Source organism: Trifolium pratense, linkage group LG2 (assembly GCF_020283565.1).
Source record: "Trifolium pratense cultivar HEN17-A07 linkage group LG2, ARS_RC_1.1, whole genome shotgun sequence".
NCBI lineage: Eukaryota > Viridiplantae > Streptophyta > Magnoliopsida > Fabales > Fabaceae > Trifolium > Trifolium pratense.
The window spans coordinates 33625979-33692356 of NC_060060.1; the positions used below are offsets into that span (position 1 = coordinate 33625979).

Sequence of the window (66378 nt, forward strand, 5' to 3'; positions counted from 1 at the left end):
CAAATTGATAACAACCAGAATTATAGAGAAAAGGCTTTTGCAAGTAAACTTGCGATTTTCATTAATTTACAAAGGAAAATACAATCTGCAAATGTATCAGAGCAGTTTGCTCTCTCAGAAGATAACTTCTTCTGGCCAAATAACTTCCTAATAACTTCCAACATAAAATAAAAAATAACAAACATCAAACTTAAATACAATCCACAACCAATAACTAACTTTTTAAAATTCAAACTAACACACTAATATTATATTATTTATTTATTTATTTTAATTTTTTGTTTCTCCTTTGATAAACCCTCCAAATGACGGGTTTACCCTTCTCTTTAGTCTGTGCGCTATCATTATTTTAGATAATGTATTTTTACTATTTCATTAATAACTATACGAGATAATTATACATTAATGAAAGACAAACGGTTAACAAGTTGGACCATTAATTATTTTTTAATAGCAAAACCAATTCTCCTATGACCTCAGAGACATAATATTGCTATGCACGATCGGCCTCTAATGTGCATAAAGTAGACATACCTATCTGTAATAATGATTCTACATATGTATCTAAATATTATGGCAGCATGAGACGAAGTTGGAAGTTCAAATAAGAATTGTAGGATTAAGCAAAGCATAGTATAGCAGCTCCTCATTTTGTTCAAACAATTTCATCTCATCTTCATCAAGAGTAACAAAAGCTTCAACTCCACCACCATCTTTTGTATCCATCAAAGCAATTGTATTACTCACCAAATTATTCACACTACAACTCCACACAGGTTTTCCCCAACCGAAATCAAATTCAAGCAATGGAAATTTACACCAACTTGAACATTTGTAAATTACCAAACTACCCTCATTCTCATTTCCCTTCAAAATCTCTACTCTCTCTTTCAAACTCTCCATCACAACCTTAAACCCACCTTCCTCTTTAAACCTCTCTGCTTTATTCTCTATAAAGTCCATTATACCCTTCCTCATTCTTTTCACCATCTCATCTATTGCCACGTGGCTTTCTTCTTCAACCGTCACCCAAAACGGCCAAACCACATTTCCAACTGCAGTTTCTGGTACGGTGGGTTCCATCCGTGTACGGAGGTTCACTGCTTGGAACAAAATCGAACGCTTAAACGACGTCGTTTTGGAACCAGAAACTGCTATTGATGCCGAAAGAGCACATTTCCAAATCAGAGCTAAAACAACCTCTACCCTAGAAGGATGAAATTCAAATTCAAATTCAAATTCGATTTTGTTTTTGATATTTGTCTTTAGTTCTTCTATTTTGGATGTTTCGAAAATGAATCTTCTAGTAGTGAATTTTGCATCGGAAGTTTTAACGGAACCAGACATACCGGGAATTTCTCTCGGAGGAAAAAGAGCGGCGGCGACAGTTAAATCAGGGAGTGGAATTTCATTTCCAGTGGTGGTCGTGGTCCAAGTGTTGAGAAAAATTATGAGTGTATTAAAGTCAACGATCTTGTGTGTGAGGGATATGGTAATTGCAGTGGAACCGCAACTGAATAACGTGAATCGGAGTAATAACAACATGTTTCGTTTCTCCTCAGTGGTTGGGAGGAAGCATTCTAGTGTATTGAAATTAGGATCGGTGAGAATTTCGGAGAGAGTGGTGGTTGTTTGTGATTCGATGAAGAAAACACCGTCGTCGTTACAGTGAATGGTGGTGGCATCATGTAGACGGCCGGCGAGAGGGTAAAAATGGGATAATGTTTGAGAAAGTGAGTTTTGAAGAATTTTTGATTTATTAATAAAATCAGAAAAATGGTTGTGGTTATTGTTAATGTTGTTGTGATTTGGGTAGAAGAAAGTGGTGTTGCCATGAATATTAGGAGAAAGTTGATCTAGTAATGAGAGTTTGAAATTTTGAAGATGCGATGGTGTGGGTTTTGATGGTTTTATGAGTATTGTGTTTAATTTTTCAAGCTTAATCTCGTAGTACTTGTTATTACTACTATTCTCCATTGTTTTTTGTTATGTTTTACTTGATCATTGATCTTGCTCTATTTATATACATTGCTTCACCGAATTAATAAATGTTTTTATTTGCTGCTTGGCGGTGGCGGTGACTCTATTACGCCATCAAACTACTATAATATTTAACTTTTTGTCACTATGTTGCATAATCAACTCCACACGTAAAATACTCATGCAATTGTTTAATTTTAGGTGAAGCTTGATTACAAGTAAAGAATTGGACTCAGTGTCACACACCAAAAGAGTAAAGAAAGTGAAAAACATATTTGATTACAATCTATACATTTTCTGAATTTTGAAGTTTGTTCTACTTCTACCTACTGAGCTAATGACACAAACTTTTGTATTCCAGCATCAACAAAAACGTGGTCAAGTTAAGTCACTATGGTTGGTCTAGTGATGAAGGATTTTGGTAGTATGTTATAGGTATTGTGTTCGATCATCAGCTCATTGTAAAAAAAAAAACGTGGTCAAGTTTTGGATATTGGCTTGGCCTTGCCAATTTACGGAGTATTAAGAGGTTGGTGAATTTTTCTGTCCGGATGTATACCGATACATTTGCTGAGGTGAATGATTCTGACCTAATTATAGCTTTAAAGTTGAAATAAGAATGGTAGGATTAAGCACAGCATAGTGTAGCAGCTCCTGATTTTGTTCAAACAATTTCATCTCATCTTCAACAAGAGTAACGAAAGCTTCAATTCCACCACCATTTTTTGTATCCATCAAAAAAATTAAATTAATCGCCAAATTACTATTCACGCTACTACACCACACAGGTTTGCCCCACCCAAAACCAAACTCAAGCAATGGATAATTACACCAACTTGAACTGTTGTAAACTACCAAACTACCCTCATTCTCATTATTGATTTTCAAAATCTCAACCCTCTCTTTCAAATTCTCCATCACAACCTTAAACCCACCTTCCTCTTTAAACCTCTCTGCTTTATTCTCTATAAAGTCCATTTTACCCTTCTTCATTCTTTTCACCATCTCATCTATTGCCACGTGGCTTTCTTCTTCAACCGTCACCCAAAACGGCCAAGCCAAGTTCCCAACTGCAGTTTCTGGTACGGCGGGGTTCATCCGTGTACGGAGGTCTATTGCTTGGAACAAAATCGAACGCCTAAACGACTTCGTTTTGAAGGTCCACTTCTATTTATAGAGATGTACATATTCATGAATGAATCTCCAAAACCACCCCCACTTCTTTCATAGACAGGGATGATGGGCAGTTAAATTTACATCATGGGGAAGATCATGGAGCAACGACTGTGATGGGAGCTGCTTCCGCCTTTTTTATTGGGCTGCTTTTATTTTTTCACTTTGGACCGTTAAGGATACTTAAAATATATAACCAGTCCAATTAGTAATATATTTGCCGTTCCAAAAAAAAAAAGTTGAATGCCATATATCATAATATTAAAAAGATAAATAAGTATTAGTAAAATATATGTATGTCCTTCTTGACAAAAAAAATAATAATATATGTATGTCCTTTGAATCGGTTTTGAAAAATCAATCTGAAATTCAATTCGATGATTTTCACAAAAGAACATCCAAATGCATCGAAAAATATCTGATTTTTTGCGATTTTCGTTTTTTATTAGTTTGCGGTTTTTATTTGAATTGGTTTGAATTTGAGCACCTCTAACTATCACTCTTCAAAATTTCCTTCTTTCTCTCACCAATTTTCTCTCAATGCTAATTTCTTCTCCGTATCAACCACCAACACCGACCAACTTCCAATCAAACAAAACCATCTTCCGTTGACCTTTATGTAAAAAAAAATACAATATTGTTCATCCTCTGACTATTCTCTATCTTTCTATCAAATTAGATGTTTAAAATGAGGTTACTTGAAAATTCGTCACTTTTAAAAGTGAGTTTTTCTAGCCATTGTGGTTCACCTTTGGATGCACCAAAACAACCTCATAAATCATCTTTCTCCTTTACAAAACGATCAAAGAAAAATCAAGATTGGACCACCTTTTCTAGCGGCCACAGTGTCTGAAACAATGTCTTTCCAAAGATCAAATAAAAAATGACCGATGATCAAGGGCTAAGACTTTGATAAGCACCGAGCAACCAATAAACACTCCAAGCTCTAAAATTTGAACGAAGTATTTACGAATTTTTTTAGGGGCCGGGAGGTTTTGGGTTGAAAAGATATACACTTTGGAATGACTATATTAAAGTGGAGTTTTTCTTGGCCTTCGTTTTTCTAGCGCGTCCACCTCACTTCTAATTTTACTCCCTCGTACTTAATCAATGGGTGTGTAAAAATACAATTTTTCGTAAAAAAAAATTCTCCAGATAACCAGCGAACTCATTTCGCATTTTAAAATGCGAAGTTGGACGGTGGCCAAAATTCCTAGTTTTGGACAATGGCCAATTTTGACTGGTCAGTCCTTGACTGTTACATGCCTTCGACCAATCACACACAACCAAAAAAAGACACATTTTAGTTAGAACTTATGAGATTAATGATAACAAGTCTTCTATTATGCTATGAAATTATGTTTGCATGCTAACCGGCGATCCATATTTTTTTCAAAATCATTCATGATAGTGAGAAAAGGGTGAAGGCAACCAAATGATAATATTTTTACGACACTCACTACTTAACCGGTAAACTCAAGAAGGCAATCACTATCCGTTTTTCCTTAATTATTTTGGCTTTGTCTTCACAGATCTAGAAGTCAAGTACTATCGGGTTGGTTGGACTGCCCAGTGTTGGTAAGAGCAGTCTTATTAACAGTTTAAAGAGATGCCATGTTGTCAATTTAAGTTGCTTGATTGCCATGTTAGTTTCAACACTTTTTGTATTATTAAGCAAAAATGATGGTGAATAACAACCTGGTAATTAACTAAGAATATTATCAATAAAACAAATGAAAATTCCTAACTACTAATCTGCATAGAAATAAAATCTCAAAGTTAACGGGTAGTATATACTATAGCATTGTTCCACTAAAAAGGAGCCACCGAACATAACAACTCACATGAAACACACATCATTTGATACTTGTGAAGAAAAAATTAGGCATGACTTCTTATAAAATAAATAAAAAAAATTAGGAATGACCGAGTTTAAACAAACGAGTAATAAAGACAAACGGCAATTCTGGAAAATTTACTTGGACACAAAATGAAAAATTACATAATTATCCAACATTTTAAACTATTTAAAATAATAATGAGAGTCTCGAACCGACTACAAATCCTCAACCAAGTGACGGAAACAGGCAAAGAGAGATTATTATAGCTTTGAAGTTGAAATAAGAATTGTAGGATTAAGCACAGCATAGTGTAGCAGCTCCTGATTTTGTTCAAACAATTTCATCTCATCTTCAACAAGAGTAACGAAAGCTTCAATTCCACCACCATTTTTTGTATCCATCAAAACAATTAAATTAGTCGCAAAATTATTATTCACACTACTACACCACACAGGTTTGCCCCACCCAAAATCAAACTCAAGCAATGGATAATTACACCAACTTGAACTGTTGTAAACTACCAAACTACCCTTATTCTCATTATTCCTTTTCAAAATCTCAACCCTCTCTTTCAAATTCTCCATCACAACCTTAAACCCACCTTCCCCTTTAAACCTCTCTGCTTTATTCTCTATAAAGTCCATTTTACCCTTCCTCATTCTTTTCACCATCTCATCTATTGCCACGTGGCTTTCTTCTTCAACCGTCACCCAAAACGGCCAAGCCAAGTTCCCAACTGCAGTTTCTGGTACGGCGGGGTTCATACGTGTACGGATGTCTATTGCTTGGAACAAAATCGAACGCCTAAACGACGTCGTTTTGGAACCAGAAACTGCTATTGATGCCGAAAGAGCACATTTCCAAATCAGAGCTAAAACAACCTCTACCCTAGAAGGATGAAATTCAAATTTGTTTTTGATTTTTATCTTTAGTTCTTCTATTTTGGATGCTTTGAAAATGAATCTTCTAGTAGTGAATTTTGCATTGGAATTTTTAACGGAACCAGACACGTCGGGAACTTCTCTCGGAGGAAAAAGAGCGGCGGCGACTGTTAAATCAGGGAGTGGAATTTCATTTCCGGTGGTGATGGCAGCCCAAGTGTTGAGAAAAATTATGAGTGTGTTAAGTTCAACGATCTTGTGTGTGACAAATGTGGTAATTGCGGTGGAACCGCATCTGAACAAGGTGAATCGGAGTAATAACAGCATGTTTCGTTTTTCCTCAGTGGTTGGGACGAAGCATTCTAGTGCATCGAAATTAGGATTGGTGAGAATTTGGGAGAGAGTGGTGGTTGATCGTGATTCGATGAAGAAAACGCCGTCGTCGTTACAGTGAATGGTGGTGGCGTCATGGAGACGGCCGGCGAGAGGGTAAAAATGGGATAATGTTTGAGCAAGTGAGTTTTGAAGAATTTTTGATTTATTGGAAAAATCAGAAAAATGATTGTTGGTATTGTTATTGTTGTTGTGATTTGGGTAGAAGAAAGTCATGTTGGTATGATAATTTGGAGAAAATTGATCTAGTAATGAGAGTTTGAAAGTTTGAAGATGTAATGGTGTTGGTTTTGATGGTTTTATGAGTATTGTGTTTAATTTCTCAAGCTTAATATTAATTTTGTTCTGCTTCTCCATTGTTTTGTTTTGTGTTCTGTTTTACTTTGATCGATTGTCTTGCCTTATATACAATGTTTTGTTCATTGCAAACCATTACCCCATATATTTTCATTGCACATGGCCATAGAGCAATTATTGTGTTTTTGTCAAGTGTCAAGTGCGTCGTACCAAATGGCATGACTCTTTTGCAAGCTGTCCAAATAATTTAAACGAAGCATTTACAAAAATTTTAGGTGACGAGTGTCTTTAGGTTGAAAAAATATACACTTTAAAATGACTATTAAAGTAGAGTTTTAATTTTCTTGGCCTCCGTCATTCTAGTGTGTTCACTTCACTTATAATTTTGGTAAAAAAAAACCTTTCATCAAATAACCAGCGAATTGAGTTCGCATTTTAAAATACGAAATTGGACGGTTGCCAAAATTCATAGTTTTGGACAATGGCCAATTTTGATTGGGTATATGCCTTCAACCAATCACACACAACCAAAAAAGATACATTTTAGTTAGAACTTATGAGATCAATGATATGAAAGTTTGCAGGCTAACCGACGATTCATATTTTTTTCAAAATAATTCATGGTGATGAGGAAAGGGTGAAGTGATCAAATGATAATATTTTTCAAAATCATTCATGGTGCTTGATTGCCCTGGTGTTGTTATGCTCAAGTTTCAAGAAAATAATGCTACCGTAGCATTGAAAAATTGCAAGAAAATTGAGAAGTTAGATGAAGATGAACTGAGGCATCTCGTGAAGTCCTAGACGTAGCATTTTAGTTAGAACTTATGTGATCAATGATAATAAGTCTTTTATTATGCTATGAAAGTTTGCATGCTAACAGGCGATCCATATTTTTTTCAAAATCATTCATGGTGGCGAGGAAACGATAATATTTTGACGACACTCACTACTTAACCGGCAAACTCAAGAAGTCAATCATTATCGGTTTTTCGTTAATTATTTTTGCTTTGTCTTCACAGATCAAGAAGTCAATCACTATCGGTTTGGTTGGACTGCCCAATATTGGTAATAGCAGTCTTATTAACAGTTTAAAGAGATGCCATGTTGTCAATGTTGGTGCTACTCCTGGGTTAACAAGGTCAATGCAATCTCCCATAAGCACACTGCTTACTGCATCCTCATCAAGCTTTACTTATTCTTTTCTTTCCCCGTTTCACTTTTGGGCATAATATTTCTATGTTGTTCTTAATTCCAGTGCTTGGTTTAATTCAAAGTGGAATACAAAATTGAAAGTCCATAAAAATTCAAAGTGGAATAAAATTGATTGAATGTAGAATTCCAATCCCAATATTTATTCTAGCAATACAAGCAACAAGTAAAAAATAGAGAGTTTGAAAGAAGAAATTGAAATAAGAACTTATCAAAAAATAATTCTGGGATTAAGCTCTGTGCCGCAATCAATCAATGCGGTGCTGGGTATGCAAAGAGTTTGTTCAACCTAAAAAAATCTGGAATTGCAGCTCTTGATTTATGAGGAAGTATAATGATATGGAGTTATCTTATAAAAAAAATAATAACAAAATAAGAGAGAATCTTTAATCTTTTTATGATTAATGATGTCATTTAAGCAAGTAGGCATTTCCAACAATAATGGTACCAATTCAGAAGTAGGAGCTATTTTAAATTCTTGTAAAACTTCACTCTCTTTTTTTCCAAACTTTAAGATAAGTTATGTTCGGCGACAAGCAAACAATGTGGCTCATTCATTAGCAAGAGCGTCATTGTCATATGCTAGTTCACATTGTCATGATCATATGTCATCTTGTATTGAATATATTGTTATGAATGAAATGAGTTAATTTGGTTTTTGTCAAAAATAAAAGATATCCATTCATTCAATTTGGATGCTTGAGGTAGTAGGTAGGAGAGGAAAGGGAGAATGAGTGATTGAATCTGATTGATTGTGTTCTGTTCTTTTTCAGAGGTAGATTTGGCTAAATCATTTATTTTTGTTTCCCTTTTATGTATTGTCTAGTTTTAAGTTTGATAGCAACATATAGTTTCTTATTTCGTTCACAAACGGTCTTGTGATTTTGGTCTATGGGTATAGGCTATGTTATCATTGATATTGTAGTACAAATTATAGCAAGTCACAAGCAAGTTTTATGTTTAATGTTGTTGTATCTATATTTCATTTGATTTATTTTGTTTTGGTTTTCCTTCAATTCCACGTTGGACTTACTTTCACATTGTACTTTCATTTTTCCCTCTTTTATTTATTACAATATATAAAAGAAGAACAGCATAAAGCTTTCATTCGCCACCGTAATTGGTAGCATTATTTTCTTGTGTGCTTTGGTTGTATTATGTCTTCCTATAGATGGACGACGTTATAATTATTTCTATCAACGCTTTTGGATGTGTCGTATTTTAATTACAGCAATTAACCCTCAAATTGCTTATGGCAATCAACGTGGGTTTATTTTTATCGATCTTCTTAGTTATACAATTTGCTATAGCTAAGAAGCATCATGTCGTGGTACTTGGATGGATTTGTACTTCTTTATCCATCGTTGTTTTTGCGGCACCGCTGAGCGTTATGGTAAGTTAATTATGTATAATTTAAACTACTTTACTACTACTACTACTACTTTTTTTTAACTGCTGATTTGTTGCATTCTTTATCAATAACATGTGTGTAGGTACAAGTCATTCGAACAAGAAGTGTTGAGTTATCCTATACAGCTACTACTCACGGGCCGGTAGGCAAACCGACGTTAAGAGAGTTGTTATTCAGGAGGATTTGGGAGGTAGGTGGCCACCTCATAGAGAGGCAGCATAGGGAGGTGGTACAATAATTATATTTCATTTTGGCTTCTTCAAAAAAAAAAAAAAATTTATTTAACACACACGGACGCACGCACGTACGCACGCATGCACACGCGAGTGCACACACATACTACTTTATTATTACTATTATTATTTTTAATTGTTAATTTGTTGCATGCTTCATTAAAATAAAAGTAAGTGCGTGCGTGCTTGGTTGGTTGTTTGTTTGAAGTTTGTTTGAAGGAAATGAAGAAGTGCGATCTGAATCTGATAGATATCGATTGGCAAGCTTCAAACTTCAAACAAACAAGCAAAGAAAATCAGCAGATCTGAATCTAATATATATCCTACGTTGTGAACTAATTTGGATGCGTGAGGTAGTAGGTAGGAGAGGAAAGGGAGAATGAGTAATTGAATCTGATTGATTGATTGTGTTCTGTTCTTTTTCAGAGGTAGATTCAAGTTTGGCTAAATCATTTATTTTTGTTTCCCTTTTATGTATTGTCTAGTTTTAAGTTTGATAGCAACATATAGTTTCTTATTTCGTTCACAAACGGTCTTGTGATTTTGGTCTATGGGTATAGGCTATGTTATCATTGATATTGTAGTACAAATTATAGCAAGTCACAAGCAAGTTTTATGTTTAATGTTGTTGTATCTATATTTCATTTGATTTATTTTGTTTTGGTTTTCCTTCAATTCCACGTTGGACTTACTTTCACATTGTACTTTCATTTTTCCCTCTTTTATTACAATATATAAAAGAAGAACCGCATAAAGCTTTCATTCGCCACCGTAATTGGTAGCATTATTTTCTTGTGTGCTTTGGTTGTATTATGTCTTCCTACAGATGGACGGCGTTATAATTATTTCTATCAACGCTTTTGGATGTGTCGTATTTTAATTACAGCAATTAACCCTCAAATTGCTTATGGCAATCAATGTGGGTTTATTTTTATCGATCTTCTTAGTTATACAATTTGCTATAGCTAAGAAGCATCATGTCGTGGTACTTGGATGGATTTGTACTTCTTTATCCATCGTTGTTTTTGCGGCACCGCTGAGCGTTATGGTAAGTTAATTATGTATAATTTAAACTACTTTACTACTACTACTACTACTTTTTTTTAACTGCTGATTTGTTGCATTCTTTATCAATAACATGTGTGTAGGTACAAGTCATTCGAACAAGAAGTGTTGAGTTATCCTATACAGCTACTACTCACGGGCCAGTGTTGAGTTATCCTATACAGCTACTACTCACGGGCCGGTAGGCAAAGCGACGTTAAGAGAGTTGTTATTCAGGAGGATTTGGGAGGTAGGTGGCCACCTCATAGAGAGGTAGCATAGGGAGGTGGTACAATAATTATATTTCATTTTGGCTTCTTCAAAAAAAAAAAAAATTATTTAACACACACGAACGCACGCACGTACGCACGCATGCACACGCAAGTGCACACACATACTACTTTATTATTACTATTATTATTTTTAATTGTTAATTTGTTGCATGCTTCATTAATAACATGTGTGTATGTACAAGTCATTCGAACAAGGAGTGTACGATACATGCCATTTGCACTTACCGTTTGTCTTATAGTGAGCGCCACAATATGATATTAACATTGACGTGACTATTAAAAAATTAAACTAATTGCATTATATATTAATTTTTTTGACAAATTAATATATTGATTAATTTTTTCCCCAGCTTCTAGTGTGATCGTACTCACGCTGGGGGCCATTTAGGTTCTCCTGTACGACTACTATTCACAGGCCGGGAGGGAAACCGACATTGAGAAAGTTGTTGTCCGGGAGGATTTGGGAGGAGGCGGGGAGAATTCAGTTGGTGGCGCTCCCGTCATTGAGTTGGTGGAGGTAGGTGGCCGCCTCGTAGAGGTAGAAGAGGGAGGTGGAAGGGAGGTGGGTGAGGGTGGAGCAGACGGAGACAAAGTGCTAGTGGTTGTGGCTGGGGAATAGGTAGAGAGAGGGGAGGTGTCTGAAGTTCCTATAACAAAACAACCAGAATCTGAAGTTCCTGCCATAGAAGCACCAACAACAGAAGAACCAACACAAACAACAGAAGAAACTCCAGTTACTCCAGTTGAGACTCCAAAAGCATAAGATGGGGAGGAGGGAGACTGAGGGTAGGCGGCAGAGGGAGGCGGAGGGGAGATTTTTTAGGACAAAGAAGAGCGCTGCATAGAGGATCGAGGTATTTTCTGCTATTTTATCTATAGCACCTAACACACAAAATAATTGGCATAAAGCTGTATTTTTTCATGATATAAATTGTTTTGTTACATGATATTTTGTTTTTATATACATTTGTGACTTCATGTGATCACTTATAGTAAAGTAGTATGTTTTATATTGATTAATTTTTTTCCCAGCTCCCCAATGTGATCAGACTCGCACTAGGTACTATTCGGCTTATCTTGTATAGCTACCACGGGCTGGTAGGGAAATCGACGTTGACAGAGTTGTTGTCCAGGATGATTTGGGAGGAAGCGGGGAGAATTTAGGCGGCATTCCCGTCATTAAGCTGGTGGAGGTAGGTGGCCACCTCATAGAGAAGTAGCATAGGGAGGTGGTACAATAATTATACTAGTCTCACACCCGTGCGATGCACAGGTGTTATGTGGTATTTTATATTATGGTGTTGAAAAATTATTCGTATAAATTGTAACAATAAGTGTTTTGAAAATGAAAATTATAATAATAATAATAATAATAATAATAATAATAATAATAATAATAATAATAATAAAAAGTGATGTACTTATCACTTCCTCCAACCAATATATTTTCAACCTTATATGTTGATCCTTCTTCAACCAATTTTTTTATCTTTGAAACCAAACTCTTTCCCAAAGTAGCAAGAATCTTATCACACTGGATGATCAAAGTAAAAAAAGGGAAAAAGTCAATAATAAAAAAAAACATCAATAGAGATTTTGTGAAAATGTGATAAGTATATCAAGATAGTACATCACTTTTTCATCAACAAACAATATATTCATAGACGTAACCTCAGTTTGTATTTGTCTGTTACATATATATACCTATATGTATAGAGAATGAGTAGGGACCATCAAAATTGAATGAAATGTGATAATGATAATGGTTATATATTTCAATCTCATAACCTAACTTTTTGCATAACCTTCACTCTTCTCTACAATTATAATGTAATTAAGTCAATAATGTATACAATCTTCGTATTTTTTTGTGTGACTAAATTATAAACTCTTTGTTGTTTCTATGAAAAAAATAGAGATGAGATCTTGTGACATCAACTTTTGGATAATTGGAGAAGCATAATTCTTTATTATTTATTATGAGATTGATATAATATAAAAAAAAATAGAGATGAGAATGATATAATATAAGGAAGTGATGTGGCATTATTGTGTGATTTAATTGGATGTAAGTGGGTGATGTGGATTAGGGTTAAGATGGATAGTAGGAGAACTATCTAGGAATTATATATATAGATAATTTATTTATCACACACGTACGCACGCACGCACGTACACGAGTGCACACACATACTACTTTACTATTACTATTATTATTTTTAATTGTTAGTTTGTTGCATGCTTCATTAATAACATGTGTGTAGGTGCAAGTCATTCGAACAAGGAATGTACGATCCATGCCATTTGCACTTACCATTTGTCTTATAGTGAGCGCCGTATGATATTAACATTTGTGTGACTATTAAAAAATTAAACTAATTGCATTATATATTATTATTTTTTGACAAATTAATATATTGATTAATTTTTTTCCCCAGCTTCGAGTGTGATCGTACTCACGTTGGGGGCCATTTAGGTTCTCCTGTACAACTACTATTCAAGGGTCGAGATGGAAATCGGCCTTGAGAAAGTGGTTGTCCAGAAGGATTTGGGAGGAGGCGGAAAAAATTTAGTAGACAACATTCCCATCATTAAGCTGGTGGAGGTAGCACAAGGAGTGGTACAATAATTATATAATTTATTTAACACCCAGGAACACAGATTACCTCATCTATAATTTATTTAACCCTCCAATTTGAATAAAATTACCTCATCTATTCCTTTGTCTGAAAAATTAATTGATTCTATACAATCATGCATAAGTTGTGATTTAGCATTTGGAATAGGGAGTCTCAATACTGAAGAGGAGTTCAGCTGGTTTAGTTCTTCACATGGTGCTGAATGTTCGGATGAGGCATTAATGACTGGCTGACTTAAAGCTTCATGCAGACGAGTCCATTGAAAAAATATATCTGAATACAATATGAATATTTCCACAAGGACAATATTGAAGTTCTTTCAATCAACGATTCAAACAAAAAGTCATTCTCCGATGATAAGAAGACAAGATCTCAAATGGATGTGGATGACAATGGTAGCCCTGCTTCGTTATTAATGTTCATTGTGTCCAAAGAAAAGTTCTGTTAGTTGCCTTCTTTTTAACTTGTGTTTTGAATTCTTGAATTTCAAATTCGGAAGCTAAAATTCAATGTGAATTCTTTATGAAAACACGGGGGCTCGTACAAATTTTCATATGATAATCCTCTTTAATTTTCATATGATTAAAATTTTAAACTATTTAATTAGGTGTTAATTGACACCTCGTGTTAATGGATATTATCTCATATGTAATTTGTTATATAATCGTCAAATCGTAAAGATATATCTTACTCTATTTTGTAAAGTGAATATTCATTTTATTAATAGAGTAAGGTCCATAGTTATCATGTATGCTATTAAATTATGGAATTCCTTCAACATGTTAACAAACAACAAATTACTGATCATTTTTCTCTGTTTGAACTCAACAGATCAATTCTCATTGATCATTTTTATTGGAGGGATAATTATACATCAACCTTTTCTCTCATATTTTGAATTCATGTTATTATATATATACTTACAAACTATTACTATAGGATTTAAAAACATTGGATAATGATAAATTCTCTACCCATCCATGTTTGTTTTTCACCTCTTGGATTTTTCGTTTTTGCCCTTGTATAAAAAATCTGGATTCTGTTTACCGGAATTTTTTGCCTTGATAAAAAAATCCGGTTTTTGTTTACCGAATTTTTCCTGAATTTGCACTAAGAAAAAATTCGGTTTTTGCGTACCGAATTTTTCTACAAGGGCAAAATTAGAATGAATTTTGGGGGTTAAAAAGAATCACGGGGTGTTGGAAGAGAATTTATCTTGGATAATTATGAAAATGGTGGCCAAGTTTTAACGGGAAAAAATATAAAAAAACGAAAACGAAGGATAAATTGGGCTAAGATATTCATTGGGCCAAATTATTAGGCCGAGCTCTAAAGATGAGAAATTTTTTTTTTCTACCCCAATAATTGTCCATCTACCCCAACATTAATTTTGAATGGACGAATTTGCCCTTATATATAAACTAAGTGTTTAGGTATATAAAATTTTTTCAAATTTATTTTGTTACCTACACACTTTGGGAAAAAGTGTTCAGGTATATAAAATTTTTCTAATTTTTTTTTTGACCTGAACACTTTGGAAAAAAGTGTGCAGGTATGTAAAATTTTTCCAAATTTATTTTGTTACCTACACACTTTGGAGAAAAGTGTTCAGATATATAAAATTTTTCTAATTTTTTTGTTATCTGAACACTTTGAAAAAATGTGTGTAAGTATGTAAAAAAATAGCCATATTGATATTTCCGTTATTCAATGAAACCAAGTATGGCGATTGTTGCATTGTGGGATAGAAAACTCCCGGAAGACAAAATCTGCTTTGCTTTGGAGGTATTCCTATCCTGGCCAGTGTGATTCTAGATACAAACATTTGAACCTTCGCGAAGTGAAACGATATGTTTCCCGTCGGATGTGAAGGAAGCATGCATCCGTCCTGCACTTCTGAGGCCTGAAGGCAAAACAAGAAGAGATATAATACCGGAAATCGGTTCTAGATCCACTGGTTCTAGAGATCTTTGAAATTAGAATCGTTGAGAATTTCGGAGAGAGTGGTGGTTGTTTGTGATTCGATGAAGAAAACACCGTCGTCGTTACAGTGAATGGTGGTGGCATCATGTAGACGGCCGGCGAGAGGGTAAAAATGGGATAATGTTTGAGAAAGTGAGTTTTGAAGAATTTTTGATTTATTAATAAAATCAGAAAAATGGTTGTGGTTATTGTTAATGTTGTTGTGATTTGGGTAGAAGAAAGTGGTGTTGCCATGAATATTAGGAGAAAGTTGATCTAGTAATGAGAGTTTGAAATTTTGAAGATGCGATGGTGTGGGTTTTGATGGTTTTATGAGTATTGTGTTTAATTTTTCAAGCTTAATCTCGTAGTACTTGTTATTACTACTATTCTCCATTGTTTTTTGTTATGTTTTACTTGATCATTGATCTTGCTCTATTTATATACATTGCTTCACCGAATTAATAAATGTTTTTATTTGCTGCTTGGCGGTGGCGGTGACTCTATTACGCCATCAAACTACTATAATATTTAACTTTTTGTCACTATGTTGCATAATCAACTCCACACGTAAAATACTCATGCAATTGTTTAATTTTAGGTGAAGCTTGATTACAAGTAAAGAATTGGACTCAGTGTCACACACCAAAAGAGTAAAGAAAGTGAAAAACATATTTGATTACAATCTATACATTTTCTGAATTTTGAAGTTTGTTCTACTTCTACCTACTACACAAACTTTTGTATTCCAGCATCAACAAAAACGTGGTCAAGTTAAGTCACTATGGTTGGTCTAGTGATGAAGATTTGGGTAGTATGTTATAGGTCTTGTGTTCGATCATCAGCTCATTGTAAAAAAAAAACGTGGTCAAGTTTTGGATATTGGCTTGGCCTTGCCAATTTACGGAGTATTAAGAGGTTGGTGAATTTTTCTGTCCGGATGTATACCGATACATTTGCTGAGGTGAATGATTCTGACCTAATTATAGCTTTGAAGTTGAAATAAGAATGGTAGGATTAAGCACACCATAGTGTAGCAGCTCCTGATTTTGTTCAAACAATTTCATCTCATCTTCAACAAGAGTAACGAAAGCTTCAATTCCACCACCATTTTTTGTATCCATCAAAAAAATTAAATTAATCGCCAAATTATTATTCACGCTACTACACCACACAGGTTTGCCCCACCCAAAATCAAACTCAAGCAATGGATAATTACACCAACTTGAACTGTTGTAAACTACCAAACTACCCTCATTCTCATTATTGATTTTCAAAATCTCAACCCTCTCTTTCAAATTCTCCATCACAACCTTAAACCCACCTTCCTCTTTAAACCTCTCTGCTTTATTCTCTATAAAGTCCATTTTACCCTTCTTCATTCTTTTCACCATCTCATCTATTGCCACGTGGCTTTCTTCTTCAACCGTCACCCAAAACGGCCAAGCCAAGTTCCCAACTGCAGTTTCTGGTACGGCGGGGTTCATCCGTGTACGGAGGTCTATTGCTTGGAACAAAATCGAACGCCTAAACGACTTCGTTTTGAAGGTCCACTTCTATTTATAGAGATGTACATATTCATGAATGAATCTCCAAAACCACCCCCACTTCTTTCATAGACAGGGATGATGGGCAGTTAAATTTACATCATGGGGAAGATCATGGAGCAACGACTGTGATGGGAGCTGCTTCCGCCTTTTTTATTGGGCTGCTTTTATTTTTTCACTTTGGACCGTTAAGGATACTTAAAATATATAACCAGTCCAATTAGTAATATATTTGCCGTTCCAAAAAAAAAAAAGTTGAATGCCATATATCATAATATTAAAAAGATAAATAAGTATTAGTAAAATATATGTATGTCCTTCTTGACAAAAAAAATAATAATATATGTATGTCCTTTGAATCGGTTTTGAAAAATCAATCTGAAATTCAATTCGATGATTTTCACAAAAGAACATCCAAATGCATCGAAAAATATCTGATTTTTTGCGATTTTCGTTTTTTATTAGTTTGCGGTTTTTATTTGAATTGGTTTGAATTTGAGCACCTTTAACTATCACTCTTCAAAATTTCCTTCTTTCTCTCACCAATTTTCTCTCAATGCTAATTTCTTCTCCGTATCAACCACCAACACCGACCAACTTCCAATCAAACAAAACCATCTTCCGTTGACCTTTATGTAAAAAAAAATACAATATTGTTCATCCTCTGACTATTCTCTATCTTTCTATCAAATTAAATGTTTAAAATGAGGTTACTTGAAAATTCGTCACTTTTAAAAGTGAGTTTTTCTAGCCATTGTGGTTCACCTTTGGATGCACCAAAACAACCTCATAAATCATCTTCCTCCTTTACAAAACGATCAAAGAAAAATCAAGATTGGACCACCTTTTCTAGCGGCCACAGTGTCTGAAACAATGTCTTTCCAAAGATCAAATAAAAAATGACCGATGATCAAGGGCTAAGACTTTGATAAGCACCGAGCAACCAATAAACACTCCAAGCTCTAAAATTTGAACGAAGTATTTACGAATTTTTTTAGGGGCCGGGAGGTTTTGGGTTGAAAAGATATACACTTTGGAATGACTATATTAAAGTGGAGTTTTTCTTGGCCTTCGTTTTTCTAGCGCGTCCACCTCACTTCTAATTTTACTCCCTCGTACTTAATCAATGGGTGTGTAAAAATACAATTTTTCGTAAAAAAAAATTCTCCAGATAACCAGCGAACTCATTTCGCATTTTAAAATGCGAAGTTGGACGGTGGCCAAAATTCCTAGTTTTGGACAATGGCCAATTTTGACTGGTCAGTCCTTGACTGTTACATGCCTTCGACCAATCACACACAACCAAAAAAAGACACATTTTAGTTAGAACTTATGAGATTAATGATAACAAGTCTTCTATTATGCTATGAAATTATGTTTGCATGCTAACCGGCGATCCATATTTTTTTCAAAATCATTCATGATAGTGAGGAAAGGGTGAAGGCAACCAAATGATAATATTTTTACGACACTCACTACTTAACCGGTAAACTCAAGAAGGCAATCACTATCCGTTTTTCCTTAATTATTTTGGCTTTGTCTTCACAGATCTAGAAGTCAAGTACTATCGGGTTGGTTGGACTGCCCAGTGTTGGTAAGAGCAGTCTTATTAACAGTTTAAAGAGATGCCATGTTGTCAATTTAAGTTGCTTGATTGCCATGTTAGTTTCAACACTTTTTGTATTATTAAGCAAAAATGATGGTGAATAACAACCTGGTAATTAACTAAGAATATTATCAATAAAACAAATGAAAATTCCTAACTACTAATCTGCATAGAAATAAAATCTCAAAGTTAACGGGTAGTATATACTATAGCATTGTTCCACTAAAAAGGAGCCACCGAACATAACAACTCACATGAAACACACATCATTTGATACTTGTGAAGAAAAAATTAGGCATGACTTCTTATAAAATAAATAAAAAAAATTAGGAATGACCGAGTTTAAACAAACGAGTAATAAAGACAAACGGCAATTCTGGAAAATTTACTTGGACACAAAATGAAAAATTACATAATTATCCAACATTTTAAACTATTTAAAATAATAATGAGAGTCTCGAACCGACTACAAATCCTCAACCAAGTGACGGAAACAGGCAAAGAGAGATTATTATAGCTTTGAAGTTGAAATAAGAATTGTAGGATTAAGCACAGCATAGTGTAGCAGCTCCTGATTTTGTTCAAACAATTTCATCTCATCTTCAACAAGAGTAACGAAAGCTTCAATTCCACCACCATTTTTTGTATCCATCAAAACAATAAAATTAATCGCAAAATTATTATTCACACTACTACACCACACAGGTTTGCCCCACCCAAAATCAAACTCAAGCAATGGATAATTACACCAACTTGAACTGTTGTAAACTACCAAACTACCCTTGTTCTCATTATTCCTTTTCAAAATCTCAACCCTCTCTTTCAAATTCTCCATCACAACCTTAAACCCACCTTCCCCTTTAAACCTCTCTGCTTTATTCTCTATAAAGTCCATTTTACCCTTCCTCATTCTTTTCACCATCTCATCTATTGCCACGTGGCTTTCTTCTTCAACCGTCACCCAAAACGGCCAAGCCAAGTTCCCAACTGCAGTTTCTGGTACGGCGGGGTTCATCCGTGTACGGATGTCTATTGCTTGGAACAAAATCGAACGCCTAAACGACGTCGTTTTGCAACCAGAAACTGCTATTGATGCCGAAAGAGCACATTTCCAAATCAGAGCTAAAACAACCTCTACCCTAGAAGGATGAAATTCAAATTTGTTTTTGATTTTTATCTTTAGTTCTTCTATTTTGGATGCTTTGAAAATGAATCTTCTAGTAGTGAATTTTGCATTGGAATTTTTAACGGAACCAGACAAGTCGGGAACTTCTCTCGGAGGAAAAAGAGCGGCGGCGACTGTTAAATCAGGGAGTGGAATTTCATTTCCGGTGGTGATGGCAGCCCAAGTGTTGAGAAAAATTATGAGTGTGTTAAGTTCAACGATCTTGTGTGTGACAAATGTGGTAATTGCGGTGGAACCGCATCTGAACAAGGTGAATCGGAGTAATAACAGCATGTTTCGTTTTTCCTCAGTGGTTGGGACGAAGCATTCTAGTGCATCGAAATTAGGATTGGTGAGAATTTGGGAGAGAGTGGTGGTTGATCGTGATTCGATGAAGAAAACGCCGTCGTCGTTACAGTGAATGGTGGTGGCGTCATGGAGACGGCCGGCGAGAGGGTAAAAATGGGATAATGTTTGAGAAAGTGAGTTTTGAAGAATTTTTGATTTATTGGAAAAATCAGAAAAATGATTGTTGGTATTGTTATTGTTGTTGTGATTTGGGTAGAAGAAAGTCATGTTGGTATGATAATTAGGAGAAAATTGATCTAGTAATGAGAGTTTGAAAGTTTGAAGATGTAATGGTGTTGGTTTTGATGGTTTTATGAGTATTGTGTTTAATTTCTCAAGCTTAATATTAATTTTGTTCTGCTTCTCCATTGTTTTGTTTTGTGTTCTGTTTTACTTTGATCGATTGTCTTGCCTTATATACAATGTTTTGTTCATTGCAAACAATTACCCCATATATTTTCATTGCACATGGCCATAGAGCAATTATTGTGTTTTTGTCAAGTGTCAACTGCTTCGTACCAAATGGCATGACTCTTTTGCAAGCTGTCCAAATAATTTGAACGTAGTATTTACAAAAATTTTAGGTGACGAATGTCTTTAGGTTGAAAAGATATACACTTTGGAATGACTATTAAAGTAGAGTTTTAATTTTCTTGGCCTCCGTCATTCTAGTGTGTTCACTTCACTTATAATTTTGGTAAAAAAAAACCTTTCATCAAATAACCAGCAAATTGAGTTCGCATTTTAAAATACGAAATTGGACGGTTGCCAAAATTCATAGTTTTGGACAATGGCCAATTTTGACCGGGTACATGCCTTCAACCAATCACACACAACCAAAAAAGACACATTTTAGTTAGAACTTATGAGATCAATGATAATCTTTTATTATGCTATGAAAGTTTGCATGCTAACCAACGATTCATATTTTTTTCAAAATAATTCATGGTGGTGAGGAAAGGGTGAAGGTGATCAAATGATACTCCCTCTGATCCTTTTTATAAGGAACAATTTGAAAAAATCACACAGACCAAGAAATCACATTTAACATAATTATTTTCATTTAATACTCTTATAAATTTAAATTTATTCCATATATATCCTTATTTAATTACTCATTATTCAACTAATTTACTTATTTTTAAATTCTCTCTCATAATAAATAAGGGCATAAATGAAATTGAACATTTAAAACATTTAAAAACTGGTCAAAGTTTCTTATAAAAATAACCAAATTTTTTGCCCTAAGTATTTCTTATAAAAAGGACCGGAGGGAGTAATATTTTTCAAAATCATTCATGGTGCTTGATTGCCCTGGTGTTGTTATGCTCAAGTTTCAAGAAAATAATGCTACCGTAGCATTAAAAAATTGCAAGAAAATTGAGAAGTTAGATGAAGATGAATTGAGGCATCTCGTGAAGTCCTAGACGTAGCATTTTAGTTAGAACTTATACGATCAATGATAATAAGTCTTTTATTATGCTATGAAAATTTGCATGCTACCAGGCCATCCATATTTTTTTCAAAATCATTCATGGTGGCGAGGAAAGGGTGAAGGTGACCAAACGATAATATTTTTACGACACTCACTACTTAATCGGCAAACTCAAGAAGTCAATCACTATCGGTTTTTCCTTAATTATTTTTGCTTTGTCTTCACAGATCAAGAAGTCAATCACTATCGGTTTGGTTGGACTGCCCAATATTGGTAATAGCAGTCTTATTAACAGTTTAAAGAGATGCCATGTTGTCAATGTTGGTGCTACTCCTGGGTTAACAAGGTCAATGCAACCTCCCATAAACACACTGCTTACTGCATCCTCATCAAGCTTTACTGACGCAGTACGGAAGCGTGAAGGAAAAGCAAGCCCTAATCCTTTTAGATAAAGGTTCTGGAATCCATCAGATTTCCGGAATCCACCAGAAAAAGTAACTAATCTAGAATCCATTAGACTTCCGGAATCCACCAGAAGGAATAATTTGGAATCCATCAAACTTGAGAAAAATCTCTGTATTTTTATTGAATCAAAAGTTGCCTTCAAGACTACAATAGTTTTTATTGAATCAAAAGTTGCCTTCAAGACTTCATTTGCTTCATCGAATTAATGATTGTTTTCAACTGTTACGGGAAGAGACAAAGTTTTTAAAGATGGGTCCAATTGCATAGAAAAAGACAAGTTATTATTAAATTTTGTTGATACGGGAAGAGATTCTCTCCCGTGACATGAGAGAGCAGTGAATTATCAGCCATACATTTAGATGGAGATAGAAAGAAAATACCGACAAAAATGAGTTTAATGGTGGAGATGTATTCACTGCAGAAAGAAACATGATGAGTTTAATGAGTTTTTTGGCACCACTTTGCAATGATTTGGAACAAATATTGCAGCACAATTTTGAGAAAAAACACATAATCAAAACAGTAAAATTGAAAATCAATGATATCTACAGTATGGCTAAGCGGCAGAACACTATTGAAACAGACAGAGAAGAGCGGCGGAGCACCCTTGAGCGTAAAGGGAGAAGTGAGAAAACGGCGTAACAGGCTCACGTTTCTCTTTCGTATTTTTCCTGAACAAAATTCTTACAAAATCTCGGTTTTGGATGACAACATAAAAAAGTTTGATTCAATCCGATCTAATTTGGATTGATTTTTGAATATTCAAATTAAAAATTCTAATATTTTTTATTAAATAATAATAATTAACATTATTATAAAAATTTGATAAAATAATATGTTTGATGGAAAATATAACTTAATATATTGAAAATTAATATTTTGGAATGACAGTTATTGATTATATTTAAAACGTATGAAATAATAAAACCAACAAAACAGTGGTTGAAGGCCATATTTATAGGATAAACATCTTTGTTTTTGTAATTCTTTTTTTAATGGTCTCTGTTGTTTTATGCAAAGACCTGATTATTATTAATAATATATTTGTGGTTAAAAAAAAATTGAATGCCATATATCATACTTAAGTATTAAAATATAGGTATACGCTTTGGTTTGATTTATACCGATTTTGAAAAATCAATTCGAAATCCGATTCAACGATTTTTACAAAAGAACATCAAAACACATCTAAAAATATTCGATTTTTTGCGATTTTCTTTATCGGTTTGTGATTTTTATTTGGATTGGTTTGAATTTGAGCATCTTTAACTGCGACTCTTCAAAATTTCCTTCTTTCTCTCACCAGCATCTCTCAACGCTATTTTCTTCTCTGCATCAACCACCAACACCGACAACCTTCCGATCAAACAAAACTTCTTCCGGTGACCTTTATGAAAAAATAAAATATTGCTCATTCTCTGACTATTCTATATCTTTCTATCAAATTAGATTTTTAAAAGAAGGTTACTTGAAAAGTCGTCACTTTTAAAAGCGAGTTTTTCCAGGCACCGTGGTTCACCTTTCGACGCACCAAAACAACCTCATAACTCATCTTCCTCCTTTACAAAACCACCAAAGAAAAATCAAGATTGGAGCACCTTTTTCAGCACCCACTGTGCCGAAAACAATGTTTTTGCAAAGGTCAAATAAAAAATGACCAATGATAGGCGATAAGACTTTGATGAGCACCGATCAACCAAAAAAAGCTCCATGTTCTAAAATTTGAACAAAGTATTTACGAATTATTTATGGGACGGAAGTCTTTGGGTTGAAAAGATATATACATTATGAAATGACTAGTGATGTGGAGTTTATGGTCAATATGGCAAGGACAACGGCCAATTTTGACTGGTCATCGACTGATACATGCCTTCAACCAATCACTCACAACCCAAAAAGACACATTTTAGTTAGAACTTATGAGATCATTGAAAACAAGTCTTTTATTATGTTATGAAAGTTTGCATGCTAACTAGCCAACCATATTTTTCTCAAATCATTCATGGGGGTTAGGAAAGGGTGAAGGTGACCAAACAATCATATTTTTACAACACTCGCTATTTAATCGGTGAACTCAATTCTCTGCCTAGGCAACAAAGGGATATTTTAATCATTTTAGGAGGTGCTGGATAAACTATGGAGGTGCAAAAAGAATACCTCTTTAAAATGACCATTAACCATAAACAAACAAAAGCCCAAGCCCAACAATAAGGAGGGTGGCAATTTTGAACTAAATAAAACGGGATCAAGAGAAAAAACATTAACGCGCGAAAAAACTATCTTTGGTATTCTTTTCTTTCAGTTTCAGTCTTTGTTTGTGAAAGAATCTTGAAAAATGAATTCAACTTTTTCTCTCCGTGCGGTGTTAATTGCGGTGGTTCTTCTTGTTTCCAACGCCGTCACGGTGGTGAATTGCATCCCCAACAGAGAGTTAGATTCAATGCTCACCACTCTCCGATCAAGAGGTTACCATCTCTTCTGCAACGCAATCGTCACTTCCGATCTCCGAATCGATCTTCTTGCTTTCGAAGATGCAAATTCAAAAGAAACTCATTCTTTCACTTTCTTCGCTCCCACCGATTCTTCACTCTTCGCACTCGACATGGCTCAAACGGCGTCGTCTTATACGGATACGCTTCGTTATCACATAGTTCCTCGCCGTCTCTCTCTTGCAGAGCTTCGTCGTCTTCCAAACGGTTACACGCTCCCTACACTTCTTTCCACGCGCCGGATTCGTGTCACGCGCCGTGCTGGATCTTCTGTTACTGTTGTCGGCGGTGTCGATGTTGCTTTCCCTGGACTCTTTTACGGTCGTCATGTTGTGGTTCATGGACTCGCTGGAATTCTACATGTTAGATCGAATAATCCTACTTCTCCGGCGCCGGTGATTTCTCCGATTCGGTCTCCAGATCACCGCCGTCGTTTCTCTCCAAGAAGGAATTCATCTTTGCCGGAAAATCAAACGGTTCTTGATCCGATTCCAAGGTCAGTCTCATTCAACTTTACCGGTTCTCATCATTCAGTTGAATCTCCGGTGCCGGCATCGGTACCGGAAATTGGAAAGGTTAACGTTCATTCTCCGGTGAATTTCAGTAACGCACCTTTTGTTGCACCGGATTTGCCTCCAAAATATCCTGATTCAAACATATCTTTTCCGCCGGAAGGAATTTCCAATACGGCATCTCCGGCACCGGCACCGGTGGATCTAGAACCGGTGGTGCAGAAGAATAGTAGAGTTTCATTGCTGGAAGTGGAGGGAGTGATCGAAATGTCCGAGAAATCTGAAGTGTTGGATGGAATCAGAAAGTGTGAGACTGAAGCCGTTGGATTGAAAAACCGTATTGGTGATATTGATCGTGTGGGCCACATGCAGTGCCATGCAGCATAAGCTAGCTTAGCTTGTGTACTGGATACATCATTCATTTGATGTAAAGAGTTCCAATTTTTTTTTGGCATTTTGTGTTTTTCTTTTTGCATTTAATTTCATCTAACATTTGAAATTGTATCAGTCTCTACAGGTTGAAAAAAAAACCAATAGTTAGCTGTTAGATAATATCATCATAAAATCCTGAAATATGTACAAACAAAAACTTTTCAATTACTTCTTGTTAAATGCCAATGTATGAATGAATTTTTTTGATATGAATTCATTAGGAGTGACTTTGTGTATTGTTATATCCATATTAGAAACATATGCTGTAAATGGAATCAGTCCTAAGTAAGGACTACATTGAATATTTTGTAAACATTTTTAATACTTCTAAAGAGAAAGAAAAAATATTATTCTTAATTTCTAACCATGTAAAATAGAAGACTCGCTAATAGCTAGAGATAGACCAAATTAAGATATGGAAAGAATAAGGTGGAGTGGTGACTACTTTTTCGCTCTAAATTTCTGTCTTTCAAATTATTTTCGATTTTTTATTTAACTTCGTTGTGATTAGGGATTTTGTTTCCCCGTTTCCACACTATCATCGGGGAAACTCTCTTTTCCATTCCCAATTTTGTGAGAAAAAAGTTTTTGCCAACGGCTTTTCAATTGAGACAATTTCTACAACGATAATCCCATTACTGATAATAATTGACATATCGTATATTAAAGACTATGCTCCATTGGGGGAAAAAACTTTATAATTACTTTCGAGTAGTAATTTATTTAGTACTTCTTGAGGGATTCACCTTCAAATGCAAAATTTATAACGGACCAATATGGCCTAAGTTGAACTGTTTTAAACTATAAAGAAAAGAAGATTAGTTTGACCTTTATTTATTCATGAATAAATTCCAAACGGCCACAGATTCTTTTAAGAAAAAAAAATTCGTACTATATGTTACTAATAAGAAGGCGATTAATTAGTCAAAAAAAAAAGAAGGCGATTAATTAACACTAAATAACGTTACCTGTGTTTAATTAATTAATGTACACCAAGCTTCGCATCATGTTCAGTGAATATTTGAAGGACGCAGAAGGAAGCAAGAAGTTTCAATGTATGGGACAAATTTTGTTCCTTGACCGACAAAGACACAAGGAAGAATGAAAGAAGTTATATAATGAAGACTCCTTAAAGACCCAAAGTCAACAGGATAATAACACCATTTTGAAATTGAAAAAACAAAACGCTTGAGAAATTTAAATAAGTGGCTGTCATAAAAAAACTCTTACTATTTTTTCAAAGATTTATCTCACTATATTTGATTTAGTAATAAAAAATTTGGGTGGATTTGATCCTCTGCTTAATTGTAATTGTCAAAAAAAGAAAAATGAAAGATCTCATGTTTTGAACTACGACCGAAATATATAAAATGAATATCGCTATTGAGTTATGTTCACATGAACACTCTTTTTAGGTACTATTTGACCTAACTTTTTTCCCTCTTCTTTTGAGCTTATGCAAACAGCTTATGCAATATAAATTATGTTTTATGTTATTTTATAAGTTCATACTAGTCAAAATTGTATTTTTATAAGCTATTTTATCATAAACTACATTGAAAAACTTATAATAATACATAAAAGTTGCATAAGCTATTTGCATAAGTTCAAGAGAAGAGGAAAAAAAACTAAGTCAAACGGTACCTTATCATTATTATTAAGAAATTCAATTAAATGGCTGTCAACAACAACAAAAATTACGTAAGTGAAATTGATTTTATAGATTTCATGTAAACTTAAGTAAAAAAAAAAAAATTATAAAAAAACTTAAACGAAATTTGTTTCTTAGTCAAAATAAATAAATAATTATTACTTGTACCAAAAAAATAAATAATTATTAGTACTATTTATCTAATTTTTCCTATTAGTTATTCATAAAATATAATAGAATAGAAAATATATAATAAATAAAAAGTTGATAGAAATATATTTAGTCAAAAAAAAATTAATATACAAAAAAAATGATTTTTTTAAATTAAAATAAATGAAAAGTTATAGTTTTTTTGGTCAAGAGTACGTTTTTTTTTATCATGTGCATATCAGATTATTATTTATCTTTTTAGTCAAAAATATATAATAATTATCTATCTATAATAAATATTAGTCAAAAAAAATCTATCTATAATAAATCAATAATTTATATCCTTTATTAGAGATTTAATAGCAAAAATATAAAAATCAGAATCCTTATCAATTAAGGACTAGTTAAGATAACTTGGTGAAAGGTGTTTAGAACCCAACACGTTAACGTGTGGTTCAAATACAGAAAGCATGACAAAGACATAAATAGAAAAAAATAATCAAAATAATTAAAATTACCATAAAGCAAAATTATCAAATAGAGAAAGTCTAACAAAAAAAGGAAAAAGCCCCTATCGTGTGTCCAAAAAAATAAAATAAGGATAAAAGTATAAAACAGAAAGAAGATTACACCAAAAAAAGATATCCCTATAAAAGATTTGTCCAAAACAAAAAAACATAACCACTATAAAATAACCTTCGAGCCTTGTTTTTGTTGTACACATAATATTCTCTGTTGTTGTCCCTTTCAATGGCATGCGAAAACAAGAATACCCAGAAAGAAAAGTTTGGTTCTTTTTCTGAAATGGAGATTGATGTAGCGAAACATCTAATACAACTTAGCAATAGCACAACCAACTCGGATGAAAATCGTCAGAGCAATAGCAGCAACAGCGTCACCTTGCAATTGAAGGGTAGTGATGATATTTCACCACCATCGTCACCGGCGGATTCAATTGAGGATGTGTTGGCTGATATAGAAGAAGATGAACGATTAAGGAGGAAGAAGAAGAGGATTCGTTACGTTGAAGATTTATATAGAGTTACAGTTCCTATAGTTAATTATAAGAAATAGGTTACATTAATAACTGACTTGTGGTAGAAGCTAACTTTAGTTAGATACCGGTTCCATATATAAAATGTAATAGTCTTCAAATACTTTACAATTACAATAGCTATATGCTGAGAAATTATGTTAATTTAATCTTTCTTTTTTTATTTTTTTATATAAACATTATATTTAATTTTTTGGTAAAGATTTTTGTTGCTAATTGTTCGAGTAAAGAGATAGAGAGGACAAAATTGTTTAGGTTATCATTGAGTACGAGTGGGGAACAAAATTTTGTTTTCACAGTCTAGTAGTGTTATGTATATTACTACCGGTATGTGAGGTATTGGAGACTCAAATTTTTGGCTGTATTTCTTATTATTCATCTAAGTTCAAATAATGGATAGTTGCAGACCACGATTGCATGAAATTCTTTGTAAGAAACCCGATTTGAAATATGATCAGTACAAAGAATCAAGGTAAATGTGCTTCAGATGTTACTAATTTGTATTTTTTAAATGCAATCTAGTGAGTCAATTTACATCTTGCTGGCAACAAGGTGGAACTTCATATGCTTAATTGCCATGGATTCGCGCACTAATCGCATGTTTGCAGGATTAGCAAGGCAACAGTATTCTTGGTTCAAGGCCAAGTTCAACAAATCATACTATTTGTTTTTGTAAGAAATATTGTAACATAAAGCAATGATGTGAAGTCATAGCTTTCTTTATTCAACTCGTTAACAGCTTCCGATTCCAGTTTTTTAGAGTTATAAAGTAGCAATCCTAAATTCAATTCTGACGAAAATACATAAGCATTATCCTCCAATAAATAGCAGATTAATACGATGGAAAAAAAAACAGTATACTAATATACAGAGACATTGGATCTCTCAAAAGCGTGTCTAATTTGCATTTCTTTAGTGTTTCACTGTCATACAAAATTAAGTATGTTCAATAACTACTGAGTATGTGCGAATCATAGATCAAAGTTAAAACATGAAAAATTGTTTTCCAAAACTATCAACAGCTTCAATGGTAGTACAGAATCAGTGCTCGAGATGGAAAACATATTCTGTCAGCTGTTGCAATTTACGGGGGTCTAGTTTCTGCTCGGTCACAACAGGTTGCTTCTTCACAGTAAGCATCCGAGAGGCATAGTCCACAGTCCAACCTTGCTGTAGCACATCTGCAATCATACAATCAAACAGTCTATAATGATATCACAGAGGTGGTTGATGAAATTTTCAAAAGCCGGCAAAAATAAGACAACACTGGTGAGGTTTCAGTTTCTAAGATAACTGTAAGTAATTGACATGTTCACCTCTAGCCAGCAAGATTCACCACAACTAGTACAGAATCAGTGCTGTCAAATAGGATTGTTCAAATTCCACCATGCCAACAGCGTTAGAGTGCTGCGGTTGCTGCAATTTGACAACACTAAGTGCTAAAACGTGCATTGTGGAACAACAGCGGTTTGTCATAATTCCGTTACATTATAGCCGCTATTTCACAACACTGATTAACTATCAAGAGTCAATAATCATGTTGGTTTGGGCTTCGAGTATAATTGAGAAGTTTCCAATTAGTAATCTTTCTAGGAGAGGAAAAAGTTAAAACTAGTAATATTTGATAATGCAGAGAAAAGTTGTAATCTTTAATTCATTTTTAAATTCCTTTTGGTTCCCTTATTAGCTATCAGCTATGACTACATAAATTTCTTTGATTACATCACATGGTGCATGATGAACCTTCTAACACATTCTCTTATTGGCCATCACATTTTAGCTTACCATTTTGATGCGCGACTTTGCAGTCTACATAGGAAACTACCAATACTTAATTTAATTATATACGGTAGATATATTGTCAGTAGTGACATGGAATATATGAAGGGAATTGGAATCCACTTTCACTAAACACAACGTGTATCACAGTCCTCCCTTTACAGTTAATATCCAAGTGCAAGATTCAAAGGAGTATTTCCAGTAGAAGAGTAAAAGAATAGGTAGGTGCCATGTGCCAAACATTACTAATAAACTTCATATATACAGCAGAAAAATGTTTGCCTTCAAATGTTGACCCAATCAGGGTATATTAAAAACAATATTGCCTTCAAATTATCAGGTCAACATTGTTTATGATCGAAGAGGTGCTATGATACGAACCAGAATATAGCAAAAGTAATGTAACAGTAAAAGAAAAGCAGAACTGAGGAATAGAGCTTATTATATTGATTGCAAAGGAAATCAAATACAGAAAAAGGAATTACAATCCCTAGATCTGACAAGAGCAGAGCTCCTAATAGAGAGTCAATACTCTCTACCCATTCTCATGATAATAACAAAATATCAAGATAAGATCTACATTCCCTCACTGACTCCTTATATTATGGAAAGTAAAACAAAGATGCTCCCCTCACTCCTAGACACGTCACCTCTATCGTAACTAACTAGCCACCAATACCCTTTCTGCCCTTCCTTCTAGAATAAACCAGTAGAGCTTTGGGTCCACCTGCTGCATTATGAATCAGCTGTTCACGTGGCAATTCTTCTTCTGCTGGTTGGGTCCTATCAATACCTTCTTCTTCAGCATTGGCCTTGCCCTCAAGGCCAAATTTTGGAAATTGACTCCTCATCATTATTTCATCCTCCCAAGTTGCCTCTTCTGCAGTTTTACCTCTCCACTGAATCAAAACTTGATTGATCACCTCTCCTTGTTGTTTCAACTTTCTAGTGGCCAAAACTGCTTCAGGTTCAAACACATCAATTGGTTCTTCTAACAGTTCTGGTAGTTCTTCTTCCTCATGGTACTTTCCCACAGCTTTCTTCAACAAGGACACATGAAACACAGGGTGTACTCTAGACCCTTCAGGCAGTTTCAATTTATATGCAACAGCTCCTATTTTCTCAACAATAGGATAAGGACCATAATATCTTGCTGCTAATTTTGCATTGATTCGAGTGACTACTGATTGTTGTCTGTGAGCTCTCATCTTGACAAACACCCACTCTCCACATATAAAACTTCTATCAGTCCTCCTCTTGTCAGCTTGACTCTTCATCTTCTCTTGTGCTCTTAGTAGTTGACTTTTTAGCTGCCTCAAAGCCTCGTTTCTGTCTAATAAATCTCTTTGCACTGATTCTACTCTCGTTTCACCTTGAACCCATCTAGATAGTAATGGAGGTGGTCTTCCATAGACTATCTCAAAAGGAGTTTTTTCTGTAGTGCTATGAAATGTAGTGTTAAACCAGTACTCAGCCCAATGTACCCATGACACCCATGTTCTGGGCTGGTCAGCAATAAAACATCTTAAATATGTCTCTAAACACCTGTTCACAACCTCAGTTTGGCCGTCCGATTCAGGGTGATAAGCTGTGCTCATTTTAAGTTTCGTTCCCTGTAACTTAAACAACTCCTTCCAAAAACTACTAATGAAAATTGGATCTCTGTCACTAACTATGGACAGTGGTATGCCGTGGAGTTTGACTATCTCTTTACAAAAAACATCAGCAATACTCTTGGCTGTGTATGGATGTTTTAAAGGAATAAAGTGAGAGTACTTAGATAACCTGTCCACTACTACAAAAATAGCCTCAAATCCTTTAGACTTTGGCAAACCTGTAATAAAGTCGATGGATATATCTTCCCAAATTTGGTTAGGAACAGGTAAAGGTTGCAGTAAACCTCCAGGAGATGTTGCCATGTATTTCTGTCTTTGGCAAATATCACATTTCCTCACAAACTCTTGGATAGTTCCCTTCATCCCTATCCAATACACATTTGCAGCGATTCTCCTATAGGTTTTGTAAAAACCAGAATGTCCTCCATTTGGAGTGGAATGGAATTCTTCTAACATTGTGGGAATCAATAATGATTTTTGTGAAAGAACTAACCTGCCTTCATACAACAATACACCATTTTTGTAGTCATAACCAGGCCATGCTTCTGAATTTTGTTGCACTTCTGTCATGATCTTTTGTAACTTCTCATCCTGCTTATTTTCAGCTTTGACTTGCTCTTCTTGGAGCCATATTAACTGAGAACTCATGGCGTTGATTTCCCCTCCTTCATGAATCCTTGATAGTGCATCTGCTCCCTTGTTTAGTTTACCCTGCTTGTACACAATTTCAAAGTCATAACCAAGGAGTTTAGCAGTCCAATTTTGTTGTTCCGCGGTCACTATCCTTTGTTGCAGCAACTGTTTGAGAGATTTTTGATCTGTGGACACCAGAAATTTTCTTCCCAATAAATATGGCCGCCAATGTTGCACAGCTAACACAACTGCCATTAATTCTTTCTCGTACGCAGACTTGGTCAAATTCCTCACCCCAAGTGCTTTGCTGAAATAAGCTATGGGTTTCTTATCTTGCATCAAAATAGCCCCTATACCTTCTCCTGAAGCATCACATTCTATCACAAAACTTTTGGTAAAATCAGGTAAAGCCAATACTGGAGCTGAAGTGAGCTTTCTTTTTAGTTCCTCAAAAGCCCGTTGTGCCTTCTCTCCCCATTTAAATCCATCTTTCTTAGTGAGCTCTGTTAAAGGTCTTGCAAGCTTACCATAGTCCCTTATGAACTTTCTGTAATAGCCTGTAAGTCCTAAAAACCCCCTCACACCTTTCACATTCTTTGGTTGAGGCCAATGTAGCACACTTCTCACCTTCCCAGGATCTACAGCCACTCCCTCTTCTGTGATCAAGTGACCCAAATAATCAACTTTTTTCTGCCCAAAAAAACATTTCTTTTTGTTTGCCACCAAACTATGTGCAGATAATAAATCCAATACTTCACCCAATTGAATCAGATGAGTCTCCCAATCCTTGCTATATACAAGAATATCATCAAAAAACACAAGTACATTCTTTCTCAGCAAAGGACGAAAAATATCATTCATAAGACTTTGGAAGGTTGAGGGTGCGTTCATCAGTCCAAAGGGCATCACGAGGAATTCATAATGTCCTTCGTGTGTCCTAAACGCAGTCTTACAAACATCGGACTCTTTTACACGCACCTGATGGTACCCAGATTTTAAATCTAATTTGGAAAAAAATCTAGCTCCATGTAATTCATCCAACAGCTCTTCAATTACAGGGATTGGGAACTTATCAGGAACAGTTACCTTATTTAAAGCCCGATAATCGATACACATCCTCCAAGTTTCGTCCTTCTTCTTCACAAGGATCACCGGACTTGAAAACGCACTCGTACTGTGGCGAATAACTCCTGTGGCTAACATCTCTTTAATTTGTTTCTCGATTTCGTTCTTGTGGTGGTGGGGATAACGATATGGTCTCACGTTTACAGCCCCTTGCCCTTCTATGAGGTTGATTGCATGATCTTTGCTGCGTTTAGGAGGAAGCCCAGAAGGTGTTCGGAAAACGGAATCATATTTGAGTAGTAACGCGTCTATTTCTTTTTGTTGTTGCACAGACAATTCACTTTCACCCCCTCCTTTTGTTTTTACTTCATTCAACTCCCACATCATGTTTTGAGTATTGGGCCTGGCCTTACTTAAGATACTTTGTAAGGACACTGTTGACTGTCTACACCCCCCTGTCCCTTGAAGAGTCATCCACTTCTTATCTTGCCAAAAACTCATAGTTTGTTGCTTCCAATTTATAATTGTATCACCTAAGGTTTTTAGCCATTCAATGCCTAAGACCACATCAATTCCTCCTAACTCAAAAAGATGCATGGTTGGTTTCAATTTAAAATCTCCAATACACATCTCTACCTTCCTACACACCCCTTGTGTTGCTACTTGCAACCCATTTCCCAACTTGACATTCATTTGGGTTGTGGTCTCTACTGGCCAATCCATGTGATGCACCAACTTTTGAGAAATAAAGTTGTGTGTTGCACCACTATCTACTAAAATCAACACCTCCACACCATGTATTGTTCCTTGAAATTTCATAGTATGATGAGTCTCATGAGCAATATGGTGCAAATTTAGAATACTCATTTCTCCTTTCTCTTCATCCTCTCCTTCTACTTCCACAGCCAATATCCTCCCTTCTTCCTCCTCATCTTCTTCATCATCCACCACCAACACTCTAAGTTGTTTATCGGGACATTGATGCATTGGATGGAATGGTCCCCCGCATTTGAAACACAACCCCTTTCTACTCCTCTCCATCAACTCATTGTATGGTAAATGAGTAAATCCTCTGTCACGAGGCCCATGACGCCTCTTATCACTTTGGGCTTGTTTATCATTCCTAAGCCCACCAGCTCCACTCTTCATACCCCCACTGTTACTAGAATCTCTACCTCTTATCATCACCCAGTCAGACCCATCTTTCTTAGGCCCATGTGACCCATAAGGTTGTAGCCCATTTCTAAACTTGGACCCACGATTGTGATTTGACCCATTTCCACCTCTTACTTCCTTCTCCACAGCTCTGGTAACTTGTAACAATTTTGTTCTACTCATTTCACCTAAAGCTGCAAAACTTCTCACCTTCCCCCTAATCTCCGTTTTCAATCCATGGATGAAGTACCCCTGAAATTGTTTTTCTGGTAATTTAGGGATTTGAGCGATCAAATACTCAAATTCCGTGATATATTCTTCCACCGTTCCTTCTTGCTTCAGCTCCGTGAGTTGTTCATACACATCCCCTTCTCCACGACCTCCGTATCGCTCCAGCAAAGCTTCCTTCAACCCTTCCCATGTCAGATCCTCATCCTCTCTGAGCAGCGAATTAAAGAAATGGATTGTTGCACCATCCATACAAAGCTGAGCTAAACTCACCTTTACTTCAGGCATTGTTCCTTGTACTCGGAAATACACTTCGGCACGTGAAATCCACCCTGCAGGGTCTTCTCCATCAAACGAAGGTAACTCCACCCGTTTTACCGAGTGACGAAACTCTGTCAACGCTTCTCCGTGTAACCCTCCGGAACTCATACCTTTCTCCTTTCCCGACGAGATCTGGTTCGCCGGTATCGTTTTGGCGACGATACTAGCACTACCTTCGTCTACCACTGTCGACTTCCCTAAGCACCTTTCCATCATAACGATGAGATTTGCGTGACTCTCCTTCATCGTTTTCTGAACATCAACCAGAGTAGATCGAATCTCAGTAATCTCCCCTTCGAGATTTTCAACTCTCGCTTCCATCTTAGAAAACGCAGCAGGAGTGATTTTCTTAGAAGGCATTCACTGGCTCCACCGTCGTTAATCCGGCAGGTCGGACCACTTGATACGAACCAGAATATAGCAAAAGTAATGTAACAGTAAAAGAAAAGCAGAACTGAGGAATAGAGCTTATTATATTGATTGCAAAGGAAATCAAATACAGAAAAAGGAATTACAATCCCTAGATCTGACAAGAGCAGAGCTCCTAATAGAGAGTCAATACTCTCTACCCATTCTCATGATAATAACAAAATATCAAGATAAGATCTACATTCCCTCACTGACTCCTTATATTATGGAAAGTAAAACAAAGATGCTCCCCTCACTCCTAGACACGTCACCTCTATCGTAACTAACTAGCCACCAATACCCTTTCTGCCCTTCCTTCTAGAATAAACCAGTAGAGCTTTGGGTCCACCTGCTGCATTATGAATCAGCTGTTCACGTGGCAATTCTTCTTCTGCTGGTTGGGTCCTATCATGCTAACACAAATAGATATAGATTGTTTAACTGAAAAATGAACATAAAATTACTTACAACTTGAAGCATCTTCCTCACTCATTCCCAGAAATAAAGCAACATCTTCAACAGTTATTGTAGAATAAGCAGATACAAGCAGCTGAAAAACCTCCTTTGTGTAAAGCTCTGGAAACACCATATTGGTATTAACATTTACTATGTATTAGAAAGAAGAAAAAATGCAAAATACTTGTGCACTTGATATAAAAATTACAGAAGTGGTACATTACTAGTTGACTGTATTGAATGGTATCCGTGGCACCATTGTCAACAGTACATGTTAGCCTAAGAAATTACATTGTTCAACAACTTCTTTTCGTATTAGATATTTGAATATGCAAAGGAAAGTCCAGCCAAGACAAAAACAGGTGAAAATCACTGCTCTTCCCAAATTCAAACTATCACAATTTTTCCCATCAAACTAATAAAACTTTTTGCAAATTGTTTCCATCCATAACATACTAAGGCACCATGTAACTATCACAAACACTATATACAGCAATGCAAACAACCAATAATATTTTTTTTATCCGACAGTTTCCATCCATAACATACTATGGCAACATGTCACTATCTTGAACACTATATATACAGCAGTACAAACAACCAATAATACTAAAAATTAAATGACCAATACATTATACATCCATGTTTTAGTGATCCTCCTACAGAGAAATCACTGACTTGGTTTCAGCATAATAAAAGCAAGGGCAACATTAACAAGATAAAACGGGCTATAATAAAAGCAAGGACAACATTTTGATAAATTAGGAGTCTATGATAACAGCTAGATTTTTAAGATATTCAAAGTTTAGATAGAGTGAAAAGAATCATGCATGAAGATCCCAAGAGTTTTCTTCCTACAGAACTTTCACAGCTCTGGTAAAAAAACAAAACAAAACAAAACCTTAAATGCTTACCTGAGAAAGCAGCAACAAAATCCTGGAGACCCTGACTCCACTCAAAACCACGGATTGCCTCATGTACTCCAGCATAGTTCCGTAACCAAAGTTGTTGGCCAATTTTCCACACAGCATTGACTTCAGGGTTGCTTTCTTTGATTGAGGAAGGTATAGTTTTCCATAGAAAACGAGCACTGTTTCTGCAATATCACAACAAAATACATGAAAACCTAAAATCAAAAAAAGAAAGTGAAAGACATAACTATAACCAACCCCATCCCTTCCAAAATATTTGTCCTATTAAGCACTTGTGGCAAAAGTAAACACTAATCATATGAGTACTTATATGGATAAGCTATTTCTATAACAAAAAATAAAACAAAGTCAAATCGTTTTCATATAAACTACCTATTTTCATAAACCATCATTCCTATACAACTTATGGAATTAAGCTGAAAACACCTTATGGACATGTCATAAGTTGTAAAACTACAGTAGTCTCACAAGTAGTTAAACTCAAATAAGTCGTCAATCTAAACCGGCTAATTGTGAATTGTAAAACAGATTATATCAGTCCAAACATTATTAAACCAATTCAACTTTGAAACACATTACACAAATAATTTCCTCTTGATTACACATTACATACTGATGCATAATAAAATATGAATGAAGATAAATATAATAAGAAAGAGTGAAAATAGATTACATGTCATGAACATAAAAGTGAGAGAGAAGATGAATGGCGTAGGGCCAATCGTTGTGAAAAGCAGCACCATCAGCTGCAACCTGAATCAATCAAAAAAATCAAGTAAGCGATGAAATACACACAAAAATCTAACGAAACAGTGACAGTGAAAGAAACTAACCTGAAGCATGAGATTATCGCAGATATCTGCAATTTTCTCGTATGATTTCGATTCCAATGCTGCCGTCACCGCCGATAAATCCATTATTATCTTCTCACTCTCCTCAAATACTACTAGTTTCAGATCAAATACCTAACCGTATAATAAATATTCAATTTGAGAAAAATCATAACCTAAAAATTGAAACAAGAAAAAATTCCACATTCATACCTCGATTTGATGCGATGATGGATGAAAAATTCAGTTGAACCAAACAAGTGAGGTTTCTGCGTGTTGCTCTATGTTTATATATTCCGTCCTAACGACGTCGTTTGTTTTCTACAACAAGAGAAAACCCCAACTAGAACCAATAGTTTAAATTATTTTTTTTATATAATATTGTTAAAATTTATTAAATGAATAAATTCGATTTTTTTTTTTTTGACGAAAAATTTGATAATATTTATCAATGATAAATTATCCAATTTTTTAAGTACCCTTCACAAATAAAAATTTAATTTGTATGCACTATCGGTATAAAGTTTTTTACACATGTATCATGTTTGAAATGAAGTGACATACGATCTGATGATGTAAAATAATCGTCATATTAATATCATTTAAAACATATTACATTATCATTTTTTAGTCCAAGAATCTAAGAAAGACTCAAACTAATAGATTTTAAATAGGAAGACAAATTCCTCGACAAAGGAAAACAAATTGGAGAACAAAAACAACAATTAAGCCAAATATAACGTTTTGATAAAAATTAGGTGTCTTCTGTACGTAACACAAGAGATTAATTCTTCAAAAATTAGGTGTCTTTCTTAAATTTTATTACTGCTACTATCTTTCATTACATTAACTTTGACAGTTTAAATAAAACAATAATGTCATCTCATCTAAAAATCAAGGTATGATTCTGATTTATCTAAATCATCATTCATATATACATACATAAATACCTAATTTTGAGAAAACTTTTGTGATTTCAATTAGATTCATGAAAATTGTAAACCCTATTTCTTCAATTGATTCCTGATTTTTTAAACCTAAATTGATCGTTTTTGTGATGAGATGAAAGTGAATAATTAATTATGAAGATGGTATTTTATTTTTTGTTGATGATTGATTAAGCTTAATTTAATTTGTTGTTTATAATAATATATTAGGGTAGATGGCTGATCAAGTATTGGAAGGGAGCCAACCTGTAGATCTAAAGAAGCATCCTTCTGGGATTGTGCCTACAATTCAGTGAGTATCTAAAGTATTAGTTAATATATATGTTATTTCTTTTTTTTTGAACCAAACAAACTTACTGCATTTCATTAAATATCAAAAGTTCAATACATGAAGGAATAATCTCAAATCTATGGAAACTAGTCCAGGAATTGGCCGCCCTAGCTAAGGTGTGAGCAACCGAATTCACTTGTCTCCTAATAAACTTAACTTCAAAGTTCACACATGAAAACATAACAAGAATAATGTCATTAACGATTGAAAGAAACTCTGAATTGTCTCGCCGTTTGGTACGAATGACATCAACCAACACTTGAGAATCACTTTCAAACTGGACGCTTTCAAAACCTCTACTCTTAGCTTCATTCATGGCTTGCAATAGTGCCCATGCTTCACCCTCCTCTGTTGATAAAGTCAGTTGCTGCCACTGCGTAATTCCAGCCATAAACTCACCAGAATTATTACGAAAACAAGCACCCATCGCGGTCCTACCTGCACCGACAAAGAATGCTGCATCTACATTGCACTTTAACCATCCTATACGGGGCTTTTCCCACCGAATGGTACTGACGAGTGGAACATCATGATCATCGTTCCTTCGCAACTTATGGACGGCAATCCACTCGTTCCACTGATCAAACGCAGCCCGGCCAATTTGGTTTGGGCTTCTAGCATTATCATTCCAAATTTTATCATTCCGATTATGCCATATACTCCATAACAGCATAGCCACTCTACCTATAGTAGCGTAATCCTCATTCCGACACAAGGCAAACACTCTATCTGCCGCACTCCCTTAATCAAGTGTTTTATTGTTAAAAAATAGTAACTAATTATTGTTTGATGGGTATGGATAAATATTAGGTTTTGTTTATTTCATTTAATAACAATTGGAGAATTTTGAGTTATGGGTTTACTCTTTTTTAGGGTGAGATTATAAGTGAATTGAAATTGTTAGTATCCAATTGAAGAGTCCATGGACATGTATGATGATATTATAGACAATACTTGATACTTTAACTGACCTTGATTGTTACCTTGTGATTTTTCATGGAGATAATCAATGATGGATTTACCTGGATTGAGGCTAAAATTTTATTTTTCAATGTCTTTTTCTTTTACATTGTATATAGCTAAGTGGTCGTTGGAGATTACTAATGTATTTGTTGGTCGCTGATTTCACAATGATTGTAGCAAGTCAATTAATTACTATACGCGGCCCATAAATAGTCGACAAATCACGTGATTTAAAGATGGTATATTCTCATCTTAAGTGTATTTAGTGTACAGATAAGATGGTAGATTCTTATCTTAAGTCCATTAATTACTATACGCGGCCAATAAAAGATGGTAGATTCTCATTTTAAGTGTATTTAGTGTACGGATAAGATTTTTAGAAATCATTGTACAAAGAGTCTAACAGACAGGCGATAGCCTAATAGTCAAAGGTAGACATTGAGAAAAACTTGTCTTTAGACATCATTCGCGATAAGAAGTTATTCCGTTTTTGGTTTACATTTCAACATCTATTAATTTTGCTTTTACTTATCATGTGCTTTGAATTTTGGAACATGTATTAAATTTTCTTCTCTTTAGAATGGTATATCAGATAGCTCCCCCACCTCCCTTCTATTTACTTTAGCATAAACTAATTACGATGTGTTTTTACTTCCAGAAATATTGTTTCAACAGCCAATTTGGATACTAAGTTGGATCTCAAAGCAATTGCTCTCCAAGCTCGTAATGCAGAGTACAATCCCAAGGAGGAAGAAGAAGATGATTTAATTGAGGATGTGTTGGCTGATATAGAAGAAGATGAAAGATTAAGGAGGAAGAAGAAGAGGATTCGTTACATTGAAGATTTATATAGAGATACAGTTCCTATAGTTAATGATAAGAAATAGGTTACATTAATAACTGACTTGTGTTAGAAGCTAACTTAATGAGTTAGATACAGGTTCCGTACAATTCAGATACTTTACAATAGCTATATGCTGAAATATTATGTTTAATCTTTTAATCTTTCTCTATTTTTTTGTTTTGATATAAACACTATATTTGATTTGTGGTAAAGATTTATGTTGCTAATTGTTCGAGTTATCTGAGTACAAAGATAGAGAGAACCAAATTGTTTAGGTTATCATTGAATATGAGAGGGGAACAAAATTTTGTTTTCAGTCTAGTAGTGTTATGTATATTACTACCAGTGTGTGAGGTAGGGTTTGGAGACTCAAATTTTTGGTCGTATTTCTTATTATTCTTCTCAGTTCAAATCATGGATAGTTACAGACCACGATTGCATGAAATTCTTTGTAAGAAACCCGATTTGAAATATGATTGCATGAAATTCTTTGCAAGAAACCCGATTTGAAATATGATCAGTACAAAGAATCAAGGTAAATGTGCTTCAGATGTCACTAATTGGTATTTTTAAATGCAGTGAGTCAATTTACATCTTGCTGGCACCAAGGTTTAACTTCAGCTTAATTGCCATGGATTCGCGCACTAATCGCATGTTTGAAGGATTAGCAAGGCAATAGTATTCTTGGTTCAAGGTCAAGTTCAACAAATCATAATACTATAGTTTTTGTAAGAACTATTGTAACATAAAGCAATGATGTGTACTACTCATAGCTTTCTTTATTCAACTCGTTAACAGCGTTTCCAGTTTTTTAGACTTATAAAGTAGCAATCCTATATTCAATTCTTAAAAAAATACGCAAGCATTATCCTTCGATAAATAGCAGATTAATACCATGAAAAAAACAATAAAAAATCAGTATCCGGGACACTGGATTTCTCAAAAGCATGTCTAATTTGCAATTTTTTTACCGTTTCACTGTCATACAAGAGTAAGTAACTACTGTGAGTAAGAGTTTTAGAAAACAAGATTAAAAGCTTCAATGCTCGAGATGGAAGACATATTCTGTAAGCTGTTGCAATTTACGGGGGTCTAGTTTCTGCTCGGTCACAACAGGTTGCTTCTTCACAGTAAGCATCCGAGAGACATAGTCCACAGTCCAACCTTGCTGTAGCACATCTGCAATCATACAATCTTTAATGATATCACAGAGAGGTGGTTGATGGAATTAATGCTTGATGAATTTTTCAAAAGCCAGCAAAAATAAGACTACACTGGCAGAGGTTTCAGTTTCTAAGATAACTGTAAGTAATTGACATGTTCACCTCTAGCCAGCAAGATTCACCACAACTAGTACATTGAATCAGTGCTGTCAAATAGTAGATTGTTCAAATTCCACCATGCAACGGCGTTAGAGTGCTGCTGTTGCTGCAATTTGACAACAATATGTGCTAAAACGAGCATTGTGAAACAACAGCGGTTTGTCATAATTCCGTTACATTATAACCGCTATTTGACAACACTGATTAACTATCAAGAGACAATAATCATGTTGGCTTGGGCTTCGAGTATAATTTTTGAGAAGTTTCCAATTAGTACTCTTTCTAGGAGAGGAAAAAGTTAAAACTAGTAATATTTGATAATGCAGAGAAGTTGTAATCTTCAATTCATTTTTAAATTCCTTTTGGTTCCTTTATCAGCTATGACTACATAAATTTCCTTGATTACATCACATGGTGCATGATGAACCTTCTAACACATTCTCTTAGATATTACATTGTTCAACTACATTTCATGTTAGATATTTGTATATGCAAAGGGAAGTCCAGCCAAGCCAAAAACAGGTGAGAATCAATGTTCTTCCCAAGTTCAAACTCTAACACAATTTTTTCCACCAAACTAATTAAACTTTTGGCAAAATGCTTGCCTGAGAAAGCAGCAACAAAATCCTGGAGACCCTGACCCCACTCAAAACCACGGATTGCCTCATGTACTCCAGCATAGTTCCGTAACCAAAGTTGTTGACCAATTTTCCACACAGCATTGACTTCAGGGTTGCTTTCTTTGATTGAGGAAGGTATAGTTTTCCATAGAAAACGAGCACTGTCTCTGCAATATCACATCAGAAAACATCAAAACCTAAAATCAAAAAAAGAAAGTGAAAGCCATAACACATAACCAACCCCATCCCTTCCAAAATATTGGTCCTAACCGCTTGTAGCATAAGCACTACTCATATGAGTACTTATGCATAAGCTATTTCTATATCAAAAAATAAAATAAATTCAAACTGTTTTCATATAAACTACAAATCTGTGAACTACAGACACTCCTCGGATTAGGCGTGTCTCGGTGTCAGACACGCGTCAATGTCTGTGTCGTGTCTGTGCTTCATAGCTACAAACTGTTATCATAAACTATCCTAGACAAATTTTGGAATTACAGTTTAGGGATGGTGTCATAAGTTGTAAAACTATAGTAGTCTCACAAGTATTTATGCCGGTAGTTAAACTCAAATAAGTCGAACGCATGAATACTTTAGGTTTTACAAAGAAAAGAAATGGTTCACGAATTCATACATTTTCTTCGCTTCACCATTTTCTCTCGAACGCATGGATACTTTAGGTTTTGTGAATTTTGTATATGAATTGTGACCCTTATTTCAACTAAAGGAACTACTATTTATAGGCACAAGAATGGACAACTGCTTGTGCAAACGTGCTTCGCCAGCACAAGAAAGTGAACGCATGAAAATAATGAAAATAATTTTAAGTCCAGAACACCTTCACATACTAAGAGTGCCTTTGATCTGCTAAAAAATAAGGAACTGGAAGCTGTTTCTGGTACTGGACAAACTGGGGGCCAAGGGACAGGACAAAACATGAAATTCTTGTCCCCCACAGAACCACGGGACAACTTTTTGTCCTCAGCACAAGTTGTCTAAAATACCAAAATAATATTTTATCCACCAAACATCGTATAACACAAAGTTTGTTCAATACCTTAAACGTTTGTCTTGTGCTGTTTTGTCTTGTACCGTCCTGTACTGTTCTGTCCAGTATTTATATTTTGCAGATCAAACGGACCCTAAGATTGGTAGGGAGTAGGAGGTGTCAAAATGGATGGATTGGATTGCTAATGGATGGATCAAAGTAATCCATTAACGATATCCAATCCTTTTTTTTTTTTGTTTAACAGTAATTGCAGGTGGTGGTGGTCGTCGGTCAACTACGGACCTCCAACACCGGTGCGGCGGTCCACAGCGACAGACACAAAATTTCCGGCGACATGTGGCTGTGGTACAGTGGCGGTGCTCTGGCGGCCGGCCACCACCATCCACCATTTTTTTATTTTAATTTAATAATAAATATAATAGAATATTTAAGTTATTATTTTATTTTGAGATTTAAAAAAACTGTTTTTTTATTTAAAAATTCTGTCCTTTTTTTTATAAAAAATTCGGATTTTTTTTATAATAAAAATCAGTACTTTATTTTTTAAAAAATAGTTTTAAAATTACCCATTTTTTAAATAATAGAAAATGTTTTAATTTGCTAAGAAAAAAAGAAATTGCTTTAAAATAATAGTTTTATTAACACTTTAGTGGTATTGTTAACTTTTTTATAAAATTTATTTACGGTAGCAACACTTTATTAGTCAAAAGCAGTACTAATATTTTAGTGGTCATTTTTTAACTTTTTATTTTTTGAATTTTTTCTTTTCTAAAAAAAAAGTGGCGATCTATTGGATTTAAAATTAATAATAATCAATTATCCATTAAATTTTAAAATATAAATAGATGGATTGGATTCATCCATTTAATTAAATTCATTTAATTAAATGGATGAATTGAATCCAATCAATTAACTATTTTTTTTTACTTATGGATGGATTGGATGAGATTAGTGAATAGATTGGATGAATAATGGAATCAACCCATTCAAGAAAAATGATGGAAAATTGGATAGTCACATTAGCATAAGATGATGCAACTATTACCACCACATGTGCTCCCACAAAGAGGATAGTCACATACTCACATGGTGAAGACTTTCCTTTGTCCTAAAAAGTTTAAAAATATTGGCAGTAGTGTTTGACATTTGTATGCTTCGTTTTGGTATATTCTAACTTGATTTTTTAAATTGCATAAAATGTGCTTTGTTTAATCTAACGATCGCAGGATAAAAGTGAAATATTTTTGTCACCCTATACTGATTGCTTGCACGTTCTATTTTTACACACATGCTACTTAAGTTGCAGATGTTATGAAATTAGAAATTTCGAGAAAAAATATTGTTCGCTACTTAAGTAGTGGACAATGTTTGAGTAATCAGTAGAACGGCAAAAGTAACTCCCAAATAAAAACTTATAGTATCAATATAGATGAGATTGAATTTGGATTCCCTATAGTTATGAGAGGAGACATGTTCACGAATTAAGCCCAAAAATCAAGTCTAAAACTTCAAACTCTAAACTGCAAACCCTTTAGGTCCAAACCAGTCCGACGCTCAGCCATATTTCTAACTTTGTCAGTTTAAAAAAATAATAATGTCATCTCATCTAAAATCTCTTGAATTGTTCATAAATTAACTTAGTGAAAGGAAAACGTCAAGATTTAATTAAAAAAATTATTTAAAAAAAGGCAAAACAAGATTTGATTAAAAAAAGATTTTTTTTTTTTAAGAAAACTGAAGATATATTATTGCATCAAATCAAAAAGATTTGATTATCACACAAGATTTGATTAAAACAAGATTTGATTACCAACACGCTAACCAGATCCAATTTAGACGCCTATAAATACAAAGACTTCATTATTTCTCTCTCATCTTTCTCGTCAACCTATAAAAGTATCATCTTTTCAAATTCCTCGCGCTCTATTTTTCACATACACAAACCCTAATTCTTCTCTCCAAAAATCAAGGTCTGATTCTGATTTATCTAAATCATCATTCATATATACATACATAAATACCTAATTTTGAGATAACTTTTGTGATTTCAATTAGATTCATGAAAATTGAAAACCCTATTTCTTCAATTGATTCCTGATTTTTTAAACCTAAATTGATCGTTTTTGTGATGAGATGAAAGTGAATAATTAATTATGAAGATGGTATTTTATTTTTTGTTGATGATTGATTAAGCTTAATTTAATTTGTTGTTTATAATAATATATTAGGGTAGATGGCTGATCAAGTATTGGAAGGGAGCCAACCTGTAGATCTAAAGAAGCATCCTTCTGGGATTGTGCCTACAATTCGGTGAGCATCTAAACTATTAGTTAATATATATGTTAGTTATTTCTTAATCAAGTGTTTTATTGTTAAAAAATAGTAACTAATTATTGTTTGATGGGTATGGATAAATATTAGGTTTTGTTTGTTTCATTTAATAATAATTGGAGAATTTTGAGTTATGGGTTTACTCTTTTTTTTGGGTGAGATTATAAGTGAACTGAAATTGTTAGTATTCAATTGAAGAGTCCATGGACATGTATGATGATATTATAGACAATACTTGATACTTTAACTTAACTTTTTTTTTTATTTTTTATTTTTCATTGAGATAATCAATGATGGATTTACCTGGATTGAGGCTAAAATTTTATTTTTCAATGTCTTTTTCTTTTACAATGTATATAGCTAAGTGGCCGTTGGAGAGGCTATTGTTTGTATCCTTATTTATGCTTATTTGTTGTGTCCGAGTTGAGTTTTAATGTATTTGTTGGTCGCTGATTTCACAATGATTGTAGCAAGTCCATTAATTACTATACGCGGCCCGTAAATAGTCGACAAATCACGTGGTTTAAAGATGGTAGATTCTCATCTCAAGTGTATTTAGTGTACAGATAAGATGGTAGATTCTCATCTTAAGTGTATTTAGTGTACATATAAGATTTTTAGAAATCATTGTACAAAGAGTCCAACAGACAGGCGTTAGCCTAATAGTCAAAGGTAGAAATTGAGAAAAACTTGTCTTTAGACATCATTCGCGATAAGAAGTTATTCCGTTTTTGGTTTACATTACAACATCTATTAATTTTGCTTTTAGTTATCACTTGCTTTGAATTTTGGAACATGTATTAAATTTTCTTCTCTTTAGAATGGTATATCAGATAGCTTTTTTTTTTTCCTTCTATTTACTTTAGCATAAACTAATTACGATGTGTTTTTACTTCCAGAAATATTGTTTCAACGGTCAATTTGGACACTAAGTTGGATCTCAAAGCATTTGCTCTCCAAGCTCGTAACGCAGAGTACAATCCCAAGGCAAGTTTTATATGTTGATTGTGAATTTCTTTCCTATACATCTATGATAAGTATGAAAGTGTGCATTGCCTATGCTTCCTTTTTCCTTTGCATTGGAATTGGAAGTGTAGATTAACTTGATGGTTTTACTGTTCCTACTATTTGAAAATTCTCGTGTTCCTTTCTGGACTAGAGATGCTTAGTTGTTGTCGCTCTTTTGTTATTTCCAATTCAATATTCTGCCAATGCAATTAATATGCCTGTTTTAGTGTCACTGATGTTTGTGATGCAATTCTTTGCAGCGTTTCCCTGCTGTCATTATGAGGATCTGAGAACCAAAAACAACTGCACTTATTTTTGCTAATGGCAAGATGGTATGCTCCTTTGTTGCACTTGCTGCTTCTGTCATATAATTGTGTTTTGTTTGTGTTTTTAACATTGTATTCAAATAAAAATTATTGGGAAGTTCTGTGTTGCTTATTATTATTTTTTAGCTGTTTGATTCTCTTTTAGAATCCTGGGAGGAGGGTCAATAGACTCTCTTCTCTTAGCTATTTTTAATTTTTGCAGAATTATATCTTGTTATTTTAATCATTTATTACTAACCTAATTCTTGATTTGATTCACTTCATATAACCATGGTTTATAATTTAAAATTTCTGTCTATTTGCTCATGTCCCTGATGTTCCTTTTGCGAAACCATAATAAATTGACATAGTACTTGTGAAGGTTTTCTCTTTCTTTTTATGCTGTTCTGATTTAACTGGTATGCCTAGGTTTGTACTGGAGCTAAGAGTGAGCATCAGTCTAAATTGGCAGCAAGGAAGGTGCGTTCTTGTTCTTTTATTTGTTAATAACGTCATTCATGCTATGTAAATTATGCTTGATAACCAAGCCATTTGTGTTAGGTAGATTTGAACTTTAATTCATTTTTTTCAAAATTTATGGTATTTTCTAATTGGTTATTTACTCATGCTTTCAGTATGCCCGTATCATCCAAAAGCTTGGTTTCAATGCCAAATTTAAGGTACAATATCTACCCTTTCAGATTATCTTAACTGGAAACGTTTCATTAACTTTGGTTAATTTCTGTTTTTTTCTTAGTACCTAAGTAGTTGCATCTCGATAGTAGTTGATTCCTTCAGCTTTATTTTATAGGATTTCAAGATTGGCAACATTGTCGCCAGTTGTGATGTCAAGTTCCCCATTCGGTTGGAGGGTGTTGCATATGAACATGGTGCTTTCTGCAGTGTAAGCTATTTTATTACCCCCTCCATTCCTTTTTAATTGTCATTTTAATAAAGCCAACTAATTTTGTTGTTTTTGATTAATTATTTGTCGTTTTCCTATAATACTCGTAACTATTTGTTATCCTATTCCACTCATTTCTCTATCTATAATAAATAGTTACCGGTGTTATTGTCAACAATAATTACTGTCGCATTGAACTTTGAAAATGACAAATAAATAAGAACACAATTCTTCTGCAAAATCGACGCTTAAAAAGGAACTAAGGGTGTGTTTGATTTGCTAAAAAATAGTATCTCTCTGTCTCTCTCCCTTCAGTACAATTTACTCCTTTGTTCTGTCTGGTATCTTACTATTTTACGAATCAAACGCACTCTGAAGGAGTAAATTTGAGTTTTTAAAATTGGTTTGGGCTTCTGATGACTTTTACTTACAATCATATCATCATGATTGGTGATCACGTGACATAATTTGTATGTGGAGTGAAATAATTTATTATAGAAAAATTGTGTTTTGTCTCTGAGCACTATTTCAAACTATGGAAGACATTCACTTGACTGATTCTAAACTAGAGATGCAAAGCCTTTCTCAGGAAGCTAAACAATCTTTAAAGCTGCTTTGATTTATTTATATATTTGTTGTTTAGCCTTATTCGCTGAATTGCCTAATTGAATTATGAAAAGGTTTAGGAAGCTTTCTGAAAATTCATATTTTGTATTAATGTCTATAAGTTGAAGAAAATATGCTGAACTCTCTTATATGGGGTGATAGTATGAACCAGAGCTGTTTCCCGGATTAACCTACCAGATGAAGCAACCAAAGGTAGCTTTGAGTATCTTTGTCTCTGGCAAAGTTGTTATAACAGGAGGAAAGGTAATATTTCTATATCCCCCCCGAAAATTCCGGTTCACTCGATTTTATGCATATGTTTTTCATTTTAATAGGTGAGAGATGAGACCTATGCAGCCTTTGAGAACATATACCCTTTGCTCAGGAAAAATCAACAATGGTATGGTATTCTATTATTTGTATATACCGGCTACGCCATCTGTTATGATTTCAATGAATCGCCACCATTTTGTGTACTGACATTTCGAATACTGATTTTATGGCAGATTTTTGTCAAAAGCAGGAGCAGTTTTCTCGTGGAAAAGCTTGATGTCGAATTGTATATAACTAAGACAAAGGAGATAGCCGTTGAATTGATAAAATTAAAATTTTCTGACAGTTGACTCTCATGAAGTTTTAAACCGTTTTCATATGGTTTTACTTTCAGTTACCAAAGTTAAAACCATTATTTGAATGGCGTTTAAACATTTGCTCCTGCATTACAGTTTTGTAGTTGATTTGAACTTGTAAAAAAAAGCACTTTCTTTTTGAACTATGAAGTTTATAGATTGTTTAGTTCTAAATCTTTTGTTCAACTTGTAGCTTTTATTTCTTTAGTTCTAAATCTTGGTATTTATTTCTTATATTGTAAGACTAAGTAAGATATGATACAATCCATCAACTTTGAATCGTGAAGGGATCTTTCATTTCAAAATTTTGGATACATTTTTTTATCTTTGTTTAGGGTGAACCAATAAAACAATGAAGTTGACCCAGTAGTTGGACAAATATCCTTTTGAAATTTTAAATCATGTCATTTGAAATATAGAGACAATGTATTATTGCTTATAGTTGGCTATTTAGACATGTTCACAAGTTATAAATCTCATCTTTAAAAAACTATCACCAACTCTGTTATATTGAAGCTCTACATTGAATCTAAGCAAAACCAAATTACCACTATATCTAGTACAAAGTAACGGAATAATTTATCAATGTCAAAGAGTTATTTAGCTAAGCTAAAAATATTTTGCTAACCAAAGTCCTCAAGACCTGTTTTTATTTTTTGGTACATAAAAAAAAAGTAACGGAATAATTTCATTAAATAAATAAACTACAACTAATGGAATAATTTTATTAAATATACTAGTACAATTTATCATCAAGATGATTAAATAAACTACAAGTTATCATCCACGTGAAGCAAATCAAATGTACCACAATTTTTTCTTGATAGATCAAATGAACCATAAATTAATCAAAACACATTATAGTCCAAAGAAGTTATAGAAAAAACTTTAAAGCTCTTTACAAAAGCGAAAACTGAAGGTGACAAAAAAGGTTGGAAGAAAGAAAAGTGTGGAGGTTTGGCTGAGAGAGTGTGTGTTTTATCAAAAGCTATAACTCAGATGCCTCACCCCACTGATTTGATTAACTTTACAGTTTGCAAGTTGTTCCACAGATGTGTTTTTCCTTCCAATGGAAGTAAACAAATAAAAAGTTTATGCAAAATTCTTATAACAAAATGTTTAGGGACATAATTTAATATATTTTCCAAAAAACCACCTTTGACTATGGAGTTAAACAATTTGTTGAGACTCCTTTGATAGCCATTGTAAATTCAGTATCTCCTCTAACTATTTTTCCTACTCATTTCTTCTTAAAATTAATCGAAGAAATGAGTCGAGGGAGAAATTAAGGACATTTGACAGCGCCAACAAGAATGATATTACACACTCAATCCATCGAATCCACACTGCTTGTAAGTTAGAGATTGCTTTCTTGGACTGATCGCTATAGCACAATCCACGGAAACCTGTGTAATATAGTTCACGATCGTTAATTGAACAATAAAACATAGCTTAGTTAAAACAAAAAACTTGATTAGTAATATTTAAGAAGATAGATGATAAATAAAGAAAATAGGTACTATCAATTAATAAAAATAAATAGGAAGGTGGTGTAAATAGTAACTTAAAGGGTACAGTTTCATTTCTTAAAATACCATAAAGAAGATGGGTAGGGAGTAAAAATGTATGTTCACATTAGCAGAAGATGATGAAACTATTACCATCCCATGTGCCCCACAAAGAGGATAGTCACATGGTGAAGACTTTTCTTGTCTTAAAAAGTTTAAAAATATTGGCAGTAGTGTTTGACATTTGGAATTTGGATGCTTTGTTTTTGGTATATTCTAACTTGATTTTTGAAGTTAGATAAAATGTGATTTGTTTAATCTAACATGATATACTATAATGTGATCATAAACTAAAAACTTATAGTGTCAATGTAGATGAAATTGAATCTGGATTCTCTATGGTTATGAGAGGAGACGTGTTCACGCATTTAGTGAATTTACACTTCGATTTCTCACCATTAATTCTTGATTTTAAGAGAAAGATGACGGTAAATGATTAATCTATGAGCGTAAGCTCGCTAAATAGGCTCGCATTGCTGTAGGGAATCTAAATCCAACTCAAAAGGGTAGACAAAAATTGTACATAGTATTCCTATAGGGAAAAGCAACAGAAAAATTGGAGAAAAAATGAACCATAGGAATGACATTATTGAATTGAGCTTGAGCTGGCCATAAACTTAAAGGGTATCGATAACATGGTGCAGTGGTTGGTTTCCTGGTCTTGGAATCCAGATACCTGGTTCTAATCAAGTGGGGCCTAACTTATTGTCTCATTTTATTTGTACCTTCTAATAATAAGCTTTCGATATTGTTCATTCAACCCTCTAAAATCCGGCATTTTATCTAAGTATATTTTCGAAGATTTAAGCGCGCGCGCACACAAGTTATTTAGCTACCTATGTGCTTTGGAGCATATGTTAAGGCGACCCTTTAAAAAATACATATTACTTAATTATTATTTTTTTTCATTTTATATTTATTGTTGTGATTAAAAAATGTGTCTAAATCTCTATGTCCACTAAAGAATTATTTCAACATGAGGCTATTGGAATGTCTTGCCATTACACAATGCTGCTGCTACCCAAACGAATACATAAAAGAGTGTGAAAGAAAAACACTCTAGACAAAAGCATAATCAAGTATTAAGAAAAGGCACATATATCAATTTTTATGGACTAAAATACATGTAGTTGATTAATATGAATAAGTGGTTTTGCTTTTGGGACTAGCCCTTTTTTTTTCCACCATAAAAATAATATGATGAAGGGTTAAGGAAAAGGAATATAATTGTACCATATGACTCATATGGGTAAACATAAAACCAAATCTTTCTACCAAAAAAATCACTCAAATAAGCATTTGAGGTCAATATTGGATTCAATGATATACTTTAAGTTTGTTTTTTTTGGCAAAATTATACTTTTAAGTTAATAAATTTTATTTTACTAATTACTATTATTTCATGGAAAAAACAATTATTTTTGGTATTATAACTTTTTATTCAATTTTTCAAAACAAAATTGCAAATAACACCACTAATTGCAACGAGACATATATATTTTACGGTTACACTCTAATTATGTCCTAACTTAACCTCCCCATATTTCCTATGTAGGACCCAAAAAGTCCCGCAAGTAAAATGATTCCTTTCACAAAGAAAGAATTACCTAAACGCACACATTGTCAATTATGGGGAATTGCAAAAAATACAAAACCCAAAATAGAACCATGCCAAAAAAAACTAAAGTGGGAGAAAAAAAGAATAAAAAAAAACTAGACTAGATGGGAATGAGAACGGATTAAGTGAGAAACTCGTAGAATTTTCAACACAATTTATTGAAGAGACTCAAATCCTTATTGTACATTTCAATTAAAAAATCTTTAGTAGGATATATTATATTATATAAAATACACATATTTTATTTAATTGGTAACGCTAACAAGTGTCTAAGGCACTAGTTAGAACTAATAAAAAAAAAGAAAAAAATTGTTAAAACATGAAAAAGTACAAGTTTTATATTGAAAAATGAAAACAACAATTTTCAAACTTCTGAAAATATTGAATGTACTATTTTCAATACAAATTTTTGTAGTTTTCTTAACCATTAATCAATGTCACAAAGATACTATACTCCTCTTTATCATTTTCTTATTTAATTTAATGAAACAAAAACAAGATAACTTTCGGCGCACGTTAGCATGAGGAAGAAAAAGAGTAGTAAAAGGACAAAGAAGTCAAGAAAAAGCAGAGTGAGTGAGGTCGGTGGTTACACAGTCACAAACAAGCCACCCGACACCCTCCCTCTTCCCCCCACCGCACCGCCACACTCACTCTCTCTACCCAAAAAAAAAAAAAAAATCCCATAATCCTACATTCTACATTAAAAACACAAAATTAAAGTGAACATTTAATCTTAAACATAGTTTGAACTATTATAAGCTTATAAACTAAAAATAGCAAGAGAAAATGCGATACATGTGAAGCACAGACATTCCTCGGATTAGGGTGTCCCATGTCAGACACGAGCTGTGTCATGTCTATAATTACATGTCATTTATTCAAATTATTATTATCGGGTGTGGACATTTCAGTAGTGTCTGTGTGTCCGAACCCAATTCTCAAAATAAAATAAAATAAAAATAGAAAGAGTAGCTAGTATAGTACCTGAACATTGGGTGAATCAAAATTCATGACCCGGATCTTAGCACCAACATCACCCAAAACCCGAAGTTCAACCCGATCATTCAAGGAAGCATCTCTAATCAAATCAGCAGCATCAGCTTGTAACAAATTAACCCTGTCAACACCAATTGTAGCAACAACTTGTCTCATAGTATGAGCTTCTTGATAAAATCCAGGCACTGAAGCTTTCCCTAACGGAATTCCACGGTACATCACAGTAAACCTGGACTCTCCGTACTTGATCCCTACTTTGTTCGGATTACTCGCTGTGAATAGAAGACGAATCGTTAGGGAAAGTGATGCTGTTGTTCCGGTAGGGTTGTTTGGTGTGATTCCGACGTATTGAACGCCGACTGATTGAAGATCGAATTGTGGTTTTTTTGGTTTGACAGCGAGGAGAATGATGAGGACGATTGCGAGGACGAGAAGTGCCAGGAATGATAAGAGGAGGAAGAGGCAGCAACAACAGCCTTTCAAGGAGGCGGAGGAGGATGAACGTGCTGGTGTTCTTGGGTAGTATTGTGGATGTTGTTGTTGTTGTTGTTGGTGGTAGCCGTTTGAATAGGAGGATGGTGGTGGTGGTGGTCTTAGTCTCTGTTCACCGCCGCCGTTTGGTTGCGGATGTGGTGGTTGATGGCCTCTAGTTGTCATTTTTTTTTTTTAGTGAATTTTACTATTTCTGGGATTCAAAGAATGAGTGTGATGTGAGAGAGTGTGAGGAGAATGAAGACTGAATTTGACATGAAATAAGACTTTTTATTATTGCTTCTCAAAGTAAATGATACCGTAGAAAACTTTCTGAAAAGAGTTCAAATGATTATTCATATTAATGATATATCATCTAGATCTATAGACGTAATTTGATTTTACTATATAGAAAGGATTAATAACACAAGTTATTGTCCGTGTATCCTTTCTTTCATATGTAATTATCTTATATATATATTTTCATATATTTGAATCCAATAAAATTATAAACTAATATGAAATTAGTTTATGACATTTTTATAATTTATAAATGGACAGTTTTTTAATATTATTTTTATTATTTTTTAGGTTTGTTTGGTTCGAAGTAGATGAAGAGAATGAGAGGTGGGAGAATATTTTTAGTTAGATGTCAAAATCATCATTCTTTTTTTTTTCCCCTTTTTTTTTATGTTTGCAACATTCTAATTTTTTTTTTCAAATAATTTTTTTCTTTTAAAAGTATATACGTAACAAAATGATTTGAAAAAAAGAATGTTGTAAAGGAAAAAAAAGAATAATTTTGATATTTAACTAAAAATATTCTCTCAGCTCCCCTCCCTTCCATCTACTTCGAACTAAACAGACTCTTAGAGACCGAATTGAGTTGAAAGAAAATTATGAGTAGCAAAATGGGTGTTGCAGTTTTAATCGGAACTTGAATTTTTTATTCTTAAAATGAAGATTTTTTACCCCTAAAAATGATGATTTTTTTTTTATCTCAGTTATAAATTTTTATGATACATTAGGTTTGTAAAAATAAAATCACTCTTCTCAACAAATTTTGCTTAAAAAAACATGCATGTGACATTTTATTACTCACATAGACATGTTATTTGTCACTTTCCATTATCTATGCACTTCTTTTTCATTTAAATATAAACTTTCAAATAAAAAAAATCTTATATAATTTGAGTATTTAATTTTTTAAAATAATATCTTCATTCAATAAATATGATTTAATTCACCAAAATAATTATATGAACTGTTGTTCATCTACTGTGATGAATGAGCACATAAATGTTACTCATCTCTTCTAGTTGCACAATAGTAGTTGTGGCTACAATCACATAATCTAATATAAATGACAACAATACAATATGAGTATAATTTAAAGACCAATAGTACAAATATAAGGATAAAAAAAAAATTGATGCAAAAACACAATTGTGATTAAATTTAATATTAATATCAATTTTTACATTTAATCTTATATATTTAAGAAATACAGCGTGTTCCGTAAACTTAATTCAATTGGTAAAAATATCATATTTTATATGCAAAAAACGTGGTTCGAATTTTGAGTACTCCGTTTATCTATTTTACGGATGAAATTTTACCCATCAGACTATTAAAAAAACACATAATGCCAAATAATATATTCAATTGGCAATTAACTTGGGATTTTTGGAAATTAAAGTTGCTATGTACTTTTTAACAAGATGACTGTAATTGTTTCTCAAAAAGGATGAGTGACATTAACCGAAACCAAAAGCATGTTGTCTTAGATAAACTTCACGCTACACCCACGTTAGAAAAATACTCTGACATCTTCGTATATCTCATCTCATTGCGTTGTTATGTACAAAGCATCCATGTCATTGACGTCAAGACCAATCCTCAAAGGATGAACAATGTATGTATTATGTTGTCCTAAAGTTTTTTTTTTTTTTGAAAAGATATTATCCTAAAGCTAAAGGCATACAGTATGGAGTACCATTTTTTTTACAATTATATTTTTTTTTTGAACAAGTTTTTTACAATTATATTAAGGAGGAAGACGTACCAATGTGAAGGGAGTTTATACCTCTAATCTCCATGGTCGTATGGAAAATGTTAAGGACGATCCATCTTTTTTACTAGCAATTTGGATCATAGAATTTGTTACTATTGGGTGCATATCTTGGGCTACTTTGCTTTCTAATCCCCCTTACGTTCTCCAAAACCTCCCTAATTTTTATTTTTCCTTTTTCAATTTTACCTCATCCAAATTTTGAAATTTGGACGGTATTTTCTGGACCATAGGGTGCGGACAATTATGAAAATTGAAAAGTCTAACATTGATAAAAAATAAATAGCTATTGATTATAGTTTAGCTACGGTTGCACCAAGACAAAATATTTTATTAGAATTTTTACACATTCAAATCTGAAAAATACATTTTAGTTGTGAATAATAGTTATCGTAAGATTTAAGTTCTCGCACTTTAATTTTTAGAAGCTATAATGTCTAACTTCTAATCCACGGACATTTTAGTGTTTTTGTTAACACACTTATTTATATTTATCTTCTTTTTTTTTTTTTTTACAATAATATACTGGTATAAAACTTGAAAGGAGTGTTGAAAGTTTGAATCTCAGTTGAGAGAGATGTTTGCATTTTGTGGACACGCAAACAAATTTTGAATTTCAACTGACATACGCTCACATTTCGTGTATGAAAGTATCTATGAAAAAAAAAACAAAAATATAATGATATTTTATACACGGTATATTATAATTTATTGCAGTGAAATTTTATTATTTACAAGAGTGCCTTATACTATTCTTCTAAACTCGATTACTCGCTTTAAGATGTTTTTTTTTTTTTTTACGGTTTTTAAGATGTTCATTTTATATACAGAGACTTTAGGCATTTTTGAAGTTCATATCATACTAAAGAATGTATTCTATATTCTATATAAAATATAATTCAAATTTTTCTGTGAAGTGGATCATTTTATGATACTTTATTGAATTAATTATTAATTAAAGCCAACAAGCCAAGACTATAAATTAAAGAGTATGCCCCAACCACGTACATGACACATCTTTAATTTCTTTCCCACTAAGAAAACCCTTGAAGAGATTCATTAATCTTTAGCAATTCGTTTTTCTTCCCTTTTCTTTATACATGGTAACAACAAAAGAGGATTCCGATAATTAAAGCTTGGTCGCGGGATAAATAAAGTCTGATTAAGAATTATTTCTATAAGGAATTGAATTTGAGTTCTTCCGAATGATTCGTTCTAAGAGGAGTTAATTAATCAATTGAGTCCAACTCTTAGTTAGGATCCAAATTAAGAATTATTAATGATTGGATGAGGAGTTTTTTATAAAAAGAATGTTTTTAATATGATAATGACACAAAGTTAGAATATTATTTGGACACGTGAATAAAAAAATAATTTGCTTCTAAGATATTAAAGAACATAAGACCAATATTGTAAAAAAAAAAAAACAAAAAACATACCAAGAGTAGGAAAAGAAGGCTAGAACTTTATAAGCAAAGCACTAAGATATTAATTTTGTTTTTTGGGTTCCCCTCTAACAGATCATATATCACTAAGATATATATTTTAGTTTAGAGCCGTGCTATTTCCAGCGAAAGTTTCTTTCGTGAAATTCACGAACTAAAGCGGACCCACCATTTTTAATATATTTAAAATTAAAAATAAAATAAAATAAATAATGTTTTGTTGTGTGTGCCAATTTGCCTCGTTAGTGCGCTAACTGATCCTCTGTAACCAAAACCATATATACTTTATAGGATTAACATCACCCACCGTTTAGTAACCTCTGTATTTTTATCTGTCATAACAGAACATACAAGAAAACTACTCGTCTCAAGGAGTGGTAACAACAAGCTAGTTCAACAGAACAGAAAAATATACATACCAAGACAGATATTTGTTGACAACAAATACAACTTAAATCTAACTTATTCTTTCTTTGTTGGAATTTCTTTGTGCTCAAATTCAGTTTTACCAAATGGTTATATGAACAAGCAGAACAGTGATATATACTATGAGCAAAAGACTCCCATGCATTATTAGATAATCATATATATGATTAGATGAACACTTTTACCACCTTTAAAATGATCATTATCAATAGAAATAAAAACATGGGTAACATCTCCAATCCCTGATAAAGAAAATTCTTTTTCAAAACAAAGTTACAACAAGAATAATTGTGGCATCATATTGGACAGCTTCAGGGTGATGGACCAGCAAACTGTTTCTCCATTGCATATGTTATTTGGGAATTACTTTTGGACATTTAAACATAAAAGTATCAATATTATATAGTTTGTTCTTCATTTTCTTGTCATGCCTTCGATCTTTTGATTCACTTATTAGTCTAGAATGTCATCATTGTGTTTAATTTTGTGTTTAATTTAGAGGTGAGAATTTAATGAGTAGGCTTCATCCCCCTCTTTGAAGCATTTCATCAAACAACTTCTGTGCCTGATATAGTTGATTGCAATCTTTGTGCTCATGGAACTACATACAGATTTCTCTGATTGTGTCACTTGCAGAGAAGGACCTCTCAAACCCCATATCCCGCGTCGTCGTTTTGATCTCTACAGTTGAATACTCAACCACCTTAAGTGTCTCTTTATTCAATCGTTCACACCCAAAAATTTGGGACATAGAAGTTTTATTTGAAAGAAAAATTGGAGAAGATTCCACAGTAAAGGGGATTTTGGCGGTGGAAAGAGGATGAGAGAGAAGATGTGAGTGGGGTCCATATGTGCCAGATCATTCGCAGTACATTCGTGAAGGCCAATTTCGTTATAATCAGCATTTCCCTTTAGTTTAAATTACCAATTAAAATATTACTCCGTAAATGACAATAAAGTTGTAGAAGTCAAAAAAAAAAATGTGGCCCCTTTGGAACAAAATATGGTCTGTTCTTTCTCATCTCACAAAAAGAAAAAGATTGATCCCACAATGTTGATTCATGCATTTGCACAACTGGGCCTTGGCTCCACCCACGGGGACACGGGTGATTTCTTGATTTAGATGGGAATAAACATATCTATTTTGAGTTGCCATTAACCTGGTAACTAAATACACAATTTAGACTTTTAAGATATTGATTTTTTTATTTAGACTTTAGGCATTTTTGAAGTTCATATCATACCACTAAGGAATAAGGAATGTATTCTATATAATTCATAGTTTTCCCCGAAGTGGATCATTTTGTAACATTTTATTGAATTAATTTAAGCCTACAAGCCAAGACTATAAAGAGTAGGCCCCAACCACGTACATGACACATCAGTGACATTTAGTATGGTCAAGTATAAAACTTGTTCATGATAGACCAGTTTAGATTATTGGTTAGATTTTGAAGTCCTATTAAATTTTAACATACATTTCTCACACACACCATATCATTTATCCTCCTTGTTCCCCACCACCACCATCAACCCGTACTCCAACAAAAATACTTGCACAAATTCGATCCAAAACAAATGTAAACGCAAATGTTCACCAAACTTAAATCCCCAAATCAAACAACGAATGCAAACTTGCAAATCACAAGAATAACATGCCACGTAAAAATGATTGAGGGATGGAGCACTTTGATAATGATTTAAGTGTACATTTGTTTCTTGCTTTTTAATTAGATTTGTGTAAATGTTTTTGTTGGAATGGGTGGTTGGTGGTGGTGGTACTCGTGGGGAAAATTATATGGTGCGAGAGATGTATGTTAAGCTTTAATGGGACTGCAAAATCTAACCAATAATCAAAAGTGGTCCTCATGAACAAATTTTATACTTGATCATACTAAATGCCACCTGACAGATCTTGCTTTCCCTCCCACTAAAAAAACCCTTGAAGAGATTCATCCTTTTAACAATTCGTTTTTCTTCCCTTTTCTTTTTTACATGGTAACATCCAAGAAAATTAGGCAGGATATAAATTTAGAATGTCATTAATGATTGGAGGAGGAATGTTTTTAACATGATAATGACCCAAAGTGAGAAGGGAGATTCTAAGGTGGAGTCATACCTTGGACTCTTTTGATGAAGTCGCTTAAATTGATCAATAGAATACCACATCTATGCAAATCCATGAAATTTATGGCATATCAACCCCCAACAATTACCTTTGACTTATATGAGAAATCCGCACAAAGGAGTGGATATAAAGCACTTGGGCATTAGCTCAGTCTCAAACAAATAATAAATTATCAAATGGTTAATTAATAATTATATTTGGTCAACTTTCTTATTATGTTAACTACACAATGCAAAAATAAAATGTTTGACAAAATATAAAATAAGTTAAATTATTCAATATACATTTATTATTAACATTTGGTCAAATTAATATTTAACTTTTCAAAGAAAAAAAGGCCCAGCTTCTTCATCAAGTTCGACGTTATATATATATATATATATATATATATATATATATATATATATATATATATATATATATATATATATATATATATATATATATATATATATATATATATATATATATATATATATATATATATATATCATCTTCCATCCTTAATTATAAGTAAAAGTTTATTTTTCAGATTCATTGAATAATCGATGAATTTGGTCAATATTATAGTCTAGATTCATTTGTTATTCAATGAATCTGAAAAGTAAACTTTTGCTTAGAATTAAGAATAGATGGAGTATATAACGGAAACAAACCATACATTCAATACCAATGTATCATTGATCTAGTGTGCAAATATGATGGTTTCAATGTCCAAAATTGTGTTCTTTGTTCCAATCTTACTAACTATTCTTCTTTCTTTGCAGTTCACAGATGGTAAAGCTAAACAATTCCTTCCTCCGATCATTCCTCCCCATCTTCATTTATACATTACGAACAACATAAGCAATACTCCACTCGGTGTTCACTGCAAAGACAAACATCATGATGCTGGATTTCGAACAATAAATTTTGGAGGAATTTATGAGTTCGAATTTACGCCAAAACCCATTTTTAGAGTTACCTTATGGTGGTGTCGATTTTCATGGGACAGTGTATTTCAATACTTTGATATTTATGTACAAAAACGTGATGTTGATTATTGCGGTAAAGAATGTCATTGGGCAATAAACAAATCCGGTCCATGTAGGGTTAGGCCGACATATTCAGAATGTTATCCTTGGAATCCAAAAGTTGTTGAGAATAATACTCTTAATATGTTTTTGAACAATTAAAACAAAAATCGTAGAAATAAATAATACTCTTATATGTAACTTGATCAATTTATTACTTCTTAAAATTTATGTAATTTGAAGAATAAAAATAGTTAATGAAATATAGTTTAGAGCCAATGTTTCTTCTTCAGAGCCATTTTTTTTTTTTTTCTTCATACATTTTTAAGATATTATCTCTCTCCGCCTCGAATTGCCTCATGTCCTTGTCTTGGGATAATTTGACCGCCACATCAACAAAGTCAAATGCAATAGGAGACCAAAATCTTTAGAACTTAACAATAGGGATGTTAAATTTCTGAATTTTAAAATAGGGGGTTAAATTTCTATTGTATTTATGAATTACTAGTGGCCAAACGGGCACGTTCCGTGCCCTTGATCCGTATTTTTTATTCTGCTAACGTGTATATATTTGACTATTATGTGTGGAAAAAAAAATCATTTGAAAAATACACACATTGTAGTAGAAAAAAGACAAAAAAAATTCAGAACCATAAGTAATACAAAAAATTTTAAAAAACAAACATGTTAGCAATAGAAATCAAATAAAAAGCTATTAAACCACTTAAAAAATGCAAACATTGTAGCATAAATTGAAAGAGAAAAGAAAACAAAAATTCTATTTTTTTTTCCAAATACTCCAATAGAAAGCACTTGCTCCATGTATATGTTTGTTGATCCCATGATCATGCATTAATTTGTGAAGACAAACATTCACATTATCCATACTTGAATGAAACTTTGGATAGAAAATTGTATCCTACAAAAATAAACGTTCACATTTACTCCTTTTTTTTTTCATCGACAATGCTGCTTAAATTAAATTAAATTTACATTTAAAGTAGATATGTTATTACTTTAATGATTCTTATGAATTTGTAGTTCAGTTGAAGGTGAAAGTACACGGATCATTCAAAACTTGAGAGTCTAAGCTGGAAAAAAAAAATTGTTCGAAAGGGTGTGCTACAAATTTATTTAACGTAAAATGCTTGACTTTGTTAAAGCACATAGGTATTACGGTCAATCCTTGATTGAAACATATCTCTAAAATGGTAATCCTCCATCAAGAATGAAATGAACCACTTGTAAATAAAACATAGCAAAAAGATGGCATCTTAAAGAGAAATGACACAGGGTGTTTCTTTAAACAAACATGGAGTGCACTTTGGGGCTATTTCATATGGATGTATTTATTTTTTAACCGCTCCAAGATACAGTTTATTACAATCTCAAAAGTTAATATATGAAATTTGATAGAATATAAAGTAAATAGCAAACTATAGCAATTTAGAATAGATACCTCTATATTTGAATCTTCTTTTTTGTCAACAAATTATACTTCCTTAGATGAAACTATAAAAATTGGTAAAGATAAAAAAAAAATCATTGAGAAAAGGAATAAAAATGAAATTTGTACCGAAGATAAAAAAAAATACATTGAGAAAAGGAATAAAAATGATTTATAGGATGCCCAGTCTTATATTCAATTAGAATACGGGTAGACTATCTCAAAGCAGTCCATGATTGTATACATATGAGCAATGCGTACCAACATATAAATTTTCACATACTCTCTATTCAGTGTTTTGAAATCTATGCAACATATAACTAATTTCATGTCTTGTTGAAGAAAATAGAGACTAAACCAATACAAAGACAAACCTGAATATGCTTATTGTGTAGCCATCATCATCATCATACTATAAAACTCAAATTCTTAATAGAAAACAGGAATGAATATGAAGAAGAAATGAAGAGTAGTTGGTTAATTTTGGAAGTTAGTAGAGAGTTGGTTTTAGAAGGGAGTTGGTTTTATATTTAAAGACGAAGAAAAGATTTACATTGTTTCAAATATAACTAATATTTCTTTCTTTTTTTTAAACGGCAAAATTCGTATAGATATACATATTTATATGTAATGAAAACAAGTATAAGAGGTATTCACCCCACAATAGTAGGATCCAAACAAATAATACTCAACCCAAATATAAATGACATAACCAAAAAACTATCTCAATCCTATCTTACTATATACAATGGTAAGGTTCCACATTCCATTCATATATTCATATAATAGATATGGGGAGTGTTGCTTTTTAGCTAATATCCACTTCCAAGCAACAATTTTACTTCTTTCTACTATTTCGTCTACTGCTATCACTCTATCAGAAAAGATCATTTCGTTTCGAGCCCGCCGTAGAGTTTGTACCCAACGGCGTGCCACACCATAACTGTTATTCCTATTTAATTTTTTTTTTTAGTTTTCCTAATTAATAAATTCTTTTTTTTTTTTTGAACAATCCTAATTAATAACTTCTAAAATCAATTTTGCCATCTCCAAAAATAAAACCAAATATACACTAAGAGAGTGAGAGTTAAAAAGAGAGTGTTAATTTCAATTTATCAATGGAAAACACAACAACTAGCAAGCAACCATTACTTCTACTTCTAATGTCTTGGCTTTGCATTAAAAATCAACTGGCATAACTCTATCTTATTATCTACAAGGAATCATTCCAAAATTAGCAAACAAACAATTTATGGAGAAGGAAAAAAAAAATCAAAAGTAAAATAATTTTGATTTCATACTATCAGGTTAAAAACTTGTGACTTGTACCAACCAAGTTGGCCAATACCACTTTTTGTATATGGTTTTGGTTTTTTTCCTTTAATTGGTTTTAGCCCACCAATTCAAAATTTTGGAAAATAATCACAAAAGTTCACCTAATATATCAGGATGTTGAAGTCTCCTCCGAGACAATAATGGTAACTGTTTAAGCAATTTTGCTCGTAAAATTGAATCATACGATGCACTTCATGCTGAAATGTGGGGCATGTATATCGGAATGGACTTAGCTCTTAGACAATGAATTAATCATCTTCAAGTAGAAAGTGATTCAAAAGTGTTGGTCAACATATGGCAACAGAAAAATGCAATGTTAACGGAGATATCCCTACTTTGATCAAGCGTATTCATGATCTCAAGAACATAAATTGACATGTCCAATTTAACCATATCTGAAGGAAACAGATTAGCTGACTGGTTAGTTAATTTCAGTCTAACATTGAACTTTTATGATTTGCAGGTTCTAGAGACTCGTCCTAAAAAGCTTAAAAGTTTTTTTTTTATGATATTTCCAAAGCTTGCATTCCTCAAAGTGTCTATATTTAGTTTCTTAGTTTTTTTTTTTATTCTGGGCTTCCTCTTTATGTACCCAAAAAAAATTATTGTGTTCCATTAAACATAAAAATAAAAAAAGAATAAAAAATCAAATATAATATATTTTTCATCTTGCATGTTAATGTTTTAATTATTTTTCAATACAAAAACAAATTATAAATAAAAAATAACTCAAAGGAAAAAACATATAAAAAATGAATTACAAAAAAGAAAACAGAAAGTAAATCACGCACTCTTTCATTTTTCAAGAAAAAATTTGTTTGTTACATTTTTAAAAAAATTACTATTTCATCATGTTTACTGGACTTATCCCCATTGAAGGATGAACAATAATGCTTGCATGCAAAGCATGGTTGTAATGAAAAGGAAACATTAATTGAGAAATGGGAAAAGTTAATATGAAAATTGTAATGAAAAGGAAACATTAATTGAGAAATGGGAAAATTAGTGGATGGCAAGTAAATTAATTATAAAAAGCCATCATATCTACATTCTCACTAAGATAAGTTTTCTCTTATAAAAAGCCATTATATCTACATTCTCATCTCACCAACAATTTTTCTCATATAAAAGAAAACTTGTTTTACCAATTGAGATTGAAGAGATTTCAGTGAGAACTCTTATCCTCAAATGTCTCTAAAGCTGATTCAAGAGTGGTATTTACTCCTTTTTTCTATTCTAATTTTTTTAAATCCTTAATCGGTTGTTTTCTTATTTTTCAACAAGTTCACATTTTAGATACTTATTCATTTATTTTTATTTTTTTTATAATTTCAAACCCTTGTCATTACTTTGATTTATTGTTAATGATTTTTGCTGTGTGGATTTTTAAATATAGAAGGAACTGAAGTTGCACCTAGGAAGAAGGGAAGAGCTGCAACTCCTTAAGCATTTGTTCTCTAACTTGGTATATCATTTCTTGGATCCTTCTTTATAGTTTGCATATGTATAGTTGACTAGATTATGGGTGGGTTTTTTTTTTTACTTAAAAAAAAGTTGCCGTAACCATATTTATTATTTAGAGATTAATTGAACTCCTTTACTTAAGTTTTTTTTTATTTAAAAAAAATAAACTATAGTATAAGCTTTCATTTTAAAGTTTAAAATGATTTTTTTTAACAAAATAATTTTTTTAAAAGACCTTAACTTTATATCTAAATATATTAACACAGTTGAACGATGAACATGCATACCAAAATTGAAAAAACCAGTTGGGGAAAAATGTAAAATAAATAAACCAAAGACCTTTGAATTATTTGAAATGTATGTTTTCCACATGCATTACAATAGCAAGCTATAAGACCAACTGTCATATTGTTATAACAATGAAAACCACCAATTTTTATCTACGATGATGCAAATAAATGCCAATGCACATATATAGCTAGAGATTCAAGGGTAAATTCTAAGTTATAGTTTTTTTTTTCTTTCACCACAAGTTTAATCTAGTTCGGAAGTTAATTCTGGTATCAAGTGGTTTCAGCCCCCTCCCAATCGCAGTTGCGGGGATCGAACCGTGGTCCTCCTACCAAGTTCAGCGTTAGCGTCAATCATCACTGAACGGTATTGAAATTCTGGTACACAGTAGACAAGTGTTGTCCACGATGTGCCGACACTTGTCGCAACACTTGTCTTAGCAGTAAGAACAATAAAACAGAGCATTAAAAACATATACTGAAAAGCATAAACGACACACATAATTGTTAACCCAGTTCAGCCTAACAGCCTAATCTGGGGGATACCAATCCAGGAGGAAATTCACTATCAGCAGTATTAATTCGGAGCTAAACTCCCCCGTTTACAACTCCTCACTTAATCCCTACCCAATGCAACTTCTACCT

At 33.4% G+C, this 66378-nt stretch overlaps 8 protein-coding genes and 1 long non-coding RNA gene across 10 annotated transcripts; 4 read left to right on the plus strand and 5 right to left on the minus strand.

Moving 5' to 3' along the window:
* Positions 1-421: 421 nt before the first annotated feature.
* LOC123910673 (BAHD acyltransferase BIA1-like) lies at positions 422-20518 on the minus strand. 2 transcript variants are annotated; one of them, XM_045961856.1, is made up of 2 exons: positions 19651-20468; positions 422-1206 (listed from the first exon to the last, which is right to left on the minus strand). In XM_045961856.1, exons 1-2 carry the CDS (start codon positions 20392-20394, stop codon positions 601-603), a joined length of 1350 nt encoding a protein of 449 aa, XP_045817812.1. In that variant the 5' UTR covers positions 20395-20468; the 3' UTR covers positions 422-600. The 2 variants fall into 2 exon arrangements, with proteins under 2 accessions (XP_045817812.1, XP_045817811.1); XM_045961855.1 differs by lacking the exon at positions 422-1206 and having other exon boundaries at positions 18871-20518.
* LOC123910672 (BAHD acyltransferase BIA1-like) lies at positions 5102-6675 on the minus strand. Its single transcript, XM_045961854.1, has one exon. It carries the CDS (start codon positions 6623-6625, stop codon positions 5255-5257), a length of 1371 nt encoding a protein of 456 aa, XP_045817810.1. The 5' UTR covers positions 6626-6675; the 3' UTR covers positions 5102-5254.
* Positions 20519-24090: 3572 nt separating the features above from the next.
* On the plus strand, positions 24091-25709 carry LOC123910674. Its single transcript, XM_045961857.1, has one exon. It carries the CDS (start codon positions 24261-24263, stop codon positions 25311-25313), a length of 1053 nt encoding a protein of 350 aa, XP_045817813.1. The 5' UTR covers positions 24091-24260; the 3' UTR covers positions 25314-25709.
* Positions 25710-29089: 3380 nt separating this feature from the next.
* LOC123910675 (COP9 signalosome complex subunit 8-like) lies at positions 29090-37956 on the minus strand. The gene is made up of 6 exons (XM_045961859.1): positions 37850-37956; positions 37640-37771; positions 37480-37559; positions 36789-36970; positions 35887-35994; positions 29090-29394 (listed from the first exon to the last, which is right to left on the minus strand). The coding sequence occupies exons 2-6, from the start codon at positions 37721-37723 to the stop codon at positions 29255-29257; spliced, it is 594 nt and encodes a 197-aa protein (XP_045817815.1). The 5' UTR covers positions 37724-37771; positions 37850-37956; the 3' UTR covers positions 29090-29254.
* A 622-nt stretch (positions 37957-38578) lies between these two features.
* LOC123910676 (TATA-box-binding protein-like) lies at positions 38579-40919 on the plus strand. The gene is made up of 2 exons (XM_045961860.1): positions 38579-38875; positions 40536-40919. Exons 1-2 carry the CDS (start codon positions 38799-38801, stop codon positions 40762-40764), a joined length of 306 nt encoding a protein of 101 aa, XP_045817816.1. The 5' UTR covers positions 38579-38798; the 3' UTR covers positions 40765-40919.
* Positions 40920-41760: 841 nt separating this feature from the next.
* Positions 41761-43335, minus strand: LOC123904606 (COP9 signalosome complex subunit 8-like). Its single transcript, XM_045954245.1, has 3 exons — positions 43301-43335; positions 42511-42830; positions 41761-41915 (listed from the first exon to the last, which is right to left on the minus strand). The coding sequence occupies exons 1-3, from the start codon at positions 43333-43335 to the stop codon at positions 41761-41763; spliced, it is 510 nt and encodes a 169-aa protein (XP_045810201.1).
* Positions 43336-45491: 2156 nt separating this feature from the next.
* Positions 45492-46993, plus strand: LOC123910677. Its single transcript, XR_006810251.1, has 3 exons — positions 45492-45645; positions 45904-45985; positions 46906-46993. It is a non-coding gene; the product is annotated as an uncharacterized LOC123910677 (long non-coding RNA).
* Positions 46994-47036: 43 nt separating this feature from the next.
* Positions 47037-49642, plus strand: LOC123904607 (TATA-box-binding protein-like). The gene is made up of 8 exons (XM_045954246.1): positions 47037-47043; positions 47306-47346; positions 47749-47799; positions 47955-47999; positions 48131-48223; positions 48992-49093; positions 49165-49229; positions 49336-49642. Coding segments are annotated over exons 1-8 (405 nt in total). The 3' UTR covers positions 49337-49642.
* Positions 49643-50390: 748 nt separating this feature from the next.
* Positions 50391-54455, minus strand: LOC123910678. The gene is made up of 2 exons (XM_045961861.1): positions 53632-54455; positions 50391-50864 (listed from the first exon to the last, which is right to left on the minus strand). Exons 1-2 carry the CDS (start codon positions 54298-54300, stop codon positions 50778-50780), a joined length of 756 nt encoding a protein of 251 aa, XP_045817817.1. The 5' UTR covers positions 54301-54455; the 3' UTR covers positions 50391-50777.
* Between the last annotated feature and the right edge of the window lie 11923 nt (positions 54456-66378).

Coding starts and splice junctions, on each gene's coding strand:
- LOC123910672 (XM_045961854.1), bottom strand. CDS start 6,625: ATGGAGAAGCAGAACAAAATTAATATTAAGCTTGAGAAATTAAACACA.
- LOC123910673 (XM_045961855.1), bottom strand. CDS start 20,394: ATGGAGAAGCAGAACAAAATTAATATTAAGCTTGAGAAATTAAACACA.
- LOC123910674 (XM_045961857.1), top strand. CDS start 24,261: ATGAATTCAACTTTTTCTCTCCGTGCGGTGTTAATTGCGGTGGTTCTT.
- LOC123910675 (XM_045961859.1), bottom strand. CDS start 37,723: ATGGATTTATCGGCGGTGACGGCAGCATTGGAATCGAAATCATACGAG. Junction 36,971..37,479: donor CACTTTTATGTTCATGACAT/GTAATCTATTTT, acceptor GTGATATTGCAG/AAACAGTGCTCGTTTTCTAT. Junction 35,995..36,788: donor TTTTGTTGCTGCTTTCTCAG/GTAAGCATTTAA, acceptor TGGTGTTTCCAG/AGCTTTACACAAAGGAGGTT.
- LOC123910676 (XM_045961860.1), top strand. CDS start 38,799: ATGGCTGATCAAGTATTGGAAGGGAGCCAACCTGTAGATCTAAAGAAG. Junction 38,876..40,535: donor GGGATTGTGCCTACAATTCA/GTGAGTATCTAA, acceptor TTTTACTTCCAG/AAATATTGTTTCAACAGCCA.
- LOC123904606 (XM_045954245.1), bottom strand. CDS start 43,335: ATGCGTTCGAGAGAAAATGGTGAAGCGAAGAAAAT. Junction 42,831..43,300: donor AATGGTGAAGCGAAGAAAAT/GTATGAATTCGT, acceptor GTGATATTGCAG/AGACAGTGCTCGTTTTCTAT. Junction 41,916..42,510: donor ACAAATATCTAACATGAAAT/GTAGTTGAACAA, acceptor ATATCATTAAAG/ATTGTATGATTGCAGATGTG.
- LOC123904607 (XM_045954246.1), top strand. Junction 47,800..47,954: donor CTAAATTGGCAGCAAGGAAG/GTGCGTTCTTGT, acceptor TCATGCTTTCAG/TATGCCCGTATCATCCAAAA. Junction 49,094..49,164: donor TTGTTATAACAGGAGGAAAG/GTAATATTTCTA, acceptor TCATTTTAATAG/GTGAGAGATGAGACCTATGC.
- LOC123910678 (XM_045961861.1), bottom strand. CDS start 54,300: ATGACAACTAGAGGCCATCAACCACCACATCCGCAACCAAACGGCGGC. Junction 50,865..53,631: donor TTGATTCACCCAATGTTCAG/GTACTATACTAG, acceptor TATATTACACAG/GTTTCCGTGGATTGTGCTAT.